The sequence below is a fragment of the Ostrinia furnacalis genome, unplaced genomic scaffold (assembly GCF_004193835.3).
Source record: "Ostrinia furnacalis isolate ACB-3 unplaced genomic scaffold, ASM419383v2 OfSCF4536, whole genome shotgun sequence".
Classification (NCBI taxonomy): Eukaryota; Metazoa; Arthropoda; class Insecta; order Lepidoptera; family Crambidae; genus Ostrinia; species Ostrinia furnacalis.
In genome coordinates, this window is record NW_021134775.1 from 27,652 (window position 1) to 99,740 (window position 72,089).

At 35.7% G+C, this 72,089-nt stretch overlaps 2 protein-coding genes across 3 annotated transcripts; one reads left to right on the forward strand and one right to left on the reverse strand.

Annotated features, from left to right (window-relative positions):
• Positions 1-6,458: 6,458 nt before the first annotated feature.
• On the forward strand, positions 6,459-47,778 carry LOC114359650 (proton-coupled folate transporter). 2 transcript variants are annotated; one of them, XM_028314119.1, is made up of 5 exons: positions 6,459-7,658; positions 20,572-20,673; positions 25,974-26,195; positions 40,886-41,042; positions 47,598-47,778. In XM_028314119.1, the coding sequence occupies exons 1-5, from the start codon at positions 6,686-6,688 to the stop codon at positions 47,689-47,691; spliced, it is 1,548 nt and encodes a 515-aa protein (XP_028169920.1). In that variant the 5' UTR covers positions 6,459-6,685; the 3' UTR covers positions 47,692-47,778. The 2 variants fall into 2 exon arrangements, with proteins under 2 accessions (XP_028169920.1, XP_028169921.1); XM_028314120.1 differs by lacking the exon at positions 25,974-26,195 and adding an exon at positions 28,107-28,328.
• A 1,932-nt stretch (positions 47,779-49,710) lies between these two features.
• LOC114359652 (uncharacterized) lies at positions 49,711-52,688 on the reverse strand. The gene is made up of 3 exons (XM_028314124.1): positions 51,655-52,688; positions 51,433-51,569; positions 49,711-49,902 (listed from the first exon to the last, which is right to left on the reverse strand). Exons 1-3 carry the CDS (start codon positions 52,470-52,472, stop codon positions 49,724-49,726), a joined length of 1,134 nt encoding a protein of 377 aa, XP_028169925.1. The 5' UTR covers positions 52,473-52,688; the 3' UTR covers positions 49,711-49,723.
• Between the last annotated feature and the right edge of the window lie 19,401 nt (positions 52,689-72,089).

A 72,089-nucleotide genomic window follows, 5' to 3' on the forward strand; every position in this document is an offset into this window, starting at 1 on the left:
TGTGGTTATAACTTTATCAGTAGGTAAATCATAAAAAATAACAACTCATTATGATATTATTTCTTCTATAGGGATAAATGCGAGTGAAGTAAAATTAATTTTACGACCGTGAAATCCCGGATAATTTGGAAATCCAGAGGAAGGTCAGAAGTGGTCATCTTTCAGTTGGAAGAATAAATAGATCATCATCATCATCATTTCAGCCACAGGATGTCCACTGCTGAACATAGGCCTCCCCCAATGACTTCTACGTCGCACGGTTGGTAGCGGCCTGCATCCAGCGCCTTCCTGCTACCTTTATCAGGTCGTCGGTCCACCTTGTGGGTGGACGTCACACGCTGCGTTTTCTGTATAATAAATAGATAGAAAGTATTTATTTGTACAGCTTAAAATTAAGTTATCTTAATACAGGTAACATTGCTTTCACAAAAGTTGACGCGGACAAAGCCGTCGGCAGAAGCTAGTTCTGAATATATTTCAATAAGAACCTTGATACAAACATTGCGTATTATTACAATTACAATTGACTGATAATATTATGGTCATTGTCAATGGCTTCTAATTTTGTGTTACGACATATTCATTTGACCTGCTGACCAACTTATGGGAAATCTGGGACACTCATAAAATACGTGATATACCGTAACCAATCCTCCAGGGCGATAGTAAACATGCTCCTTGACAGAAGTACGAGTAGTAGAGGTCACATTATGTTACAAATGAACGAACATAGCTATCATCTGTGCTTCAACAATTCCCTATTTTTTTTGTATACAGAATCCCTTATTCATGATTTATAAATTTTCATCTTAATTAATTAGGTACCTCCTAAAAACAAGCGTTAGAAAATAAACTGTCAAACAATAAAAAAAATAGAATCATGCACATATGATTAATAATTAACTTTTTTTTTTTTTAAATATAACCGACTTCAAATGCGTGAACACAAAAAAAAAACTAAAAATTAAAAAAATTTGATAATACCTATTCAACAAAAAAATAATCGTTCAAATTGGTTCATAATCGACGGAGATATTGCGTATAAAAAAGTTCATCCCCAATTTTCCACCCTTGGGGGTGAAATATTTTCTTCAAATTCGCATGAAACCACCCTTTTGATAATACCTATTCAACAAAAAAATTATCGTTCAAATTGGTTTATAATCGGCGGAGATATTGCGTATAAAAAAGTTCATCCCCAATTTTCCACCCTTATAACTATTTGCCCAAGGATGTATGCTATAGGATATAAATGTTTGTTAAATCGTTTTCACAGTATTTTTATAAAAATTTCAGCTTGTAAACTGACGCTAAAGTGGAAATTTACAAAACCTGTGTGGACTTATCTTGATAGAATTCTTAAATACTAAACTAATCGCAATATTTTCTCAATTAACTATTTAGACGACGAAATTTCCTAACTATTTATGCCTATAACATATTTGTAGTATTACTGGTTAATGATTGTAACGAGTTGAAAAAGTACTGTTTTTGCGCCAAACGGCGTAAACGCTCTTAACTCCAGGGATAGATTTCAGTGCGCTCCAGTTTACAAATTAGTATTGGCCTGAGGAACAAAATGCACTATAGTTTCATCCTGGGCAGCACTTGGTCCAACTTCCATACATGGATTGGCACTGTCCTTTATTTTATTTGACTAAAGGCTTATTCGATATTAGAATCAAATAAAAAATTAGTTGAAATCAAGGGAGAAAAAAAATTGAAGTAGGTTTTAAGTCAAATTTCCGAAAAAAATAAATAAAAATAAAAATGTAAATAAAAAAAAAGTAGTTCCCTTAGGGTCAAATGGGCGAACTTGTATTCTTAAAATGACCTTACCTATACATCCACGAAGTTTGTCTAACCTTCCGCCAAACACCCATATTATCAATCGTGGGTTAGGGGCCATCCATAAAGTACGTCACACGAATTTCATGATTTTTTTACCCCTCCCCCGTCCTTGTCACAGGTGGTCACATTTCTGAGACCCCCCCCCCTCCCTAGTGTGACGTCACATGTTTTACAATTTCACATCGAAAAATTATTAAATTAACAAAAAAATAGCAACAATAAAATCACGCGCGAGGTACGGTTCATTTGGCGGCATTATAGGCCAGTAGAATTAGATTTTAAATGTGAAATAATTCCTACAAAAGATTTTATTGATTTAATGGCTTCATTGGTTGCCCATTAAAACTCTCCTAGGTTTTCGACTTCGACGGAGTTGTGCTTAAGTGGTGGGGGTATTTTTCAGTTTAATTTATATTTCAAATTACGTGATTAGTACCTCTAGATATATTAGATTTCGAAATGTGATGTCACAAAACTTAGGACCCCTCCCACCCCTTGTCACACCACGTCACACTTTGTCGACCCCCTCCCCCCCTCTTTACGTGTGACGTACTTTATGGATGACCCCTTACGGGTTGCCCGAGGAGGCCAAAGTTGACGAGATCTGCCGCGCTTCAGTTTCAGTCCGCGCCTGTAAATTTGAGGCCTAGGCGCAGATCACCGACTTTTAATTAGCCGACAGTGTTTTTTATCCACAACGAGGAAGCTCTTGGCCTGTATCTCACCTGATGGTAAGTGACGACCAGCCCGAAGTTGGGTCGGAACTCGCGCTGTTCATCAGTATGGAGATGCATGAAAGTGCGCACATTACACCGATTGATTCTTCATACAAATTATAATCGGGCCCAACTATCGGCCGACTAAAAGTCGGCGGGTCTGCGCCTAAGCTTAGTATTACTTTGACTTTCAGTATCAAATAGATTTGTAATTCACATATCTATACAAAGTCACTCCATCAGTTTGTACGCTTAGAACTGCTCAATTTTATGCGGTATTAAGTGAGACAGTGATTCAAGATGAAAGTTTAGATGTAGGTAATAACATTTCAGCCGTGCGAATCCGGGGCGAGTTGCTAGTAACATACTATAAAATGAACGAGCTGTCTGTTTGTTTTTTGCGCAATATGATTTCGGAGAAGCACATAGATTACATTATGTGGTTATAACTTTATCAGTAGGTAAATAATAAAAAATAACAACTCATTATGATATTATTTCTTCTATAGGGATAATAATTATGCGAGTGAAGTAAAATTAATTTTACGATCGTGAAATCCCGGATAATTTGGAAATCCAGAGGAAGGCCAGAAGTGGTCATCTTTCAGTTGGAAGAATTAATAGATCATCATCATCATCATTTCAGCCACAGGACGTCCACTGCTGAACATAGGCCTCCCCCAATGACTTCCACATCGCACGGTTGCCCGGTTGGTAGCGGCCTGCATCCAGCGCCTTCCTGCTACCTTTATCAGGTCGTCGGTCCACCTTGTGGGTGGACGTCCCACGCTGCATTTTCCGTATAATAAACAGATAGAAAGTATTTATTTGTACAACTTAAAATTAAGTTATCTTAATATAGGTAACATTGCTTTCACAAAAGTTGACGCGAACAAAGCCGTCGGCAGAAGCTAGTTCTGAATATATTTCAATAAGAACCTTGATACAAACATTGCGTATTATTACAATTACAATTGACTGATAATATTATGGTCATTGTCAATGGCTTCTAATTTTGTGTTACGACATATTCATTTGACCTGCTGACCAACTTATGGGAAATCTGGGACACTCATAAAATACGTGATATACCGTAACCAATCCTCCAGGGCGATAGTAAACATGCTCCTTGACAGAAGTACGAGTAGTAGAGGTCACACTATGTTACACATGAACGAACATCGTCTATCATCTGTGCTTCAACAATTCCCTATTTTTTCTTTGTGTACAGATTCCCTTATACTCATGATTTATGAAATTTTAATCTAAATTAATTAGGTACCTCCTAAAAAAAAGCATTAGAAAATAAACTGTCAAACACAATAAAAAAAACATGATTAAAACTAAAACGAAACCACCACCAGACGGCCATTTTCCCGCACTTCATATTACATATATTTTAGTAGGGTTTAGATCATACATTTAAAGATAAACAAAATACTTACTTATCTGATTCTATTTCCATATACCTACATACTAGGTTAATACATAAATTGACCATTTCACTACACTGGCCTATTCCCACCTCTCGTTCCCACCGCTGCAACTTCTGTGTAGCTAGGATCTATAGCTTGACCGCCAATAAAAACTCAACCAGTGAAGGTCAAGTTTATTTTTTTTTTTTTTTTTTTGTTATCCCAGGGGAAAGTTAAACTGTCATTGGACCCGCAATGAGAACATAGGAGGAGTTCGAAGTTAGAGTTCGACTTACCCCAAGTGTAAAGCGGATGACAGGTGACAAAACAAAGTTTGAATAACTTAGGCTGGGTTGCACCATCTTACTTTAACTTTGACAAACGTCAAAAATCTGTCAAACTCTATACAAAAAGCACCGGTTATTGTTAAAGTTACGGTGAAAGTAAGTTGGTGCAACTGAGCCTTAAAAGAAAAGATACAGGGTGTCCCAAAAAGTATGTATGTTCCACGATTTTTGATAGTTTTCGAGTTATATGATTGTTTTAAATATATGTGCTTAGGCACTTTTTTGTTCACTGTGGCGCGTAATTTTTAATCCCGAGCGTAGCGATGGATTTTAGGGTTAATCACTACTAGTTGAAAATTTTAATCCCGAGAAAAGCGAGGGATTTAAAACCCAAAATTCTGAGTTGAGCGATTGATTCAAGACAAAGACAGGATCATACTCTACTTATACACCACCGGAATTATCCCCGAGGAGCATCTACTTTATACACCTCCAGCAAGACAATAATTAACAGTTTTTTTTTTATCCACAACGAAGCTCTTGGCCTGTATCTCACCTGATGGTAAGTGACGATCAGGCCGAAGGTGGAAGCGAGCTTCACCCGGAATCCTCAACCACGGAGGAACTGGCTATCTTACCTCTAACTGCCGGAACACGATAATGCTGTTAACATTGTTGTTACGGCGACAGACTTAGGTAAGATGGCCGTAGCTAGCCAGGCGGACTTAGAACAAGCCCAACCACCAACCAAACCGAACAGAAAAATTTGCCCCCACTGGCAATCGAACCCGGGACCTTTGCGTCTGAAGCAGGTGGTCTTACCACTAGACCACAGAGGCGGTTAAGATAGATAAAGCCGTAATGTAGTATGGATATAATTTGAATAGTAATCAGACTATTCCTACATACAATATTTTTGTTGCAAACTCGCTATAATTACAACTGCCACAGTGCTTATGTTAATCAAAGAAAATACATAAAAAATGAAGTCGGTTTATTTATGAACCAGAGCAGCGCGCTTAATCTATGCATGCTCAATGACATAAAAACTCAAGACGAGTAACTTTTATAGAAGTCTTGCAGCAAACAAACGAGTTTAAATATACATAACCTTAACCGCCTCTGTGGTCAAGTGGTAAGACCACCTGCTTCAGACGCAGAGGTCCCGGGTTCGATTCCCAGTGGGGACAGATTTTTCTGTTCGGTTTGGTTGGTGGTAGGGCTTGTTCTAAGTCCGCCTGGCTAGCTACCACCATCTTACCTAAGTCTGTCGCCATCCGGCAGTTAGAGGTAAGATTGCCAGTTCCTCCATGGTTGAGGATTCCAGGTGAAGCTCGCGTCCACCTTCGGCCTGATCGCCACTTACCATCAGGTGAGATGCAGGCTAAGAGCTTCCTCGTTGTGGATAAAAAAAACCTACATAGTAAAAAGCCTTAAAGTTTTCGAAATCTCTATTTAAAACACCGCATTGCAATTGGAGGAACCCACTAGCTCCAATTGCAATTGCAATTGGTATTTTAGTAACACTAATATAAAAAATAACCTGCCTATATGAAAATCATTGGTTCAGCAGTAGACGTCCTGTGGCTAGCATGATGATGATGATTCATCATTTAAATCACATGTTTGATACTGTAATAGTGTCATTGGCTACCTGTATACTCTACATTTATATGGTTTACTCATTCGTATGAATGAGTTCGTATCAAATGTGTATACATTTGATATTAGGTAGATAATATAACTTTACCAAGTTAAACCTGATACTCAATTTTAAGACTCTTGCCTCTTTGTTTGTGTATGGTGTAACTGTGTGTAATCCTTAATATTATTTAACATAAATTTATAATGACAAAATAGTTAATTTATTCTTTATTCTTGTGAGATTACATTTTATTTAAGCAGATGGTTTTCCAACTACTGAAATTAATAGCTACTTCGTATATTTTGAAACAGTTTCTTCACACCACTACACTGCACATTGTAACGATATTACTATCAGTAAGACGAACAAATACAAAACATGAAAACATAAAAAATTGTCAATGAACAGTAATCCATCTTGAAGGTAGGTACCAAGACCATTATGATCGAATTCTAATTGAAGTACGAGCAAGCTCGTATGCCCAGCGGCCACGTGATAACAATGATAAAGTACAAATTAAAGTACAACATCGGGCTCGCGATACGCAGTGCTTGCGCCAGAGTCGAGCACAGCAGCCGCGCACGCAAACGGCAGTCGCACGCGCACACGATCGCCCGCTTTGACGTTACGCTAAATACGCTGAATAAACAAACGAAACCGCAAGTGATCAAAACTAAAACAAGTGAATCAATTTACATAAAATATCAGAACAACCATGTCACCTGTATGCTAAAAAACAAATGAACAATACAGTGGAAAAACGTTGTCAAAATGACGTTGCGGGTCGAGGTGCCCGGAGAAAAGATCGTCAATGTAGAACCGTGCAAGTGCAATAAATCATACGGAACTGAAATAGCGAAGGCGGAAACTAAATTCAGCAGACGTTTGAAACAGTTCATCAAGAAATCATGGGATTTTAGATCGAAAATTACGGTTGAACCGTTCGTCATTTGTTACGTTCTCCCGAGCATGCTCGCCGGGCTAGCTGTTCAAAACTTGTGCCTAGAGAAGTCATGTCTAGTGAATCTTCAGTACGACGAGCGGACATGCCACCATATAATGCAAGGGCGCACTCACAATTACACCGAACAAGAAAAAAATGTGCAGATAATGGTCACCGGGATGACCGCTTGGAGTTTTCCACTCCAGACGGCGTTGCCTGGTCTTCTGACGCTGTTCCTGGGTGCGTGGAGTGACCGCACCGGCAACAGGAAAGCGTTCATGGTTTTGCCAATATTGGGCAAACTGATCTCAATCTTTGGGATTATTCTAAGTACAGTGTTCTTCCTGCAGATAGGTTTGAACGAGACCGCGTTGATAGAGGGTTTGCCGCCAGCGCTGGCCGGCGGCCGCGTTGCCATGACGATGGCTGTGTACAGTTATATCACGGACATAACCAGTGCTACCGAACGGACTTTTCGTTTAGGTATCATCACTGCGATCTTAACCCTCACCAGGCCAGTGGGACTGGCTCTGAGCGGGTACATGACTAGGCGGCTGAGTTACTATGGCGTATTTTCCGTGGCGTGCGCGTTCTATTTGACCGGATTTGTGTATATCATTGTGAGGTTGAAAGAGAAAACCAAAAAAACAATTGACGGTGATAAGAGTTTGATAGTGATGTTCTCGCCGAAGGATTTGGTGGCGACGGTGAACGTTGCTTTCAAATCTCGGGCAGGGTATCGACGACTTCAGATCATATTGTGCATGTTCGCTTACATGTTCATTGTGGGACCTGTATTAGGTAAATATATTTTTATTTAATTTTTATTTTAATAACATGACACAAGTTTGAAATTGAACTTCCAGTCCTCTTTTTCCGCTCTACACTTTCAACATTATTATTTTTTTGTGGTGGTTTCTGCTATTGTCATGCTATGAAACGAGTGTTACCACATGGTGTTCGGATCGACAGATTTTATGAGATTTTTATGGACGAAAGTAAATTTAATGTTCATGCATTACAGTTGCAGGTTAGGCTTACGTACAATTCTGAAATGCATATTCATTTTCAATATTAAAATACCGTTTGCTAACTTTTAATAATACCTACTCAACTCGAGGTGTTTAAGTATTTTTATAAAATACTGAGAAAACAGGTTTATTTTGTTATTTTATTTTGTTTTAATCGGACAACAAACAGCTTACAAATACATAAATTTCATAGATACAATGCAGTTGGTCAAAGCCTATAGTTTTCACCGCTATGATAGGATAGGTTTGCGATATATTAATCTACTTTTAGAAACTAACCGATCCTGTCTCTATGGACTAGTCAAAAGAAAAGTATCCCGATTACATATAAATATTTTTTAAAACAGATCACCATCATTATAATAAAATCCTTTGACATAATTTAAACGAAGTAATATAAATTGAATGTGCAGTAGTGCAGTGCGATGTAAAAATCGTAAGAAATTGACGGCAGTTACTTAATTCCCATTATTAATTTAAACTTTGAAACATAGTGCTTCATAGACACTGCAATGGCCATTATGTTAATCTATACTTATAATAAATCTGTAGAGAGGTCAATTCTGTACGTGAAATATATTTTCAAAATAACTATCAGGGAGTGATTAGTTATCGATACTGATGCCAAAAATACAATCAGTAAAATTTTTGTCCGTCTGTCTGTGTTCCTGATAGAAACAAAAACTACTCGCCGGATTTTAACGAAACTTGTACAATTATTCTTCATACTCCTGGGCAGTTTATAGTATACTTAGGAATTCTCACGGGAACGGGAATCAGCGGGAAAAAACATTTGTATGATTAAATCTAAACCGCGTAAGATAGACGAAGAAGGTTAGACGGGATCCACGCGTACGAAGTCGCGGGCGGCTGCTAGATAAACATAAACATACTTGAACGCATTTATAATTTGAAAAAACACGTGTATATCTACACGTGAGTGAAGAAGACATTCTTGAAATAAATAAACATATCTACAAAACTGGAAAAATTAAATCAAGTCATTAAGGTTGAGTTGCATCGCCTAACTTTAACAGTAATTATAACGATAACCGATGTTTTTTGTATGGTGTTTGACAGATTTTGACTTTATTACAATTCTTACCTTACCCTGAAAGGGTTAAATAATAAGTTTGTTATTTTCTATTGGTCGAAGAAATTGCGCTGTTTTTAATGATTATCAAAATACCTTACATGTGACACAAAGGCGAATAGTAAAAACCTCCTAACAATGAAAATCAAAGAATTTTATTCTGCATTAAATTATACCTTTAAAAGAGATAAATTAATTGTTTTTTCCTAGAGATGGAAACATGCTAATAGAACAGCATTCTTCGGCTTATTCCATACTTAACTGTTGGTATTTTACTACTAGGATGGATGGTTCATTACTTTGTTAAACAAAAGGTTTTGTTAGCTTTAATTAAATTTAACCCTACTTTAATAATAACATAATATCCTTTGTTCTTTTTCTACTCGTATTCTTACATTACATTTAATTTCTGATTAATTATATTAAACAACTATTTGACAACTTATAATTTTCTCTCTGCCTGAAAACCCTACCAAGAAACAGTTGACAGCATATCAACTGTTCCTTGCAATATTGTTTAGCTTGAAATATTATTTTGCTGTATAAACAAGCTCTATAATAATTAATCTATAAGATTTGAGCAATTAAAATTGACGCAATTTGGCAATTTCTTTAATTACACCTTTGCTGAGAAAATTCATACTTTTAAAAATAATAGTATAAACATCAGAATCGGTCCAGGCCTATAAAAGCTACTGTGAATTATAAGAATCGTTGACACCTAGTCATACACAAACCTTGAAAATAATTATAGCACCCTTCTTATTTGAACAGACCTTTTAAAAATGGATGATATAAATGAACGATTCGTGAGTCGTCATCAGCTGAATTTGATTTACAAAATCGATTAAGCTCATAATTATAACATGATAACTATTATTCTATAAAATTAACTAACAATCGAAAAAACTGGGTAAAAATTATTTCTGAATTTAATTTGTTTGAACTCATTATAATAACTTTAATAGTAGTTTTTTTTATTTAAACGAAGAACTAAAGTTTTTGATAATCATGAACAAAATGTACTTACCTATGTAGAATTTTATTGTAGAACATCCGACTCTACAATTTTGGTGGAAAATCGCACGTATTATGGTTTTTTCCCACGGATACATCGCGTTTTTGCAGTAGTAACGCCTGTTTTAAAATACAGTGTGTTTGGGATAGGGCTAGCGATAATTCACATAAAAAAATAAATTTAAAAAATTAAGCCCTCCCATTCCAAGAGGAGGGGGGTGGGCCCTATCCCAAACACACTGTATAACGTCCAGGACAATTATTAAGAATATTAACTATCCGTGACTTCTCTCCATTTCTCTGAACGAATCATAACTAAGGCTGAGTTACACCACCTAACTTTGACCGTAACTTTGACGATAACCGGTGGTTTTTGTATGGAGTTTGACAGATTTTTGATGTTTGTCATAGTTAAAGTAAGATGGTGCAACCCAGCCTAAGGGTCCTATTAGCTAGCAAACATCGTTAGTTTATTTTTCTAACACCAGTTATCCACAATTACTTACTTATCTTGATTATTTGTCTAAATAATTAGTCAAATCGTAGTGACGACTACTTTATGAATTATGAATTATCAACCAATTACAAAATTGCCCAATTAATTTTGTAAATATCCCTTTACATAATTATTATTAAATAAATTGCGAATTTTTATCATAATTTTGAGAATTTGTGAATGTGTCTGTCCGCATTATATACATAATATTTTTTTCTAAATAATACGCAACAATGCTGAAATGCGGGCGATTACTATCATATGGCACACCATACATTCCAACTTCACGAACAAGTTGGCGTAAATCTTTTAGGCCAGAATCATGAAATGGGTAGCGCATTTTCTTACATAACTTTTCAATTCCTATCATTGGAGGTCCGAAAATATTTCTCATACAATTTGATACCATAATGATCATTCTTCATAAAAAATTTAAAACCTACATATTTAAAAACATAATCATTGATATTCATAATATCATGGACCTATAANTTTTTTTTGTGGTGGTTTCTGGTATTGTCATGCAATGAAACGAGTGTTACCACATGTGTTCAGATCGGCAGATTTTATGAGATTTTTATGGACGAAAGTAAATTTAATGTTCATGTATTACAGTTGCAGGTTAGGCTTACGTACAATACTGAAATGCATATTCATTTTCAATATTAAAATACCGTTCGCTAACTTTTAATAATACCTAATCAATTCGAGGTATTTAAGTATTTTTATAAAATACTGAGAAAACAGGTTTATTTTGTTATTTTATTTTGTTTTAATCGGACAACAAACAGCTTATAAATACATAAATAGCATAGATACAATGTAGTTGGTCAAAGCCTATAGTTTTCACCGCTATGATAGGATATTTATTATTAGTTATAGGATATATATTTATTATTAATCTACTTTTAGAAACTAACCGATCCTGTCTCTATAGTCAAAAGGAAAGTATCCCGATAACATAAAAATATTTTTTAAAACGGATCACCATCATTATAATAAAATCCTTTGATATAATTTAAACGTAGTAATATAAATTGAATGTGCACTAGTGCAGTGCGATGTAAAAATCGTAAGAAATTGGCGGCAGTTAGTCAATTCCCATTATTAATTTAAACTTTGAAACATAGTGCTTCATAGACACTGCAATGGCCATTATGTTAATTAAACTATAACATACTTGAACGCGTTTATAATTTGCAAAAACACGCGTATGAAGACGATATTCTTGAAATAAATAAACATATCTACAAAACTGGAAAAATTAAATCAAGTCATTAAGGTTGAGTTGCATCGCCTAAGTTAAACAGTAATTACAATGATAACCGATGTTTTTTGTATGGAGTTTGACAGATTTTGACGTTAATAAAATTCTTACCTTACCCTGAAAGGGTTAATAATAAGTTTGTTATTTTCTATTGGTGGAAGAACTTAAAGGAATCGCGCTGTTTTTAATGACTATCAAAATACCTTACATGTGACACAAAGGCGAATAGTAAAAACCTCCTAACAATGAAAATCATTATTTTCTGCATTAAATTATACCTTAAAAAGAGGTAAATTAAATGTTTTTTTCCTAGAGATGGAAACATGCTAATAGAACAGCATTCTTAGGCTTATTCCATACTTAACTATTGGTATTTAACTACTAGGATCGATGGTTCATTACTTTGTTAAACAAAAGGTTTTGTTAGCTTTAATTTTATTTAACCCTACTTTAATAATAAAATAACATATCTTTTGTTCTTTTTCTACTCGTATTCTTACATTATATTTTTAATTACTAATTATATTTAACAACTATTTGATGACTTATAATTTACTCTCTGTCTGGAAACCCTACCAAACCAAGGAACAGTTGATAGCTCATTTCGCACATTTTTCTTGCAAAATCTAATGTTTAGCTTAATATATTATTTTGCTGTATAAACAAGCTCTACAATAATTAATCTATAAGATTTGAGCAATTAAAATTGATGCAATTTGGCAATTTCTTTACTTACACCTTTGCTGAGAAAATTCATACTTTTAAAAATAATAGTATAAACATCAGAATCGGTTCAGGCCTTTAAAAGCTACTGTGAGTTATATGAATCTTTAACACCTAGTCATACCCAAACCTTGAAAATATATCACCCTATTTATTAACACAGATCTTTTAAAAATGGATAATATAAATGAACAAATCGTGGGTCGTCATCAGCTAAATTTGATTTAAAAAATCGATTAATCTCAAATTTATAACATGATAACTATTAATCCATAAAATTAACCAACAATCGATAAAACAGGGTAAAAATTCTTCCTGAATTTATTTTATTTGAACTCATCATAATAACTTTAATGGTAACTTTTTTTTAGTTTTGATTGAAGTACTAAAGTTTTTGATAATCACGAACAAAATGTACTTGTAAGTAGAATTTTATTGTAAAACACCTGACTCTACAATTTTGTTGGAAAATCACACGTACCTACTTATTAGTGTTTTTTCCCACGGATACATCGCGTTTTTGCAGGATCCAGTTTAGTAGTAGGTAATGCCTGTTTGGTTTGAATAATACAGTGTGTTTGGGATAAGGCTAGCGATAATTCACATCCTACTAATATTATGAAGGCGAAAGTTTGGATGTCATGATGTCTGGGTGTTTGTTACTCTTTCACACAAAAACTACTAAACGGATTTTGTTGAAACTTAACAGTATTATTGTTTATAACCCAGATTAACATATAGGCTATAATTTATGACGATCTATGACAAACTAAATTTCACGCGGGTGAAGCCGCGGGCAAATGCAAATTAAAAATAACGTCCAGAATATTATTGGACAATAGAATATTAACTATTTGTGACTTATCTCCATAACTCTGAACGAATCATAGGATCCTATTTGCTAGCAAACATCATTAGTTTATTTTTGTAACACCAGTTATCCACAATTACTTATCTAAGCACAATTTAAATAAAATTGTGACTATTTGTATAAATAATTAGTCAAATCGTAGTGACGACTACTTATCAACCTATTACAAAATGGCCCAATTAAGTTTGTAAACATCCCTTTACATATTTTTAAATAAATTGCGAATTTTTAACATAATTTTGAGAATTTTTGAATGTGTCTGTCCGCATTACATAATTTTTTTCTAAATAATACGCAACAATGCTGAAACGCGGGCGATTACTATGGCACACCATACATTCCAACTTCACGACCAAGTTGGCGTAAATCTTTTAGGCCAGAATCATGAAATGTCTCAAAACTCGATTATCATTATATTTTTATGCGTGCTATATCTTTTTAGCGTTTCTCTACTATTGTCACGTTCCGTGCGTGGTGTAAGGATGAAACGTTGTTATAACATTAAAGGATGTCGCACATTTATCAACCCGGAAAGGGATCGTAACCGTATCAAATCGAGGCGGTCAGTATTCTTTGTATGACATGAAACTCCATAAAGCAATGTACACTTATCCGCACCGTAATGTAAACGCCTCGCCTCGCAACTGACAGCGCGCGAAGTGTGCGTTGCAGCAGTACGGAGTTTCATACAAAAAATAAGGTACTTGATACAAATAAGGCCTACGTTCTAATAAGGCCTATACATCAGAAAACATAGATAAACNTCTTATTTGTATCAAGTACCTTACTGACCGCCTCGAGTTGATACGGTTACGATCCGTTTCCGGGTTGATATGTGTGCTTTGTCCTTTATATCAATAGTTCAATAAACTGGTTGACCATAAGGCTTCGTAAGGCATTACTTAATAGGTATGATGAATTTCTAGTAAAAGAGATCCAAAGCAATCCCATTTTAGAGCTTGTAAATTACAATAGTACACTCAACATTCAGTAAGTATTTGTTTTTACAGGTACGCATTTTTCAAATGAGTTACGAAGTGGTCTTTTGTTACTTACTGAGATTTTTTGTACCAATTTTTTTTTACTTTTTTGCCATTAAAGGGATGATCGGTCAGCAAACCGAAAAACCTAGAAAATCATAAACATTAAATATTTTTATTGCATAGAATAAAAATAACTTTTAAATCGAGTTAAGTTAAATGATACACTTGAAAAATCGAATGCGAAGAGTTCCCTTTTACTAGGGTTTTTATAGACCTTTTCTAATTTTTTGCTCAACTTTTTTCTTCTAAATCTTTTTTGGGTCAATGTCAAATGAAATACCTACTTTAAAATAGCTTCTTTAAAGTTTAATAAATATACAATGTACAGGAGAGCTCTAGGATTTGGATGGGAAACTAGGGAATTCAGGGAAATGAAACTGTCAGATACTTATGTGATAACTACTAATATAAAAAAAAACTTTTAAAAACAAATAAATAAAAAAACATAAATAACTTAGAAAAGAGGGTGAAGTTGGGCACATCACATTAATATTAATTCTCTCTCGTTATGACAATTTTCCATCTTATATTTACATTGTAGAACTACGCATAATAATTGTCTACAGTGTTGTAAATTGATTCAACTAATGCGAAATTATGCAGTTTTTTCTGGTTGTTATCATATCGGCATAAGTATTGTTTAGTTATTTACACAATTAATGAAGATGGTATATCGCTAGAAAACTGTACACGTTCCTGGATATCTATCTATTCTATATGTATAATGTTGGTAAATTATGTAGAAAATAACATCATCGTCATCATCATCAGTTAATTTAGTCCCCACTACAGGAGCACATCCGATCCTTTCTAATTTACCAGCTTAGAGGCTTACATGATATTTGGTTTACACTCCATACGCGAGCTAGGCAAAATATAGGGGAAACCTGAAGTTACTTAATTGTCTCCTATTCACTTTTAGAAAGATTAGATAAAATGTAGGGCGATTAATGTCTCAATAAGGCTGAGTTGCACCATCTAACTTTAACTGCGACTATAACGTTAACCGGCGTATTTTGTATGGAGTTTGACAGATTTTTGACGTCTGTTAAAGTAAGATGGTACAACCCAGTCTAGTATTTTGTTTTTAGTTTTATTTTTAAACTAGTTTTCGCTCTTCTTTGAACAGAACAAAACTTACATGAACAAAGCCACAAGCAGATGATACTAAAACCAAAACATTCGATTTCTGCTACGGAAGCATAACATGCGAGCGATTAGCTACTATTTAATTATGAAATTAATTAATAGTAAACAAAGTCTGGACTTGATAATGAAATTGTAAGTTGAATCGTGTCACAAGAGAATTATTTATACATATACTTCTTACTAATATTATAAAGCTGAAGAGTTAGTTTGTTTGCTTGAACGCACTAATCTCAGGATTAGATCTACTGAAAATTATTTTTGTGTTGGATAGCCGTTTTATCGACGAAGCTTTAGGCTATCTAGACACGCGGCAGCGTGTCAAGCCAAGTTCAAGTAACAGAACTGGCGAGCAGCACCGTGTGTAATATTCATCATCATCATCAACACCCTTCACAGTCCACTGCTGGACTATGAGCCTCCTCCACTATAGTGGAGGGTTTTGCCATAATCCCCACGCTTGGCAGGCGGATTGGAGATCGCGTTTAAAAAAATTGATGTTTTTCAAAGAGCGCTGCTGCCCGTTCTCTGTTTGATGTGTAGTCCTAAGTCGCCTCTTACGACACCCGTGGGAAGTATACACGAACCATTTGGAGCCACTTTTGACCCCCTCATAACTCAAAAACTATTTCACATAATATACCATTACCCTACAGCCAATAGAAGCGGAACAGTAAAGAAAAATGTTACGAAAACGGGAAATATTATTCGAACTATTTTCACGCGCACGAAGTCGCGGGCACATCTACTGTAATATTATATTATGTACAAAATTAATACTAATTAGATTGTAATAAAATCAATACTACGTGCTTATCTTCGTGGTGACCTATTTGGCCTAGTGACTAAGAGTTTTAAGGTGAAGGACTACATCTAAAATCAGGGCTATTTATTGACCCAAATAAATTCAGTAGTTGTTTTGAATTAGTATTTATTTTTGGCTTCAGTTTCATGGGTTCGTGATATGGGTTTCAGATAGTCATTTGAAAAATAACACTATCTAACAAACAAACTTTGCTCTATCGCGCAATTTAAGGTCTATCTTACTAAAAGTAATAGTTAATGTTATAGTTATGGAATCGATGAATATGTGTCATATCGTGCCAATTGAAGAAAAATTGCGATTCAGGATATATTTATACACTAGCTTTCCGCCCGCGGCTTCGCCCGCGTGGAATTTTGTCTGTCGCAGAAAAACTTCATCGCGCGCGTCCCTGTTTCAAAAAAGTGGATAAAAACTAGAGATGAAACGGATATCCGGTAACTATCCGGCCTAAATTTACTATCCGGCCGGATACCGGATAGTAACTCACTATCCGGCCGGATACCGGATATTAAAAAACTACGACAATTTCCTATTAATAAAATGAAATACATTAATCTTTGAGGTAAATATCAATAAAATGGCTTATGATAATGACGGCTTTTATTTAAAGTCCAAAAAGTTGTAAAAAAGCCATATTAAGGCCTTTCAAAAAACTAATTTCTTTTTCTGGGCTATTCACTCTAATGACGAATACATAAATAGTAAATATCTGTAAATGTCGAAATATTGCCAAATAAAAAGGCGATCTTTTTTTCACTGATGGTCTGATGACGTGATGCATGCAGTTCAGTCAGATTACGCAGCAAGTAAACTAATTTAATTTTCGCTATTCAATCACACACTCACGATAGCAACCGAAATCGCCCGAATTGATCTGCCCCCTAATCTAGTGGCAAAATCTGACATTCTATTCGGATGGATTCGATTTTCGAAAAGTGTGACTAGTCTAGTCTACTAATAGACCCACTGATGGCGTTAAGCACCTGTGCGGCGCTAAACTCGTCACGACATGAAACGAGACAATGGGCCAACTATCCGGCCGCCGGATATCCGGCTATCCGGCCTAGCAGCTGGCCGGATATCCGGTATCCGGTATCCGGCCAAACAACTATCCGTTTCATCTCTAATAAAAACTGTCCTGTGTCCTTTCCCGGTACTCAAACTATCTTTATACCAAATTTCATCAAAATCGGTTCAGTGGTTTAAGCGTGAAAGCGAGACAGACAGACAGACAGAGTTACTTTCGCATTTATAATATTAGTATAGATATATTACGAGTTTTCAATGAAATAATGAGCAATAAATGTCAGCAAAGTAGTCTTGTGAAAGTCGCGTTGGCATTATCAAATCAATCAGTGCTTTTCTTTAACAATTTTAAAAGATACACATAATATAGACGTTCGAGATCTCATAACGTCATTGGTCATGTTAGAACACACAATGACATTTGACTAGTTCAACTCAGCTATTTCCATACAAAGCTTAAAAACATGTAACTTTTTTGTTTCCAATCCGATTTCAATACTAGTTTTTCAGAAATTCTATGATTTAAGTAAAGTGTTTATTTATACATAATTTATTAACTTTTAAAATCGATGCATATTCCCTGTACGGCTAGCACAAATCGAGTTCGAATCGTTTGCGTATTCGAATCGCCATCAAAAGATTTAGTACGAAAACTACAACAGCGCCCTTGTCAACGTGTCGTAAAGTGAACTTAGTATGAGAAATGGTTGCACGAAACTTATTTTGAGAATCAAAATTGTCACGTAATCGTTTAATTCGAAGGTTGAGTATCGAATTTTGTCGAATACACAAACGATTCGAAGACGAAAGTTGTTCATGCTAGAGGTATGTACTGTTATATTTTTCACTTTGAAGAATGTATCTTTGACCTTTGTCTATGGTCAGTTCAATATCAAGGAACATGTGAGCCGATAGAAGCAATAGGAAAATTGCCAGCTGCAATTAAAACGATGCAGTTTTGGTATTGCAATCGCCGATCGAGCAGTCGCTGTTTACATTTGATAAGATTCGATCGGTTATGTGCCGGTTTGATAGAAATGGTTTGTTTTACATTCGAATCATTACATTTACGTAATCGAATAGTTTAAAATACGGTATGTCAAGGCTGCTCAACCCCAGGCCCGCGGGCCACAGTATGTGTGATCCGTGAAAGAATTTTATGTGGCCCGCGCAACTATGTTTTGATCTTAATAATTGAGTTTTTACTGCGCTTATCCTGAGAGTAACTGAAATAGGAAATGCAAGTGGCCCGTCGTTAACGACTGAATCCACCGTTTGGCCCGAACTCTTCAAAAGGTTGAGCAGCCTTGCGGTATGGAAATCACTCAATTTTCGGAAATCTTGCAAAATAGGAATAGTTTTATTAATGTAAATAATACACTGTAACATTTTATATTGAAACCCTAGCTCCTAAAGTAGTGTAAACTGTATTTCAGGAGGTTTGAATGCAGTTTTCTTTCTTTTCCAAAATAAAAGAATGTTTTCTTTGAATATTATTATTTTCTATCCACAGTATGAAGAGTAGGTACTTTCATTTCAGGTGGAATTACACAATTCCACCCTTTTAAAAAATTATTGGCTAATTTTATGTGTTACAGTCAAATAAAACTTTTAACTGATTTAACTCTGGTAATGTTACTTGCAGTGGTATACAGTTTAGTTCGAAGATGTCCTGTGGACTCTACATATTAAAATACTAAATCTTGACCACATAACGTGCGAAACTACTACTAACCCAATTTAATACTTATTTAACTTACGTCTATTTTAAAATTTCATTAACATGGAAATACTATCCAAAAAAACTTAATTTTACATAATATTTTGTCCAAATTTATTTCCAGTAAGTAAAATAATTTTAATAAGCTCTTACATCATTTCTATTAAATTATATCTTTCAATAACAATGAATTCCAAGTTATATTCGATATAATTTATGATAAAAATAAAAACGGAGTTTCTTTAATTTTCTTTGTAATGGAAATCTTTCGTCTTATAATAACGTCTCAATCATATTGACAGTGAAGAAAATGGATTTAAAAGATTCATATTTACTGGAGTAGGTATGTGTGTATGAAGAAGAGTGGGTAGTTAGTTTAGTATCTTCATTCACAGTGATTAAAAAAAATCAATTCAGAAATGTTAAAAATAGTAGTTTGTGGCTGAGTACTCTTACTTTAACATTAACAAACGTCAAAAATCTGTCAAATTTCATGCAACAAGCACCGGTTATCGTCATAATTGCCGTTAAAGTTAGGTGATGCAGTGCAACTCAGACTTAGTAGTAGATTATTATGGTTCGCATCAAAAAAAGTTATATACAAGTAGAGCCAAGCTTCTAACTCTACTCGCCCTAACTTCACAAACTCTGCACCTTAATCAATATTAAGTGACATGGCCGTTTCATTATTCACTCACTACTTTGACTATAACAGACGTCAACAATCTGTCCAAAAATCTCCAAAAAACACCGGTTATAGTTATAGTTACGGTTAAAGTAAGATGATGCAATTCAGCCTGAGTAACAAATTGGAAGCGATTATCTGGTTCTAAAATATATCGCAAAGTTATCCCAAGACTTTATTAAATAAATGAGGTTCACCAAAATAAGAATTGAAATCAAGAGACGGTTCAATGCACTCATTTATTATAAGTAAACTTGATTTAGTATGGTATTTGGTTTCAGAAAGAGCACGTAATTTTTTATCAATGATACGTATTCAGAATTATACATTTGCATAACAAGATTTGGCTGTTTCTTTTGGCAAATAAAATCCATTTTGGCAAAAATGAGAGCTGTCAGTGACAAATATCTGGTGGTTTTTTTAATAAAGGAGGACTGCAAATTCAATCACCTTACGTCATGTCTTTTTCTTACGTTCTGTAATTTAAATTATTGGAATTTTATTTATATTTTGGTAAATATTTTTAAAGTAGGACTGTACAGTCTTGATATTATGAATAACATAGGGTAATATTATTTATTCTTATTTGTAAAATTTTTCGACTGTAGACTTAGCTTTCCCAACCCACCTGCGCTTCATCGCCCAGGGTGACTCTGTACCATTGGTCTTTCTAATTCTGGTATCCCAGCATACCATTGCAAGTGGAAGCTATGACGCATAATGTTTACAGATCGCCAACGCCACTAATACCTGTTTCGTTTGGGATAAAGGTGAGGCGCAGATGACGTACTGGTTCACACGGTACAAGTTCAAATTCACGGAGGTGGACTACAGCCTATTCCTCACGTATTCGGCCCTCGTTGGAAGCGTCGGTAAGTTTTTTTTTTAACAGCCAGCATTATTGCAGCCAGCCCGCTTTACCTTGCAATAAAAAAAAAATGTTTTGATTTTAAATTGAAAAGAGAACAACACGCACGTTTCACTTTTTTTTAATAATTAAAAAAGGAACGTTCTGATTTTAATCATCAATATCATCTCGTTTAGATCCGTAGGTAGGTACTCTTTGTTTTTTTAAACGACCTTATTTGTCGAGAAAGAGTGGAAAAACTAAAATCTTATATTTTGCTTTAGATTACGCTTTGATAATTTTAAAGACGACAATTTGCTGTAAGTTATGTAATACAAATATTTTATTATTCGAGGCACACCGATGAGCCGCGTGGCGCCCAACGTGTTTATAATATACCTACTCGTATACTTCTTGAATGTTTAATAATTAGGCCACTGAACTTTTTATTAGCAACGAGATAATAGCAATAATATTATTATTTAATAACATCCATTATCATTGATACATAATTATTATTACCTTGTCATGCTACAATTAATTAACAAGTCTGACTGTTTTACAGTTGTCAAGATAGGAAGGCCGTATACAATTCTTTGAAACATACATACTTACATAGATCTTAAATAACCATTCTAACCGGATTACACTGGACTACTTTTAATATTTAGGACATAGCTTTTTTTTAAAACAAATGAAACCAATTTCGGCACGAAAATACTTTTCTTTGCGCGCCATTATTCTTTGTATAAATATTTTCACCTCGAACAATAATTAATTCATCTTTAGAGTGATAGTAAAACTATTATAGTATTGTGAATGGAAAGAAATAACACTGCTGAACATACAATTTGTTAGTCATAGTTAAAATTCCAAAACAAAATACCTACCAGGCTATTCATAAAACATCCTTCTATATGAAGGGCGGGTAGGGACAATACTTTCGGTCGGCATATAGGTTTAATCGATTTATTAGTATTAACTACCAGAAAATAGGAATACCTTATTTAGCATAATTAATGATAGGTACTTAATTGACGAAATTCAGTATCGTCGAAAAAAGAATGTGTCAAATATGTCAAAATTCTAAATTTTATTTAAAAACTAGCCCCCCCTCACACCACACACATAATCCATAATGCTAGTAAAATACGAGTATTAAAGGATGGTTAGTATAGATAGATATTATAAAATCAATTTTGACTGATTTTTGCAGTCAAAAGTGGTTTTGACTGATTATGAGTTTTGACTGTAACAAATACACCGAAGCGATTGTCTCTAACGTAATTAAATGCATTACTAACTATTCTTAAGTATATCAAAGCAATTGGTAACATAAAGATAGAGCCTACATAGAGTTGACTGACAGTATCAACCACCTAAACAAATGATTTGTTGTCATGCAGATAAATACAATAGTTACGTTTATAATTTAACCTAACTTAGGTCAGTAGTGATAACAAACAAGAAAGTAGTTGTACTCACGTGTCGGTTAACTACTCAGTTAAAGATACAACTAAGCATTTTATTCTATTATTGTTTAAACGAAGCTTTCAATTCCCTGTTTTGGTGATAAACGTGAGATATGCTAAGATTTTTATTAATTCACAGATACCATTTTTATGAGTAATAGCTCAGAGTCTCTGTGATTCATGGCAGTAATTACAAATTTAGTGCATTATGTCTTGTATGCACTTGGGGTACCTAATGTTCAGTGACGTAGACATAGCAATGTCAGGCGATGTCACAAATACAACATCCCAAATGGCATTATCTTTGTAGTATTATTCCTAGTACCTAGCTGATTGGCACCTAGGTGGATAAATGACTAGTTATCAATTCATTGATCTACTAAACAATATCACCCAGGTTTAATAATTTTGGGGCGATGAAGTCACAAACCTTCTTCATCCAGGTAACATCATCCGGGTGAACAAGGTGGAATAAAGTAGTATGTGATTGTTAATGGATGTCCTTTTTCTAGATTCTCAAAACATTTTTATAGATGTAACACAAACATCTCATTGCTTCAAAAGGCACGTTAAAATTGATGCTGGATGATATCACAAAAAGTATGCAAGGATAATGAGAGTGACCAACCTTATAGTAAGGTTATGAATATTATCAAACTGCCATATTCTATTGAACATCTTTCTACCAATCTGTCAATCTCTTCTCTCAAAAACATTTTGAACGAAACTTATCGTGACATGAGTCGCAAGACTCGTGAGACATTGTACGTCAGTGAATATCGCCTGCCCGTATTCACAAACATTACTATGAGGTCTCACAGTGTGCATGGACGCACAGGGTCACATACGAACCAATCTTATAGCTCTATTCAACGCTGTGTGTTCGATTTGCTGCTTCACTTAAGCAAGCATTGTTTGTGAATACGGGCGTAAAAGGCATTACATTTCACCAGTGATGACACTAGCTCTACCTACGTGAGGCTAGGCGTTGATGACGTATAGTTGTCACGTATGCAATAGGATTGATAACAAAAATGCTGCAAGGAAGTAGGTTACATTGAAATTAGCGGTGACTACGAACACAATGTCTGACAAATCAAGGTCAATATTTGGTTTTTTGTCGCAATTTCAGTTTTGTTAGCAGGCAAACGTTGTTGGTTTCTGGAAAACCAGTGGTAGAAGCGAGGTTGGGAATACATAATTGTATGATTTTAGCCAGAGAACATAGATTTAAAAAATTATGTTCTTTGATTTTAGCACATACTAGCCGCTCGGCTCTGTCACAGTTGCCACATCAAAATTTTGTCAGGAAATCCTACATATTCTAGAATATAATAATAATATAATTGTNGAACGTGAGATATGCTAAGATTTTTATTAATTCACAGATACCACTTTATGAGTAATAGCTCAGAGTCTCTGTGATTCATGGCAGTAATGACAAATTTAGTGCATTATGTCTTGTATGCACTTGGGGTAATGTTCGGTGACGTAGGTAGACATGGCAATATCAGGCGATGTCACAAATGCAACATCCCAAATGGCATTATCTTTGTAGTATTATTCCTAGTACCTACCTGAATTGGCTCCTAGGTGGATAAATGACTAGTTATCAATTCATTGATCTACTAAACAATATCACCCAGGTTTAATAATTTTGGGGTGATGAAGTCACAAACCTTCTTCATCCAGGTGACATCATCCGGGTGAACAAGGTGGAATAAAGTAGTATGTGATCGTTAATGGACAAACAATGCTTGCTTAAGTGATGCAGCAAATCGAACGTACAGCGTTGAATAGAGCTCTGCGATTGGTTCGTGTGTGACCCTGTGCGTCCACGCGCACTGTGAGACCTTATACCTACTCGTAGTCGTTTCAGCCGAAAGACGTCCACTGCTGGACAAAGGCCTCCCCCAAGGATTTCCACAAAGACCGGTCCTGCGCCGCTTGCATCCAGGTACTTCCCGCGACCTTCACTAGGAGCTCTATTCAATACTGTGCGTTCGATTTGCTGCTTCACTTACTCACAAACATTACTATGAGGTTTCACAGTGTGCATGGATGCACAGGGTCACATACGAACCAATCTAGCTATAGCTCTATTCAACGCTGTGTGTTCGATTAGCTTTTTCACTTAAGCAAGCATTGTTTGTGAATACGGGCGTAAAAGGCATTATATTTCACCAGTGATGACACTAGCTCTACCTACGTGAGGCTAGGCGTTGATGACGTATAGTTGTCACGTATGCAATAGGATTGATAACAAAAATGCTGCAAGGAAGTAGGTTACATTGAAATTAGCGGTGACTACGAACACAATGTCTGACAAATCAAGGTCAATATTTGGTTTTTTGTCGCAATTTCAGTTTTGTTAGCAGGCAAACGTTGTTGGTTTCTGGAAAACCAGTGGTAGAAGCGAGGTTGGGAATACATAATTGTATGATTTTAGCCAGAGAACATAGATTTAAAAAATTATGTTCTTTGATTTTAGCACATACTAGCCGCTCGGCTCTGTCACAGTTGCCACATCAAAATTTTGTCAGGAAATCCTACATATTCTAGAATATAATAATAATATAATTGTTTATATTGATATAAATTGGAACATGGAATTGAGTCGATGCCTGACCTTCCACAAGTTCACAACTCCAAAAATAAGTCCTAGTACATAAAAATGGTAATGTGGTGTAAAACAAGAAGTATCGATGATGCAATAAACATAAAAATAATAATCGTATTGGAAAATTACAAATCGCTAATTGGAAAACAAACGTGTTTTGTGGTTGTGGACGGCCACAGGCCTTAGGAAAAGTACGCAGCTTTGATAAACTTTGTAACCTCGCTCTATCGAAAACTGGTGAAAACTACCTCGCAGCACGTAGCTAACAAATAAATTGGAGGTGACTAAATAAAGTTGCACACCACAATATTTGTGGAACAAAAATTTCCGCGAGTCTGTTTGCATTATGATATACGAGTATTATCATACATCGCAGTATGTTTGCAAAATTTCAGTAAACATTCATGAGAAAATGTAGTTATTTAGAATATGCGGAGTACGGTCACAGAATACTTAGTACTAGTAGTAATACGGTGATGTTTGAAAATATGTCTGTTTACTTACATCTTTGTTCAACATTTACTTTATTATAAAGCCAACGTGTAGTAAGATTTTCAAACTAGAGTGCTTAGTTAAATTTTCCGCACATAACGTAATAATATGTTTTAACGACGTAGCCAACATGTAAGATTTACAAACTAGCGTACACACTCAATTACATTTTCCAGATATGACGTAGCCAACATGTATTTTTAAACGAGCATACTTACTTAGTTAAATTTTCATACAGTCACGCTACACGGCTTGGTGGTTCTCGTATCAAACTGCTATGTCAGAAGCAGGTAGCGGGTTCGGTCCCCGAATCATAAAAATATTTGTATACATGATCATTCCATAATGTTGGTCGTCCACCAAGTGTTGTTATTTCAGGCTTAATTTATCTGTCCAGCTCGCACTATTTCATTGATCTTATAAGTCCTGTAATATTATAGAGTCTGACAAAACAAACAAAGTTGATTCAATTTCTTCCACCATTTCATCTCAGCACCAACCAATGTGTTGTGTTGTGTCTGTATGTGGTGGTAGGGCAAGCTATATTTGAGACTTGTATAAAGGTCTTGAAAAGGCCCAGTAAACTATTTAGTTTTAAAGATTTTGAGATCTATGTTTGTTTGTAATGTTAAAGAATGTTAAAGTAGAATTAAAGAGTTTCTTTCTTCCACTTACATTTTTGCTCCCTTCTTTATTCTTGGTTCAGCCAGATTGTAACTAACCACAATTTTTTCTACCCAGGGTCCTTTGTCACGATCTACCTCTTCAGCAAGCGGTGGAAGATCGAAGACAGCGTGATCGGCGTGGTGGCTTGCTTCAGCAGGATAGCTGCTGCTGTGGTCTACGCATTGGCACCAGATCGTACCATCTACTTCTTGGGTCCAGTCCTGGATATGTTCAGTTCGGCTGGAGCTACGTCACTGAGGTCTATCGCTACGAAACTGGTGCACGCGGATGAAATTGGTGAGTCTTTACTGATGAAATGCTGTTTTTAGGTTTCCGTACTGCAATGGAAAAGGGACAGGGACCCTTTACTTATCTCGGGAACCCGTGTAAGGCGTTGCGACGCTTTGAGAAGCCCTGTTCTAAGTCTTCTCAGAGTAATTATACTTATAAAGAATGGGATCATGAGACAATCTTTAACTCGTATACGATATCTATGATGGAAATGGTAGTCAAATTCATGTAGGTACCTACAATTTAAACCAATTCGGAGGCGAATTTGAATCGTCGTTTTATAGAGGCCTTCGGATGCTGATATGCTGCAACGCTGCATGCGTTTTACATATATTTTTGAGTTATTTTTATTCGAGTTTATTTTTACTTTTTACGCCTCTTCTTTTATCACCATTGCACCATTATTAAGGTACTTGATACAAATAAGGCCTACCTAACTTTAAATGCTTATATTTCAATAAATATTAACGCCAATCAACAAAATCAAGGTTAATTAACTTCTTCCATCCTTTAATTTTAGCAATATTACAAAAAATAACACAATTTTTAACTAAATCTATTCAAAATAAGCAAATTACGAAACCACTGATTTTGGCTTTATTAAATCACCTACACGGAATAAGGCCTATGTGATTTAAATGCCTCTAGACCTTAAAATTGTGATTGTATTAAACAAAATGCGGTCTCATAACATTAAACACGTCGATTTGTTTGCGTTATCAAAATTTTACATATCAAGTAAACAGAAATATACTGTACATCTCTAGATAAACTTAAATTCCACTTATTAAGAATTATACATAAATTATAGATAAAATTAAATATTCATAGTAACAAAGTAATGATTCCTTACATATATTATCAAAAAAAATATCAAAAACAAACAATGTTATTTTTTTGCATAGGGCTTATTAAAACACCGTGTTCGAATAAGGCCTACACATAAAACCTTTCAAATAAATCAGTTTAGGAACATCATTTAGTCTTGAATTTTTGTAAACAAAATGAGATCTAATTTTTTGTTAGAACCAGGGCATAAAAAGGCTTCTGAATCATCTTTACGAACCTTTACACAATNAATTATAATGGTTTATATACAGTGATATAAATTGGAACATGGAATTGAGTCGATGCCTGACCTTCCACAAGTTCACAACTCCAAAAATAAGTCCTAGTACATAAAAATGGTAATGTGGTGTAAAACAAGAAGTATTGATGATGCAATAAACATAAAAATAATAATCGTATTGGAAAATTACAAATCGCTAATTAGAAAACAAACGTGTTTTGTGATTGTGGACGGCCACAGGCCTTAGGAAAAGTACACAGCTTTGATAAACTTTGTAACCTCGCTCTATCGAAAACTGGTGAAAACTACCTCGCAGCACGTAGCTAACAAACAAATTGGAGGTGACTAAATAAAGTTGCTCACCACAATATTTGTGGAACAAAAATTTCCGCGAGTCTGTTTGCATTATGATATATTATCATACATCGCAGTATGTTTGCAAAATTTCAGTAAACATTCATGAGAAAATGTAGTTATTTAGAATATGCGGAGTACGGTCACAGAATACTTAGTACTATTAGTAATACGGTGATGTTTGAAAATATGTCTGTTTACTTACATCTTTGTTCAACATTTACTTTATTATAAAGCCAACGTGTAGTAAGATTTTCAAACTAGAGTGCTTAGTTAAATTTTCCGCACATAACGTAATAATATGTTTTAATGACGTAGCTAACATGTAAGATTTACAAACTGGCGTAGCCACTCAACTACATTATATTTTCCAGACATGACTTAATAATACGATTTAATTACGTAGCCAACATGTAAGAAGAATTTTAAACTAGCGTACCTACTCAGTTACATTTTCAGTCAAATTGAAACTAACCAGAATCTTTCTTACCCAGGGTCCTTTGTCACGATCTACCTCTTCAGCAAGCGTTGGAAGATCGAAGACAGCGTGATCGGCGTGGTGGCTTGCTTCAGCAGGATAGCTGCTGCTGTGGTCTACGCATTGGCACCAGACCGTACCATCTACTTCTTGGGTCCAGTCCTGGATATGTTCAGTTCGGCTGGAGCTACGTCGCTGAGGTCTATCGCTACGAAACTGGTGCACGCGGATGAAATTGGTGAGTCTTTGCTGATGAAATGCTGTTTTTAGGTTTCCGTACTGCAATGGAAAAAGGGACCCTTATAGGATCACTTTGCTGTCCGACCCTTTACTTATCTCGGGAACCCGTGTAAGGCGTTGCGACGCTTTGAGAAGCCCTGTCCTAAGTCTTCTCAGAGTAATTATATAAAGAATGGGATCATGAGACAATCTTTAACTCGTATACGATATCTATGATGGAAATGATAATCAAACTCATGTACCTACAATTTAAACCAATTCGGAGGCGAGTTTGAATCGTAACGCTTTTAAAGAGGCCTTCGGATGCTGATATGCAGCAACGCTGCATGCATTTTACATATTTTTGAGTTATTTTTTTTTTTCGAGTTTATTTTTTACTTTTTACGCCTCTTCTTTCATCACCATTGCATCATTATTAGTTAAAGAAAAACTGGGCTACTAGACTTGAAATAGACTTCACTTATTTAATTCAACACAATTTAAGTAGGTACCTATTTAAACCTTCCTTTTGGTTTGTGTAATCTAAGGCAACACCTACTTACCTACTTATTAGTAAATCTCAGTACCTACGTGCTTCCATGACCATAGATTGATTCTGCAAAATCTTACCTTCCCATTATCCAAAACTCAATGTTACCTACTGAAACGTCGATGAATTTGGCAAGTGTTCGTTGCGGCATCTTTCCACTTCACTGGGTTGAATGTCCGTAGGTTTTTTTGCTGTAAAAGCCAACGGCCAGCCGTTACGACTTACGGCTATATTAAACCTAACCTTTACTCAGTCAGTTTTGCGAGCTCTTTTATGTGGATATATTATGTACTTATGAAATGAAGTATTGACTTCTTCATGCGCATTGGCGCATGCGGAAGATATTATTTTAAGAAATTTTGTAGAAATTAATGTTTTCAAAATAAAACCAGCAAAAAGGAGATTAAATTCACAACTAATAAATACTTTTTCTGTTTTTAGTTTTCGTGTAGGTATTAAATAATAAAAGAGCATTTTTTTACTTTTCTGTGATAAGTAAAACTACTTACATAAAATCTATCACTGAAGGTAGGTTAATATAGTTTTATGCGATCGTTGTCCGCACATAAATAAAATGCTAAAAAATTGGAAACCCATTCATTTCAAAGAAATAGACTTGACCTAATTAATAACAGAATTCGAAGTTTCCATTAAAACATATTGAAAATATTCCTTCGCATTACACTGTATAATTTCAAACTGAAGATAAAACTATCACGTGATTTATTTCTATTAATCAATTAGCGAAAAGTCACATACAGCCAACATTATTTCATTTTAACACGTACCCCGATTGTCGTAACCGGTGGTGAAAGTCTTACTTAAGAAACATGACTCAATTGCGGAGATAAGATTATGTATCAAGTCTCATCACCCGCTTGGTAAATGACCCGTCAAATCATAAAAAATCTATACTAATATTATAAAGCTGAAGAGTTTGTTTGTAATCTCAGGAACTGTACTGGTCCGATTTGAAAAATCATTTTTGTGTTGGATATCACATTTATCGAGGAAGGCTCTTAGACCCTATAGACAATAGAGGCGGGGCAGTAAAGAAAAATGTCGCAAGAACTGGAAATATTTAAATTACTAGCTGTGTCCGCGACTTCGTAGTTCGTACGCGTGAAAATAGTTTGAATAAAATTTCCTATTTTTGTAACATGTTTCTTTACTGCTTCGCCCCTATTGGCTGTAGGGTGATATTTTATAGCCTAAAGAGAAATATTTTTTCAAATCGGACCAGTATTTCCTGAGATTAGCGCGTTCAAACAAACTTTTCAGCTTTTTAATATCAAGTATAAATAAAAGTATAGATTTTCACGCGTGAAGTCGCGGGCACAGCTAGCCTACTTGGTAAGGTAATGTAATGCAATATTCTTCAATGCTACAGCGCAGCATCTAGGCATCTCATCGCAAAATTAGGCAAGTGTTGGTCAATATTTTGTAACGGTCTGTAAGATAATGAGGAAGCCATTTTGATGGGGATGGTATTATTAACCTTCCAAATGTAAGGCCTCTGCTATTTTAACCCGGTTTCGGAATTGAGATTCCAGCTTGAGCGTGCTCATCTTCTACTTATAGATAAAAATGTGAATACTTATTTCATACTTGCTTCCCCTAATGACTTCCACATCGCACGGTTGGTAGCGGCCTGCCTCCAGCGCCTATGTTCAACAGTGGACGTCGTGAAATGATGATGATGATGATACTTGGTTAGAAGATACGTTTAAAAGCCCTTTATCTAATTTCAGAAACCGGATAGCCATAAAACTTTCTTCATATTTTATTGAATCGAGTTTTTTGCGACGAGACAAAAATATACAAATAATTATAGGCTTTAAAATTTCACTGGAAAACCCCATGATAAAACTATCTGCAACATTCCAAAACATTGCGCAAACCATATTTACCTAAGATAGACGAATTTATTTACCCCTGTACAGTCGCCAGCTCATCATAACAAATAGTTTTCTTGTAAAATAGCATTTATTACAGCTAAATAAGCTACCACAGTATTTACCATGATTTGCTGTCTGTACAAATATTTACTTCCGTGAGAAATTATGTAGATATTTCGTGGTATTCTATTCTAAACGCTGATTTATCAAAATATATTAGAACAATGACTCGAAACATCCGCAGGAAGTAGTTAATCTTTTATTTCTTTGCAAACATAATACCTAGTAAAGATAAATAAGAATAGTATTCAACCTAATAAAAATTACTAGAGTCGCTATAAAAGACTGTCGAGTCTGGCCCACTTTTAGCTTGGCTCACGGGTCAAGTCGCTGGATTGAATTTTTTAATATTTTTTCTTCCAGTTACTGGGCCCATCTTCAATGATTTTTTAAATAAATTAAACACAAAATTAACAAAAATCTACTGTAGAATCTTAAAGTGGGCACCAGCCCACCACCAGCAAGTTACAGCACCAGCTAGGTAGGTATTTTATATAAAAAATGAATAGGATGTTGACACAATTGCATAAAATAAAATAAATACAAACACAAAGACAGAAACACACCTGCTATGTTGTCGCGGTTGAGGCCATTGTTCTGTTTTAATAAATAAATGGATGTTACTATGCAATTTATTAAAATAGTAATATTTTAAAAGTGCGATTGGAAATATTCCGACCATCGAGAAATTCCATCATGATTATCATCGTCATTAAAAAATCAAATCAAATCATTTATTTGCATTACATGTAAATAAATAAATAAATAAATAAATAAATAAATCTTTAGACAATTTCACACAGCGCCAGCTAGCCCCAAAGTAAGCAACTTAATGCTTGTGTTATGGGTGCTAGCTTAACGGATATACTACTTATATACTTTTTTTTTTAAATACATACATATTATACATAGTAACACCCAGACCCGTCACAGAAATTAAAATTCATCATTTCAATTTCTGCCCGGCCGGGAATCGAACCCGGGACCTCTTGGCATAGTAGCACGTTCTGAACCACTACACCAAACGGCCGACATGTGTGATTTGACCTTTGGTAAATGGTAGAGTAGTATACACATAGCAACATGACTTACTTATTTCAAAAACCCAATGATTCAGAGAATCAATGATGATTATGTTTGTAAGTGACTAATTTACGGCCCAAGGGATGGGAAGTTCTTTGTACAAATTAGTAAAAAGTTTAAAATCAAGTATTGTGTTTAGATATGTATGTAATGAATTATTTATTTTCTTTAGTTATGGCATTACTTACTTTTAAGTAACGTCATCATGACAAGAGCTTCTAAAGTATTTTCGGAAGAATGAATTTAACCCTTTAACCAGTACCAGGCCTGTTCATCTCCGCGAGTTTACATCGAAAACAAAACACGCACGATGGCCCACCTACAGGATACTATTCGACAAGGCCTCACATACGAGCGAACATTGACTCACGCACGCGTATTCTTGTGTATGATGGAAGAAAATAAAGAAAATGGTGTACTAAATACTGTGCAGCATTTAACTGCCTAAATGATAATAAAAACATAGAATGTACTTTTTTAAGTTGCCTCAAGACACTGATAGGTAAATAAGTAGTTAATATTCATGATAATTCATGCTATACTATGTATTTCCTCCGCCATTTTCCGCAGTTTGGCACCTCACGTCACATCATTTTACCGAAGTCAGCCCTATAGCTTCGGCGCAGTGCCGATCACTGACGTTTGTCAACAAAATGGTGCTTGACTCTTGAGACAGGCTAAATTACACCATATTGTCAATAACATTGAGCATACATTTTTTTAAATACCTTCGCGAAGTAAAACTTCTGTACGTAGTACTTATTATTATTCTGTGCCAGTACAGAGAAAAATATTTTTCATTGATTTTGAACCATAATATGTGGAGTCAATAAAGTTCAAAATGTGGTGGCAACAATTCAGCCACTACCTACCGGTAAAGTGGTTAAAGACATATTTTAGATACCTACATACATATTTTTTAAATTCTTTTTTTTCCATTGTGGTTTCGCGCGGTGTGCACAACTGCCATTGCCAAATAAATTATGACATTTCAAGTAAATAAATAAAATTAAAGACATAAAATTGAGACGATATCATCCTCCAGCTTACCTAGAGTTTAAGTAAAAATGTGGCATTTTGCTGAGACCGCATGTGGACTTCTTGAGAGAATTTGAAGTGATGTTGTAGTTATTTATTCTGTAGTTGTAGTGTGTTGTTCATTTGTACTACATCTAAAATTATTTTAATAAACGGCTAACAAAACGAAAATGGAAAACATGACGTTTCTTTCCCGCCAAGATGTCTTACGGTTTTTTTTTACATAGTGGCCAAATATTATTTGAGTTTGAGTTTACCGTCAAGAAGTCTTATTAAATGCAATTTGTATTGTCCTACTGATAAGATGCAGTAGGCCTAGAGTAAGTTTCCTCAAAATCTCGAAGGACGTTCACGACGCTATCTGACAGTTTACATTGATAACAGATGTCACTTTTGACGTTTGTTTGTATGTTTTAAGCATTGTCCTGCGCATTGACGCAATTAACTAACAAGTTAATTACACAGTAACGTGGAACAGTAACGCATTTTGATTGGAAAATTACATTGGCTTACTAGACATAAATATTGAATATCTTACTTCGCCAGAAAGATAGTATTATAAAAACAATATTATATGCACCTTCAAATAGCTATCGCAATGAGGAAGATGAGTGTAATTATTTTATAATGTAAAAAGATGAAACATAAAATATAAAAAATATTAGTGAAAGAATTTTTTCGATATCTCAAAAACTGAATTTTCTATGGGCATTCAAAGTTGGATGTTTTAAAAATCAACTCGCACTTGACCGTTTAGCGCGTGACGTCACACCGCCCGTTACCTCCGCCGGGATGGCATTGCTCCTTCGCGCGCTCATAGACTCGTACAGTCATTTCGAGTTTTATAGAATTATGGAGTAAAAAATACCATGCAGATATTGTATAGTAACCCTTTTATACTAATACAATGGTTAGTGCCCCAGAAAATTACTTTTAAAGCTAAGAAAAGCTGATAAATACATAAATGGTGTAAGTTAACGAAAAGGGAGAAAGCGTTATCTACAAAAACCAGTCGATATTATTGCAAAGATCATTTTAATGCGAGTACCTACCTAAAGACAAAACACCTACCATTGTATATTTTTCATTACAAATTTTTTATAAAGTATTTTAGTGACATTTTATTTGAAACAGTAGACAAAAAATAGAGAAACAAAACACGAGGCACGCACGCAGATGGGTTACTTAAAAAGTAAATTGAATCCTTTGAAACTTTAAAGACAATAAGACAATACTAAAAACTCTCTACCTACTTTAGCCCTTGTTATTGACTATGTTTTATGGTGGTAAAATAATGTTGTCGCTTCTTTGAGTTATCGATAAAAATCTATACGAACAAAATGTATTAACACATACTTTTCATTCTTGTGACAATCCGCCTGTAGAAGTCAAAGAGATAATAATACTCTAGAATAGAGTTATCGTCATCATCATCTCCCGCATGTCTATAGTGTTTGCTCAATGTTGATTTAGTCGATTTTCTCCTGAAAGGAACATGTAAGACAACAATAAAATTTCCAATTTTACAGACCTTCTAGAGCAGATGCCGCAAAAACTATACAAGATATAGAAAAACTTGACGGTCTCACCTGTAGCAAATTGAATAAGCTTTTTTTGGTTCATAGTAGTCATGTCACTAGGACGCATAGTTTCCGAGGATTAAGCGAAAAACCGAAAAGTGGTACCTTTAAACCCCCCTCTCCCCGCCGGCTCAAGGGCTAAGGGCGGGGAATTTTGCTATGTTCACCACCTAACTAGGCTAAATAAAGTCCCGAGGTCAGAAATTGTGTTCCACGGATTTCTCTCTACACCGTCGTTAAGGCATTCATTGACTGGACTATACCTACCTACATCTAAAACTATTTTAATATTCGGCTAACAAAACAAAAACGACAAACTTGACGTTTCATTTTCCCGCCAAGATGTCTTACGCTTTTTTTACATAGTGGCCAAACATTATTGACGGCTTACAAAACGAAAATGACAAACTTGACGTTTCATTTTCCCGCCAAGATGTCTTATGGTTTTTTTTACATAGTGGCCAAACATTTGAGTTTACCGTCAAGAAGTCTTGTTATAGCCTGACCAGGAACATAAAAACCCTCGCCATGTTGCGGAAAACTAATGGTACTAATTTCTGTTAATGGCAACAGTAACTGAAAACTTCATTGACATGTCACCTTGCATGTCAGTCTATTGTTGTCAAAGTGTAAACAAACTTTATTTTAAATGTGTGCAATTGATTTTGTGAATTAAATTGCTAAAATATTTTTATAGTCTTGAAAGAAAAGTGGTTCACGATGTGTTAATGTATTTGTCGAAGAGAAATACTAAGGGTTCGGACAATATTTTCATTGAATAATGTTTCCGACAAAGGTTGTCAAATTGACTGACATGTTTANATCAGATACGGTTAATATAAATAAAAAATGTATCGAAATGAACGAAAATAAGTTTACAGAGCGCAGCTAGCACCCGCGCCGCCCGTCCGTCGTTGCCCAACGAGCGGTGTGACGTCATCGCCCGTATTCCAGGGGTGCTATCAGTTTTCGCGCGTTCCCATATTGATTTGCTTATAAAATATTCAATTTTCGTGATATTAACAAAATTTTTTCACAGTTAGTCTTATTTTAGCTTAAAGTTTTTGTTAGGGCTGAAAAAGGGGAATAAATTTTGATTTACATCTTCCTCATTGATAAACAGGCTCGTTAATCAATAATGAAACATTATGGTCATCAATTTACACTAACAATAAACAAAAAAAACATTAGATAGCTAGAATATAATAGGTTTTTGGTATTAGGTAAAAACGTCGATAGGATTTGTTAGCCAGCAGAATAGTACAAAATGTAGGTAGTAAGTAAGTTACCGTGCAAAGATTGAACCCGCGAGCTCTAGCTTTAGGACCAATTCCATCAACAAACAAGTTTAAAAATCATAGTTTCTGAGCTGTAATTATTATGACAATGGATTGTTTGTTGTTATTATAGGAAATATTGAGTAAATCATGTATAACCCTCCTTCTGGCGCAGTCGGGTAAAAAAAACAACAAGACATTAATTTGTTTTAAGCAAATTAATAACTCTTTTTTTCTCCTGTGACAGTATCCGTTTTTATGACAACTGAACTATGACTCTGAACCTAGATGTTATAAATTATGTTTGTTGAACTCGTTTTTGTTAATAAAATTGGGCCATAGTAGAATAGAGTTTTCAATAACTACGCCATGATACTGTGTTGCATTATTTCCATGTGGATAATTAATTATTTTTGTTTATCGTTATCACAATTGGACACTTAATACGCAATAGGCATTAGGTATTTTCCCTTATACGGCTAATTGGTGTAAAATGACCACAGGCTATCAAGGTCGGCTCTGTAACAAATTCACAATGGACGATGGGTTTAGGTAAATAGTACCGTCCATAATGCACTATTGTTCATTAAAGTACAACATAATTAATCTAAAAATAGCCAATTAAAGTTACACGAGTTCGATGGGAATATTCCTAAAGTAAAAAAATAATATTTGATTAAAATGTTTTCTATACTAATACCTAGGGGGAGTCCGGGAGAGTTTACCCGCCTTCCACTAAAATGCTCATAAATATTTCTATACTTACAAATCGCTATTTTTTATTAATTGTATGTTAAGCTACATTATTTAGCTATATTTTCTTCTAAGAAAGTTTAATACATCATTATTAGTTTAAGAGTAATTAACAATTTTAACCAAAGTGATATTTGGCTAATATCTCCCGCCTGGGTGGGAGACTTGACCCCCCAAGTAGGGAGCCTTTACCCGGGTTTAAAAATAAGCAAAATAATCACTAAAAATTATAATACTATAAAGAAATGTAATCTTCTTGAATGAAAATGTGTAACAATTTAATTCTTTTGAGGTTTTGAAAAAATCAGCAACGTTTTTTCTATTAAAACTGGTTGATCTGGATAAACTGGTTTCTACTGGGGCAACGCCTCTAATTTTCCTTTATCAATGTAACATACCCATAGCATTTCTTATTACTGACAGATCTAAATTGCTCCTATTTCTAGATGTTCCTTTTTATATTGGAAAGGCATTTTGGATGATTATCTGCAATAAAAGTACCAGATTACCCTGGGTAAAGTCTCCTCCCGATGCCAGGGTAATGTCTCCCACCCCAGGCCAAGCTGTCCATTATTACATTTTTATAAAAAACTATAATACTTAAGTAAAAACTGTCTACCGTAAATGGAACTAGGATAATTACATTTACGATGTATAAAAATGATATGCTGGAATTTATTCATAGTAACCAACTGAAATCAAATATCGAAAATTGAAAAAAGTTACTTTTTGGGCTCGAAAATGTGTTATCACTTGTCACTCCTAAACCGAACTACCAATCGCAACGGCAATGCGTGAGCGAGGTGGGACGCACCTAAGGAGTCTAAGAAATGTGGCTACATCGCAATATTTAGTTCCATAAAAATTCTATGAGCAGTGGCTATTGTCTCCCACCTGCTAAACTGTCCCGGACTCCCCCTACTTAGTAAAATTTCTCATTCTCCTTAAGTTACCTTTGAGGATTGAATTTCAAAGCGAATTCACGATTCAGTTTACAGTCTATAACTACGTGATATCTCAATTTAAAATATCCATAACAACAAAATCATCTAGAAGGTACAAAAATAAATTAGTGATAGTTTTGGACGTAATTCTATAATAATGCAACAATAATTTTTGTAATTTACCCAAACTGTAACCGCATTTGCTCGTAAATTGGCAACAGATTAAAAAAGCATTTGAAGCCACCCCTAAACCCTTTGCTTTGAGGATCTAGTCCAATGAATCGTTATCTAGTAGTTATAGGGTTGCCATCACTGAGGATTCGGATCCGGACAAATTGTGATCTTCCCTTCCGAACTTTGCCGGTTTTTGTAGTATAGAAAGTCGAATTGAGAACCTGCTTTTTTGAATTCGGTTAAAAAGGACATCATACCAAGGTACAGGGTCGATTTAAAAACTTATCAGTTATACAGGGTGTTAGGTAAATGGGTATATGAGCCGACACTAGCCCATGTTAACATGGTCATAATTATAAATGGTATAGTGAAGTCAGAAAATTGATATCTTCATTTTAATTATTTTATTTTCATACAAATCGGATTTTATAAAATTTATTTTGTATGAAAATTAAAAAAATTAAAATTGTGACATCCAATTTCTGACTTCACCATACCATTTATATGACCATGTTAACATGGGCTAGTGTCGGCTCATATAGGTACCCATTTACCTAACACCCTGTAGATTGATATTAATTTTTAAGATTATGAGGGTTTCCTAAAAATTTGTAATAATATCGTTGGGTTTATTTGGTATAATTCTATCTTTGAAGCATTTACTTAATTTATTTAAAACAATCATACAGCTTTTATCAGAAATGTTCGGAGTTTTTACAAAAGTCTAGATGGAAACCCTAACATCCCTGTCAACACCAAACGCGTTCCAAAGATACTTTGATACGGGCGCATTTCAGTCCCCTGGCACTCGGAATGATGCAATTTGTTCGACAAAGTTTAAGCAGCTTGAAGCACGAGACTTGGAAGATAAGCTGCTTTTGGCTTTAGCGTAGACGCTCTAAGATCTGTGGAAGATTTTGTAGATATCTCTTTGCTATCTAAAAAACTCGTTTTTGGATTTAATGCAGGTTCTTTTAGTCATTGATTTGATGCAATTTGTCAGGTGTGATACAGGCCAAGAGAGCTTCCTCGTTGTGGATAAAAAAAAAGATTTAGGAAAATTGTATTCTGGTTTCGAATCAATGATAATAACCAAAACTAAATAACTGTCCAACACTGAACCGTGACTGAACCGTCCCAGCTGACATTTAAGTTCGATTCACACATATCAGTGAAGGCACAGTTCCGTCACAGTGTCCGCTCAGTTCAGTATCAGTGCTACAGTGTATATATTTTGAATATTTTAAAATTTCAGAGCGCTGTTTCAATATTCTTGTTTAGAAACTATCAAGTAAGTTATTTTGTTTTTGATGCCGCGGCGTCGTCCGTGATCCGACAAAAAATATCGTCGTCAACGAATAGTCTGTGTTTGCCGATGTCGGCACTGACACTGAGAGCACTGTGTCGTCACTCGTCAGTTCGTCACTGACACTGACAAGTGGGGATGCGTTCATAGAAACTGTATGAAAGAATATTTCCACTGTGCCGGTACTGAGCCTGAACTGTGACTTCACTGATATGTGTGAGTCGACCTTTAGGAGGACGCTATTATCATATCAATACTTGATCATTAGTTTAGTTCCGACTCTTGCCTCGTTGGACAACCAATAATTGTCATTTGTGGCTTTGGCTAGGTTTTTCCTTATACAGGTGTTAAGGCAAATAGATAATTCCGATGATAGTACCTACTAGGTATTAGTTAGCACTAGTTAGATCATACGTTTGATCCTCCAAAAAAATCCTAGCTATAGAGTATTGCCTACAAGATACGTCCAGGCCAGGCCAGGTAGAATCAAAAACGAGTTTGATGATACATTATGTATTTTATTACCAGGTAGAAAATATTTTTAGAGATTAGTCGCAGAATGCATCTACGCGTGAGTAATAATAAAACTTGCAGGCTTGGCTTTTTTGACTCTATTAAATATATTTTTAGCAAATAAATAAGCACGACCTTTTGTTATAGAAACTTGTTCTAAAACTCACCTAGCAAGTGTGGTGAGATATTAGAATTATTAGAAAAATATGTTTTTTAAATGTACTATCATTATGTAGGTAAATTGATGTAGAAGTTGATGGGAAATGGTTGTGTCCATTCTCCTCTTAACCTTCCAAAATAAATGCACTTACATATTAGATTAAGCAACTACATAAAAAAAGAAAGTAAACAATTTAAACTTTTTCTTATCGTATGAGTCATAGTCATAGTCATTTATTCCATAAACAATAAATAAAATCCTGTAAAGATAGTAAAAAAATCCTGCTAAATGTCGACGCTCTCAATCGGATAACACAACTTTTTCAATCTCTCTCAAAATAGATTACCTCATGCTACTTAATCTATTTTAAAGTTCGACAGCTTTACCCAATATCACCGTAGGCACAGAATAAGTATTAGACTCAACATCAAATAAACCACACCTTCCGCGACGCGAACTTTAAAAATTTTCTTCTGACACAATCATGGTGCCCCAACAATATTGGTGTTATTTGAAAGCCCAATAAATAAACTTAAAGAAATTTTTTTTTTATATACACTTAACAGGTACCATAAATGTGACTTGAAAAAAGGCCTCACTTGGGGCTCACCTCTGGGAACAATCAGACCAATTTTTGTGTTTATAAAACCAAATAATGATATTAGGTACATGTCCTTTTTAACAGATGGGTAGCGATTAATCCCAATTTAACAGTTTTATAGCCATAAAATTTGCTTCTAAAAACACATTTTTGGGGTAAAAACCTTTCCTTTAATGAAATGAAGTTCAGAACTAGGCTTTCAAATGGAACCAATGTTGGTGGAAAGTGGGGATGCATACGTTTGAGAAGTGCTTGTTGCGGGAGGTGCGATTTATTTGATGCCGAGTGTAGTACCGTAGCTCAATGGTCGAAGCAGCTTAGTCGCTTGGCAAGCGAAAGGTTATGGGTTCGATTCTTCCTGGACTTTTCAAGGTTCTTAAACTTATCTCTTAACAGATGGTCGCAAAATCCATAGCGTAGAAGATTTTTTTTTAGATGGTAATTATGCATTAGATTGCAAACCCGCCGCTTTGGTCAGGCGGGTTATGTAGGACTCTCCAAGAAGGACCTATCCTATCCACTAAAACTCCATCAGTGTACTTCTTTCTGAGCATAGGTACTGGTGAACGTTAACCCGAGTTATCCAGCTTAGTAGATTTCAAGTACAACGAATTTGAACCTTAACTCCTTCTGTTACAGGCAAAACTAGCTCTCTAATCAGCATCTCCGAAGCACTGGTGCCTGTGATATACTCGCCGGTATACAGCAAGGTGTACCTCAGCACTCTGTCGACCTTCGCTGGGGCGTTCTACCTCATCAGTGCTGCGCTGGCTGTCCCCGCTATAGGTATATTGATGTGAGTATAAATACTTTAATATATTATTAACTAAAGCCTGGTCCGTGAGCACGTAGAATTTTGTCCAATGACCCCAAGCTGGCCATCCTTATCGCTCGCGCGTAATTATGTTGTTGTCGTGCTCGCACACTCACTGCGGGCGCCCGTCGCACAGTTGCGATAGCAATATAATTACGCGCGAGCGATAAGGATGGGTAGCTTGGGGTCATTGGACAATATTCTACGTGCTCACGGACCAGGCTTTATCTGCTTAATATTTTTTCTGAAGACCACTACGTTTACCATAAGGTAGGACAAGCTTTTAGGACATTGTATGTGACATGAAAATAGCCTTAAAGAATATGAATTAGAATCGTTAAGAAATGCTAGGAATGCATAGACATGTACTGAAGATTACTCAACGCAGTGGAGCTATTCTCCAGTGCCATTTCTCTATAGCTGTCATCTCAGTAATTTACAGACTTTTGTGCTTTAAGTGAGAGGGCTAAATATAAAAATAGATAAAAAAGTAACAAAGATAATACGTCATTTCCATTAAGGTATCTGGAAGATCTATGCGGTAGGAAACAGACTGGTCACAAAGAATTGTAATAAAATAGTAAACGCAAAAAATGCAACCAGAATTATCTCATTTATTACATACCTAGTTGACAGATGGCTACATACTTAAAGCCCTTGAAATATTGTAAAGACTGATGTAAAGTCATAATTGGCCTACAAAATCTACTAAAAAACATTGTTATTAGATACAGATTGATATTGTGCTGTGTACTATCCTTAAATAAATAAATAAATAAAGGCACATTTATTTACTGAGGGCGTGGCTCGTCTCCTAATCCTTAATACTTAAGGTCGGATCAGACATTTACATATTCAAAGGATCAACGTCTGTAGTCCACTACCTACCTACTCAGATTTGGAAATAAGACAAAGATATTTTTTGCACGAGATTAATGGCGAACGAAATCTGAACAAAACAGAGGAATGCCTGAAATAAGATGCACAAAATACGAACAGAACAGTTATAGCTAAAATTACTTAGTATTTTTACAATACTGCATAATCCGTCTCCTGTTACATTGTCAAGAGTTTTTCAAGTCAATCGTCAAGAGTTATCGGCTGTGTAATTGTGTAATGCAATCGTATTCATTTGACAGTTCAAAACGTATGTACGTTATATTCTGTCAAACGCCTTTTTATGCAGATTTTATCGTACGTTTTTAATTGTCAAATGAATACGATTGCATTACACAATTCCCCATCTTTTTTCCGCGTTATTCAATTTATGATTTATTTGAAGAAATTAAAGACCAGAACCGCAAAAGCTTAGTAAAGGACCATAGGTACAGGAACTATTATTAGAAGATCCATCAAAGATACTACTCCGGATGTGACCATAACTATAAGAGTCGGGGCATTAGATTTCTAATAAGTACTTCATCTTCGTTTTCATATAAAATTAGGCTCTTATTTATAGAACTTTGTTGATATTTTTTGCCGATTCTATTCTGCATCACACAGCCCAGCCTCACATAGCCAATTGCATTTTTTCACGTTTCCCAAGTAGCGGTTCTAATGACTCGCATTACAAAATGCAGACAAAAAAAGACCTTGCGGTCAACCGAGAGCTTGCCCTTACCGTTCTGTCAATGATCGATTTCTAAATACCTTGAACCGATAATTTCTATTTGCTATACCTTTGGCCTTACCATACAAACCCTATGGTTATTTCGAGACATGGTTGCGGTAGCACCATGTAAATTGACAAACAAAACCTTGGGTGTGGAAAGCGGAAACTTAAAATAAACTAATTTGGTTTGATAAACTGTCGCAAAATAATTTAGGTGGGGAAAGTAGACCAAATCCTTCTTTTACTTCTGGTGAATTAGAGAGGCTCCTGCAGTCGATGTTGATGATGGTGATAAAGCAGTGTCTGTATTTGTGAATTTCAAAAATCAATAATTACTTATACTTAGGTAACAGAAAAGTCGATAACAAATTAACAATATCTACCTCCTGTCGTGTGTCAAGCCTATTTGGTTTAAAATTTTAAATTCCACATTTAAGACCAACTTCCCTTCATCAACCTACTCGAATCTATTATAAAAGCGAAAGGTCACTGACTGATGATTGACTCACTCATTTATTCACGAAATCTCAGAAACTATTACAAGTGCTAGGAATCTCAAATTTTGCACGGGGAGCAAAATTTGCATCATTCCTTTTGAACGTAGGTGCTCACTAAGAACGGATTTTATGAAACTCCACCCCCAAGGGGAAAAACGAGATCCACGCGTGCGAAGTCGCGGGCGGCCGCTAGTCACAATTTGTGTATCGTTTTATGATAGAGCCTTAATCTGTTCACCCAAACAATTTAAGGTGTCAGACTTTGAGACTTGAGAGTCACGCCATTTTTAGGGTTTTTCATACTCATTCAATCACTAAGCAAATACGGCAGTAAAGTCCACGTCTGTCAAATCAATTGGTTTTTTTTAAATCACAGTAGGTACGTAAATAAACATTAATAAGTGTCTACCTATGATTCACAGAGCATTTACCTGTATTGTCATATCACTAAAAGGATTTAGGATGATGATACTTTTTTAAATAATGCCGACTTAGAGTAGGCGCACACCGTTGATTTTTCGTCGGCCGATAGTTTAGTCGGGCAGTTGATCAGTATGGGCATGTATGGGAGTGCGCACACTACGCCGATTCGATTTGGCCGATTTTCATACAAATTAAAATTGGGCACAAGTATCGGCCAACTAAAAATCAACGGTGTGCGCCTACTCTTATCTTTTTAAAAATATTGTTTATTTGTCATGACTACAAGAAGAAGTACTTCGGTAGTAAGTTTTTGTATCTATTGAAAACCAAACCAATTTTCCCTAAACCATGATTTTAGATGAATAGACAAAATTTTGTTAGTGCATTGTTTCCCTAAATCTGATTGTTAAGTTTTCTTAGGACGACGGCACATCAAGAGAAACAATAACCTACCTTAATCATTTGTAATAGCAGCGATTTTGCGACAGAAATATTACAATTTGTTGCACTGTCTACTGTACTAAGTACCTTCTTACGTTTTTAATAAGTTTTCGGATAACTTTTAGTTATTTATATTAAATTATTAATCTAAACCAAAATGAACTGCAGGCAAGATTGAAGAAACCCACGAAGCTTGTTTCATTTTAATTACACTTTTAATCTCAAGTTATTAGAACAGGGTAAAATCTGATTCCGGTGTAATTAACCTCTGAGCTCAAACATTATTATCTTTTCCAAGTTACTATAGTAACTAATATTTAAACTAAACACTGTTTTTCTATACGACCGTTCAATCTCTAAGGCTGAGTTGCACTACCTAACTTTGACCGTAACTTTAACGATAACCGGTGTTTTTGTATGGAGTTTGACAGCTTTTTGACGTTTGTCAAAGTTAAAGAAGATGGTGCAACTCAGCCTAAAGTGGCTAAACCTATGTGGATACGGTTTGTAATAGTGATAAGGTTAAGGCAAAATCTAGTTTTTGTTCCATATAAATATAGGGGAGAGTTCGGTATATTGTACCGCCGGGTAAATTGTACCACCCTCATATTTCGTAAAGTATTTATTGAATGTCTGTAATTGCAACACTCAGCGATACACAACTAAAATCAATTAATATCGGCCATGTGGTTTTTGCCGTGACAACAAACACGTGTGTTTTATTTTGAAAAGTATTTTTTCATTGTTTTCAAGTAACTTTTGACAATACATGTTTAGATTGTAATTTTGTTAAATTTAATCACAGGGTGTTTCTAATATATTATTTAGAAGCGTAAATTAGTGTGGATTACAATTATTTGAAACATTTTTCGGTATTTATAAGCTATATTTTTTAACGATTTTTTAAAAGCACTATCACCTAGTCGGCTAAATTGTACCTCATCAAGTTGTATGGAACTTTACTAAAGGATTTTGAATTTTTTTTAGTAAATCATATTTTGAAGTTATAATAGCGTAGTTATGTTTGACTAACAATAAATGAAAGCAAAAGACTGGCAAAGTAGATTAGGTACAAGTGTGCGTTACGATAATTGGAATTACAAAACTTGTACTCAAAATCGTGATAAGTAACGTGTAAAACAATATCGATTGTCTATGTTATTAACCACTGTTCCTCTTCGTTTCCTAATTTGTTAAGAATGTATCGTATAATATTTTGCCATAGTTTTTTTAAAGGCTTGAAATTTATTGAAATCCAATCCAATTTAGTAACCCTGTGGTACAAATTATCGAACCGGTTGGCTAAATTGGACCGAAGCTCTGAACTCGTACTTTGTTGATTTGTGCTAAATATACAACAATCATGTTAATTAATACTTATGAAATAGTAAGTTGAATAATGTATCTTTTATTATATACCATGGACATTAGCAAAAACAAAAGAAAACTATGTGTAAAATGGGATTGAAAAAAACTGGTCCAAATTAGCGGACTCTCCCTTAACTATTTATCAATTTTAAAGTATATCGTCGTGGCCTACTTATTTTATATCAAACATGCATACCTAACCTATTGAGAATGATTTCGCAGGAACAGTGTTAAATAAAATTGTTTTCTATCTTATGTTCATTGGCCCAATCTAAAAACTATCAAAAACTGTCCAGGAACCTGGTTTTTGAACCCACTATGATGATAATGTAACTAAAAATAACTAAAATATTTGGTGATGTTCCGAAATGCCTCGATACTTAGTTCTGAAAAATTCTCATCGATTCTTTTTACGAACTTGATTGATCGAATCGAGCGTACTAGATTTAGATTTATCGACTAGTTGTTAAGTTATAGCAATAATAGGTAGGTATAGTATAATAATACTAGAATAGATACAGTGAAAGGAGACTGCAGATAAGTGACATAATTGTTGACGTAACTAATCGCTAGAAGGGTGAGAAGTCAGATCATGTCACCCTGCGATGCAGTGTAGTTTACTCCGATTGCACTTACACTGTTGTATTATTTCCTAATACTCGTAAATAATCAATAATTTATTTATTTATTTATTTATTTATTTATTCATGAATAGAACGGTAGTACCAATTACACTATTCAAACAAGACGTAACAAAGCTCAGAATAACATTTAGGTAATTAAAAACAATTTAACTTAACTTAATTTAGGAAAAGTACATAAATCAGATGCGATTTTTTTCACAGTAACCCAAACATTCTGCTAGTAACGTACTCCACCCCTCTGCAAATACGTCACATTTTGGGTTTTGGTCCAGGAAACGATTGAGAGCACTTAATGTACGTGGTATAAGTGATTTCGATCTTGAAATAATAGTCTATTAAAATTAAAATATATGTCGCTAAATGTGCTGGTATCATCAAAACGAATTTGGCCATATAAAAAACAGAAACAGTAAGTTAACCTATTCCATGAAGTCCGGAGACGGTTCATAAAAGGAATGAAGAGAAATGTTTAATGCTTTTCCGGAAAAAAAATCCGAAAAAATAAACGTTCTTTTCATACAAATTAATTTTGTTCTTGTAATTAAGCATTTTTGAATCCGCTTGCGGTCAAACTCCTTGCGTAAACTTCTGGCCACTAAGAAACTTTTTTCTGACCAATGCTGATCGTCTTTTGATTTAATTTGGGAAATGTGCACAAAAAAATATACATTTTCGTTCCTCGACGCAATTTGTTTGTTAAATCAATGATTCCATGAGTCTTAGGCTAAGTTGCACCGTCTAACTTTAACCGTAACTATAAGATAACCGATGTTTTTGGATGGAGTTTGACAGATTTTGACGTTTGTTATAAGTTAAAGTAAGATGGTGCAACCCAGCTTACCCAGCCTTACAGAGTTTGAAAGACTCCAACACTGTTTGTTGATTTAATTATTTTCACTTAGAAACCTGATAAGTTTTCTCAGTTGTATGATAAATTCAAATAATTCTGAACGTCGAGTGGCAAAAAATGGAATTAATAACCCAGTAAATCCTACTTCCTACTAATTATTATAAATGCGAAAGTTTGGATGTCTGGATGTTTGTTACTCTTTCACGCAAAAACTACTGAACGGATTTATTTATTTATTTTTTGGGAAACATACAGTTACAATATATTCAAAATATTATATAAATAATATTTTGATGAAACTTTACAGTATTATTGTTTATAACCCAGATTAACATATAGGCTATAATTGAGGCCGTCAGCGCAAAAGTGGGCTAAGCTTAACATATAACTATGGAGCCTAAACTTGGTTAGGCCACTTTTATACTGCTTCGTAGGCAAAAATAATGCGCGCAAAAAGAATGTTTACAACGCCCCATCTCTTAATTAAGGGTGAACTAGGGATAGGCCGCTTTAGCATCAAAATTTATTAGGTTTTGAATAAATTTTGAATAATGTGGCTTTTGCGCTGACGACGGCCTCAATTTATAAAGATCTGTGACAAACTAAATATCACGCGGGCGAAGCCGCGGGCGGAAAGCTAGTGATAGTATAAGGCCCCAACAATATCTACTAGTGCAATAACAGAGAATGTTTTTGTTTCAGAACTCTGATCGCCCTGAACAGAAGAGACGCCGCCGAGCCTGCCCCCCCTCCTGCCGAAGTAAAGCCTAAAGAGAACGAGATAACGCGTTTTTGACATTGCCTATTTATTTCTAAGTGTTAATAATAACGTTACCTGTATTAGTTACCGAAAAATCTCAATAAATATAAGATTTCTATTGAATCGCGCGTTTGAGTTTTAAGTATCACAAATTATTTAAGACAAAATATTAATGACTGGGGGTTCGATTCCCTAAAGTACTTATTTAGTTGAGATAACATACGTTTTAATTAAGGAATTATTAGGTAGACATATACCTACCTTCTTTCCTAAACACTGAATTTAGATGAGGTATCAAGCTACAGAGCCTAACTACATAGAAGTCGCAGCGCTGGGACAGAGAAATAAGATTCACTACATAGTTATACATAGGTAAAACAAAGTCGCATTAGGCTGTCTGTCCCTTTGTACGCTTAGCTTAGATCTTTAAAACTACGCAACGGATTTTAATGCGGTTTTTAGTAGTTCCATGTAGCAACAAAGCTACCATAACAACCAACATGAACTTAAGAAATCGTTATGAGATATCTTCTCAACAAAGACACGCGTGTAGACAGAAGGCACGTTTAAAAGATACGTGTACAATAACAATTAATCAGATATAAATAAACAGTAACATAATTACAACAAGGAAACGCTCGTTATCCTAAACTAAGTATTAAATAGGTTCACAAACGACCGGCCAAAATGTTTACAAATTGATAACGGAACCGTAATACTTGAATTAGTTTAGATAATTAAAGTTGAAAGGTCAATTGTTGACCAAATTTGGCGTAGATTAGGCGTATAAAGATGAATAACCTGGACTTCAGGGCATAGACACCACTAGGTTACACGAGATCGGCTTACTGACATTGGAAGAAGCAAGTAGGTAAATTCGTTGACTTAAGACTTCCTCAGACTAGACTTTTTAGTCAGCAGACAGTTTGGTTGTCTTCTATGACACCCCGCAAACTTTTAGTCGGCCGATAGTTGCGTCGGACTGTAAATCAGTAGGACTTATGCACATGCATGGAAGTGTGCACATTACACCGATTTGGTATCGGTTGATCGGGCTATTCCACTTTGATCACATGGCTTTGATCACCCAGGTGATCAAATTGGACTCCAAGCGACAATTTGGTGTCCTTTGATCACCCATGGATAAGATGACCTGGGTGGTCAAAGTGGACTCCAGTTTAATTGTTATTTTAGTTTCATCGTCATCGCCATTTCAGCCACAGGACGTCCACTGCTGATCATAGGCCTCCCCCAATGACTTTCACATCGCACGGTTGGCAGCGGCCTGCATCCTGCGCCTTTAAAAGGATATTTTAGTTTCCTTTTTAGAAAATATCAAAAATGTTACAAAACAATATGTAGGTAAGTACAACAATTGGACATGTTGACTATTCAAAGGAGGTGCGTTTTATAAGTTTTATAATAATTTTCAGAGTTCACTTTGATCACCTGGGTGATCAAAACCAGGTGATCAAATAAACAGACTAGACCGTTGATTCTTCATACAAATTGAAAGCCGATCAAAGTATATCGGCGGGCTAAAAGTGGGTAGTTTGTGCGGTGTCCAATTGGTATGAAGAATCGACCAACGGAGTAGTACACACTACAGTAGTGTAGGTACGTACTTCATGTTCTTAGTGATTATATAACAGCCCGATCAAACTATCAACCGAAAGACTGCAGTCTGGGGGGGTATCTTTTCAGCTGAGTAAATACTTAAATAAGTTCGCAATTTTGTAGTAAAAAATCAACAATCAATTTTCCAAATTACCGCATCGCGTCGTTCGTGTCAAGTGTTGAACAACTGTGTAAATGAAATAAATTAAAAGACCGCATATTCTAGACTCCTTGCAGACATATCGAATTTTATTCGAATTTGTATACGGAATCAGACGGTACCCAATCGAAAACTATCCCAATTCTATGTTAGGTCCGAAAAAAATGTTTTTGTATTTGTCTACAACGACGTACCCGCACGCATTTGACTGATACAACAAAAAGTCAAAAATTTATAATAAATAATTTTATTTACAAAAAATGTCTACTAGGTACATTAAAAAAACTACGTCTAGAACTTAAGTTTGAAGTTTTTAGAGGTCGGTTTGTCAGCCGGCTTCGATTCTATAGGCGAAATGCCGTGAATGAGCATCTTTATGTACCTGCCTTGCTGGTCTGAGGGTAGTTTCACACCGAGAACTTCACAGTTTCTCATGATTTCTGCGCAGCCGCGTATATCGCGTTGTCTTACTGAAATCAAACAAATTGTGTTGAAAATAAAAAATATTTCGTGAATTAGATTGAAACGTCGTTAAACGCAAAATAATATGACTTAGGAAGTCATTCGTTCGTTTGAACTAAAGGCCTCCTAAAGGATTTCTACGATGTTCTGTGCTACCCGCATCTAAATAGTTCCCGCGGCCATCACTGCATCGTCGGTCCTCTAAGTTGGAGGCCTAACTACACTACGTCTCCCAGTTCGAGGTTGCCACTCAGGAACTATTACCAACGGCATCATAAATCAAGAAGTAAGTAGCTTACAGTTGTTTTAAAATAAATCATAATACATCATCATCATCTCAGCCATAGGACATACTTACTTAATCATAATACACCCTCTGAACACGTGGTCAGACTGCTTTTTCCGACTAATCGGACCACGTGAACGTTTTTTTCCTGTTGGTTCGATTAATCAGACTACAAGGAATCGCAATTCCGCTTCGTCCGACTAATCGGACTTGAAATAAATTAAGGGAACTTTAAGGTAAAATACTCGTAACGGCGCGCGCTCACGGGTGAATTCTGTCACCGTGACATTGGGTCTCTTTTTTTCTCTTTATAAAGGTGTAATACAGATTGATATATTTCTCTTAGAGAGACATACTGTCACGGTGACAAAAGTCAAACGTGCGCGCGCGCCTTTAAATTAGTTACATCAAAATCAGTTTCTTAAAGCATCCATGTTTTATTGAGCTAAACTAATAGACCTTCTTCTAAAATAGTATGAACATTATAAAATATTTAAAACTCAAGACAAACACGTTTGCCCAGTCAGGACTTTATCGTCCGTTCGTGATAAGGTCAGCAAATAGGACAGCAACGTCAAGTGTCATTAGGGCAAACGATTGGCACTGCAGATAGGGTTGCTAGGTGTCCGGTTTTAGTCCGGCCTATTTGGCTTCAGTCCGTCCTGTCCGGCCTTTCCAGCTTTGGTCCAGCCTGTCCGGCTTAAATCCGGCCTGTCCGGCTTAAGTCCGGCCTTTCCAGCTTTAGTCTGGCCTGTCCGGCTTTAGTCCGGTCTATCCGGCTTTAGTCCGGCTTTTCATGTGCCGCGCCAGTCGAAAGACGAGCCACAGAATAATATCGAGCTCACATGCGCCAATCAGAATGTTGGGCTACCGATTCGAATATGATAGTTGATAGTAATCACCCATGAGGTATGTTACAAGTCGCTATTAAAAAAGTGTGTATAGCTTTAGAATTGGTCACCAAGTCTGGTTTTTGTGTTTTTGGACTTGGCAACCCTAACTTCAGAATACCTATTGTAAGCAGCAGCAATTACTGTTGCATAATAATGTTTTGTAATTAATGCAATATTGTATAACGCATACAATATTGCATTACCTTTATGAAGTTGGTAAACAATGAATGAGAAAGTTTATTATGCATAATTTGGTGTTACTGTATATTTTCCTCTTTTTGATTTTTAGTATATTTTTTATGACCCTAGTCTTTCCTAAATTACATTTACTATAAATAAATCTTTTTTATTATACTTACACTTAAAGTTAAATAGGACTTGCAGCACTTTGACATAAGCGTCCATCATTTCAAACTTCAGCAGCTTCTGGAGTAGCCGTAGAACAGCATCTTCGTTATAATCTTCTCGAAGTATGGTAATACTGAATGCTGTTGATCTGAAAGGTATAAAATATATTTTTTTAATCGGTTTTCACTACAGTGTAAGTTTTAAATCAAACAGAAAGACAAAAGTAGCCTTACCTGTCTTGAATTATACCTCGAAGGGTCTTAGATGATTCTAATAACTCATCAGCTAACATTTGGTCAGAAAACCAACTACTTGACCAACAACTATGCCAAAAGCACACTAACGGATAATGATCACTAAACCTTTCACTGAATTCAAATATGTATTTCCTAAAAATTACTAGCGACGCTTCCGATCTATTCATAACAGAATCATGTATCAATTCTTTAAAAATTATTCGATAGCGACTTCGTAACTGTGTGTTGTTTTCGTAACACTGCTTCAGTATTGACAAACCTTTATCAGAATTGCCTTTCATACATTGCGCCTTGGCTAGATAATGCAAATATTGGCCATGTCTTTTGTACAATATTCTGTCGCCTTTCAAGCAATATGTTTGCAACATTTCTACCATGTCCGTCCTGCCCAATCCACTGTAATGTCTGAATAACAACTTTAGCGTTGGCTCTCCGATAAACATTTGAGCCGTAAGACAATCTTTCAGTATCTGATCTACTTGGCTATCTTTATTCTTGGACATGAGATGCAAAATTAGATTTTGAACATCTTCAATGGACATTTTGGACACATCTTTAATCTTGTTGCTATCATCCATGAAGTGACGTATAGAAATATTCTGCAAATTAGTTACTGTAATGGCTTGTCTATCTTTAAACCTTTCAATCAAGTCACTGGTAAAAGCATCGATGTCTATACTTGTAGCGTAGTAATACACAGGACTGGGATATAAGTTATGCTTCTTTTGAAGATTGTTAAGAATTCGAAAGTATTTTAGAGGATTTTTAATTACTTGCTGCCTTATTGAATGCATTTTTAAGGATTTTTAGGTTACTGTAATTTGAACACTTCTTAAACTCCGTCATGAAACACTGTCACGAAGTGATATTGGTGCAAACAATATTATTGTTCTTTGTGACGATGTTTTTTTCATTTTTAGCTTGTTATTTATCCAAATACACCTCGGAAAACATTGCAAAAATAGATTAGATCATGATTGTTGACAAAAACATTGCGAAAAAAATATACATGACATAAAACCAGGGTTGCCAGATATCAGCTAACTCAATTCGCCTAATTTTTCCTACCGAGTAGCCTAAATCGCCTAATATATTTTTTTTCCTGAAGTAGCCTAATTCGCCTAACATTTTGAGGTAAGTATACAAAAATACATATCATATCGACACATTAATGACAAACACTGTTTATCTCTTTGTAACTTACCCATGGTGACGTATGAAAAAAGAGATAGATAATGTTTGGTCAGCCTACTCATTCTGGCAACATTTTTATGTGACGTCACTAACTACCTGACTTGTGCCGAGTACATACAAGATTTAAGAAATCAACATGGCTGCAATATAGGCAATCAGCTGACAACCACACACACACACACACACACACACACACACACAACACACACAACCTGTCATTTCCTATATTGCGGCCATGTTGTTTTCTTAAATCGTGTATTTATATTGCGTGTAAGTGTGTGCGTAATGTATGTGTTTAATTTGTATAATTTAGGAATTCTATACAATCCCTAGTCAATGTGTAAAATATTATTGTTCAATAAATACTTTACCTAGGCAGTAGGCCTAACATGCGCGCCGCGATAAGCGGTTATCACGCCATTTTATCGATTTTGCCCATACATTTTGACGTCGATAAAAGTTATCACGGCGCGCATCTTAGGCCTACTAACAGGTGTATGTAATTCCTAGGCATTGTATAACGTAGAATACCAGCTGGCCCACCGGTAATGTGTAAAGTAAACAGATTTTGATCATTATTATTTATGTACGGTTAGGGTGTTGCAAAGGGGATGCAGGACTTAGCCGAATAACCGAATTTTCGAACGTAATTTGTATGGAGCTGACACTTAGAAAAAAATTGACGGATTTAGTATGGAGTTTGGACTTTTTAGAGTAGTAAAGGGGGTAGGGGTCATTTTAAAAAACTAACTGAATTACAGAATACTAGGTTAGGATTTATTTTTCCAAGGTAATCCTGAAGTAGCCTAAATAGCCCGATCTTATTTTCTAGGTAGCCTAAATGGCTACCGGTAGCCGTTTGCATTTTTTGGTCGCCATTTGACCCCCAGAGGTAGCCTAAATGGCGATAATTCGCCTAATCTGGCACCACTGCATAAAACGTCAATCGTGTCATCGCTGTCAACATGTCATTATTACGTTTAGTTAACCGTGTTAGCAACCTCTGCTCTGTGCTACAGTTATTACATTTTTATTCCTGTATATTTTGTTTCTTATTTAATTATTTTAAGAACTGTTAATTGAGAAAAATATTTTTAATTATTCAAAGTATGACTTTGATCTTATTATTACAAGTTTTAACAACATTTATCATCAAACGAAACGCATTAGATACAGATAATAAATATCTCAAATCACGCCATCTAGTTTGGTATATTAAAACTAGTATGTTTGGTTACGTAGTTCGGTAAAATCCGCTAGATGCCAGCAATAGTTTTGAATTTGATGTTTTTACCCGATTACGCAAGAAGGAGGATTATGTTTTTCGAGTGTTTGTGTGTTTCGTTAAAAGAACTAAGAAACGAAGTCCTAAATTCAGTACTTTTCTTTTTGTCTATGGCCGTACCTAGGTTCCGTGCCATGTTTTGTGCCACATTGTACCTACTTACCCTAAAGTTTAGGGCCTAAACCCAAACAAAAGATAAGCTGTATCATTCTATTGATACGAATTTTATCTCTCTATCCAGGTCACAGTAAAAATTGATGTAGCATGATCATTTTCACCTCGTTGAATAGGACCCTAACTAAACTTAAGTAGGTACCTATGCTATGCTTGAACTGGAAAAATACTAAGACATAGATGATAATTTTGGTGTCTTACTTAAAACCTGATTTTAAGTAATAATAACTCAAACACAGTCAACATAAAACAGCTTTTTGTAACACCAGCTAGCAAGCAATGCGCCTTCTGTGCCAACATTATCGTGTATCGTTGTAATCGAACGCTCGACTTTTTCTATCGATTGCCGACATCGATGGATTGTCGATTAACATACAGCATCACATCGATTAGTCGTGAATGTCATAACGCAGCGGGGGGCGGTCGGGACGTGAAAAGGAAACACTCGCTCGTATTCTGATATTAGAATGTGAGGATACAATTCATACAATACAAACAGTACGCAAGGTAAAATTGTTAGGCTCAATAAAGTTATGTTACCGTGAGATTAGGGGCCCTTGGCTAATACTATGTACCTACTTATTGCCCACCTACTACTACACCTATTTTTGACTTAATTGACTTAGCTGGATGGAATCAATGAATTCCTTGAATCTATGGGGCCCTGGGCTGAAGCCCAAAAAGCTATTTATAGTAGATCCGACCGGTAAATGCGTTATTCAAACGCTCACAACTTGTAAAAAATAACTACTGTTTTCTTTTTTTTTCAGATGATTTTCTTCGCAAGTGTTAATTATGAAAAATCTAATACGTTAAAATAACGATATAGTTGTGGCCAATGAGTTGCTGTTATAGTGACATTGACAATACGTCAATGTCACACGAGGATAAAACGTCAGAATAGAGGGAGGCGCGGAGACGACTCCGCGCGCTTTTGTGCTAAGTGATGAATTGTATCTAAAATAAGGCAATATAATGTGAAAGATGAGTATCCAGTGTTTTATTTATGAGAATAGATCGACCGGCCTCTAATACAAGCAAGGAACTGCTGAGACATTCTGTTGTCGGTTTAATTAACTTATAAGCTTGAAAATCAGCTTAGGGCTTAGGAAATGTGAATGGGCCAAAAACAAGTCTCATACGCGGGTTCCTACCAGGATGAAAAAAATGCCATTTGTTCAATCCAATTAATCACAGACACCGATCTACAATTACAATAAAAGCGCTTAATTACAAAACAAACCATTAATTTCGTGCCAGTTAATTTAGAGGTCTACATTGTCCCCATTAAAGTGACCACTTCGCTTATTTTTTTAATCTGTTTTCGTGCACCGGGCGACAGCACATATAATAAATAATAGTAACAACCACAAATATACCATCAGGATACGAATTTTATCTCTCTATCCAGGTCACAGTAAAAATTGATGTAGCATGATCATTTTCACCTCGTTGAATAGGACTCTAACTAAACTTAAGTACCTATGCTATGCTTGAACTTGAAAAATACTAAGACATAGATGATAATTTTGGTGTCATATTGACTTAAAACCTGATTTTAAGTAATGATAACTCAAACACAGTCAACATAAAACAGCTTTTTGTAACACCAGCTAGCAGCCGCACCAGTTCTTTTAAGTTCTCACAGCAAGCAATGCGCCTTCTGTGCCAACGTATCGTGTATCGTTGTAATCGAACGCTCGACTTTTTCTATCGATTGCCGACATCGATGGATTGTCGATTAACATACAGCATCACATCGATTAGTCGTGAATGTCATAACGCAGCGGGGGGCGGTCGGGACGTGAAAAGGAAACACTCGCTCGTATTCTGATATTAGAATGTGAGGATACAATTCATACAAACAAACAAACAGTACGCAGGGTAAAATTGTTAGGCTCAATAAAGTTATATTTTTGTAGTACCTACCTAAATCAAGTCTGGACAGGGCCGGACCGTGAGTTTAGGGGCCCTGGGCTAATACTTTGTACCTACTTATTGCCCACCTACTACTACACTTATTTTTGACTTAATTGACTTAGCTGGATGGATTCAATGAATTCCTTGAATCTCCATAGATTCAAGGAATGGGGCCCCATGGCCCTGGGCTGACGCCCAAAAAGCTATTTATAGTAGATCCGACCGGTAAATGCGTTATTCAAACGCTCACAACTTGTAAAAAATAACTACTTACTGTTTTCTTTTTTTTTCAGACGATTTTCTTCGCAAGCAAGGAACTGCTGAGACATTCTGTTGTCGGTTTAATTAATTTATAAACTTGAAAATCAGCTTAGGGTTTAGGAAATGTGAATGGGCCAAAAACAAGTCTCATACAGGTTCCTACCAGGATGAAAAAAATGCCATTTGTTCAGTCCAATTAATCACAGACACCGATCTACAATTACAATAAAAGCGCTTAATTACAAAACAAACCATTAATTTCGTGCCAGTTAATTTAGAGGTCTACATTGTCCCCATTAAAGTGACCACTTCGCTTATTTTTTTAATCTGTTTTCGTGCACCGGGCGACAGCACAGATAATAAATAATAGTAACAACCACAAATATACCATCAGGACTTGGACCTATAATTTATGGGCCCCGATATGGTAATGAACCTCGCCTCCCTAGTTTGTCCACTTATTCCACAATTAATATGTTTCCCCTCACGGTGTTATGACGTTTACCAAATTACAGAAATTAACTACGGCAATAGACGGTCCGAGCTGTAAATGCGATATTTGCATTATGAGCTACTTTTCATTGCTGAGTGAAGTTTTGTATGAATATTAAGATAGGCGCATGCAATTTCTTTGAAATACCAAAGTGTCGTAAAGAAACTGCTGCAAAAAGTTTACTTTTTAAAGAATAACTACCTACCTAGTTATTCCTGTGTAAATGATAAAACATTTTTACGATTTTTATTAAATATTTTTGCCTGACTCTACTCTTAGTGACTCTTTCACACAAATGCAAAGCCTAGCTTACGCCTAACGAACTGTAACGTGCTTTTTGAATATTAATATGCTTTTGATTATCTCAAATTTTTGAGAAAGTTTTGCGCGGGATGTTTAAAGGGAATCAAAATTTCCTTAGTACTTAGTTGTAAACAGAAACTATCGGGATAGTGTTAGCCAGTTAATCAGACAGATTTCCCCAAAATAAATGGCCCAGTTAACTTAACGCTACAAGTTCACTGTGATAACTGCGTCCGTATAGACAAACTAAGCATAACTCATTCGATTAGATCCCTGCGGGTGTTTAATTGTTGCTTTCTTACACTCAAACACCCATTAATTAAGACGTTTTTAAGTGTAACACTTTAAACTATTATGGAATAGTTTAAAGTGTTACACTTAAAAACGTCTATAGTTACGGAACCTTTTGAGAGTGTCTTGCTACATCATATCCGGAGTATTTTTAGCGCGAAACAGCTGTCAAATTGACTACTCCAGTCAATTGACCTTACTTTTTAGAGCTGACAAAACGCAAAACTGCTTTAGAAATTGATTATTGTGACTAATTAAGATTTTGTGTCCCTCTATTTTCTTTAAATTGAAGTAGCTTTTATTTTCTCTTCAATAAGGCTATTTAAACACTGTAAATAAATTATTTCCGATATAGATCATTTATGTCACATTATAGCATAAGGATGACAGTCCACTGGCCATGCATTTCGAATAAATTGTCACAATCTCACAATGGCTTGTCGTGATACGATCAGAATGGCTGAATAGAATAATATCGATTGAGGATCGAATGCTGTGTTACCCTTATTGTGCTGTCTACACCCCTATCATTGCATAGGCGGGTCGTGAACAATAGGCGGGATGCTGTCAGATGGTTTATGACTTTGTTAGACGTTGTCTCTTTAGTTGATATAGATCAACGTATAGGCATTATTACGTAAGTAAGTTACGTACTTAGTTATAGCCATCGTATTTTTGAGGTATGATTTGGTTAAACTGACACAATAACTGTGCGCAATGCGACGTCGTTTTTCATCGATGTGGAAAGTTATGGATTTCATAAATATCTGGAATTCGCATTACAGTTTTGCTGTGCACAGTGTAACATTTAATGTTAGGTAAGAAGATAGTTATACGACCTAATTCCCATTTCCCATTTATACGAGTTATTTAGGTTGACCGAAAAAATATGGAATGGTTCAGACCGAAATGAATACACGAACCACTTCCGCCTCAAAACCTTCAAACACTACCTACCTACCTATATTGTAATTTAAGACTTTTTTATTTAGCATAGACCTTCAGCATGTAAATCACCCAACTCTCGGTTTAAAGTGACATGTATAGATTACACTATCGCGGCCGCACAGAGCGCTCTACTTATCTACTCTGTGGCTCGACACAGCTCTAGTTTGTGTGCACCGTAAGTAAGGCTGCGTTCATGGAGACAATGGGATTTGTGTTCGTGAGGAGAGCATAAGGTAAGAAAAACTAAAAGTTTCATAAGATATTACTAAGGCTCCAAAAATCATTGCAGAATTGTGGAAAAGGATGACATGAAAGTAAGTAACGGGAAGAATTACCACCGAAGGGCCTGGTCCGAACCTTTTTTGACTATAAAGCCTTACCATCCATATACTTAGATGCCGCCGGGGAATGGAAGCTTTATGGGGTTCGAATCCACTAAAACCCAGGGGTGTTTCTTCTGTCGCTTCGTAAACGGAGTCTAGACTAAACTTCTAAAATCGAGCAAGACATCTCTGTTATTATTTGAATGGCGCCTTTAAGTATCTTCTAAACCGAGTGATTGTGAGAGAGTGGTGGTCGAGACCACATAATATTTTAGCAGTCCAGTGCATGCCCTGTTTCATTCAAGTATCGCATTCCCATACACCTCACCTCACAACACAATGCAACAAGTATAAAAACCAGGTAAAAATGGCTGCATCTTAAGGATTTTGCTATGGCTTTTGCTTGCTCTGTAAACACGGCCTTTGGTACCACGTCTTGTACTGAACCGATAAGGATGCATATCTTTTAGATAACTGGCTGTGTTAATTGAAAGTTATGATATATTGCATAATGTCGAATGAGAAATATGTAAAGGTGTTATTATACTCGTATTTTATTTACGATATACAAAATACCAAGCAATTAATCGAATATTAACCTTGTATCTTTGCATAGTCACGTGCGAATATACATACCTACCTACCTTACTTTTTAAACAAACATAATGGTTCCAGATATAGTTAGAGCTCTGGAATTTGCATACAGCATGACTCGAACCCACAGCCACACCTTGTGTTGTAGTGTGGCACGTTTTTATAACCACACCGAGGAAGATTGGTCTGCATCTGACCTGATGGAAAGTGACGATCAGGCCGAAGGTGGAAGCCGGCTTCACCAAGAATCGTCAACCACAGAGGAACTGGCTATTTTACTCCAACTGTCGGAATACAATAATGCTGTTAATATTATTGTTCTATAACAATTGTCTGTCACTATTGACAGACGTAAATAGTCAGGTGTCCACCTTAAAATAAGCCTTACCAATCCAAAAAACTTGCCCCCACTGGGAATCGTACCCGGGACCTCTGGGTCTAAATCAGTCCTACCACTTAGACCACAGAGGCGGTAACCACAAGCCCACGGTTATAACAAATCAAAATCATTTGAAAGTTATTTATATCAGGATACAATGCTTTCCCATGAGACTCCTAAGCCCCTCGATCATTGTAATCAGATGACAGCTTTCATCCTCGTTGTTTAACACTTCCCTGCAAAAACAACTAAACGGTTCGTGGGTCTCATAACTGCAGTCTCGTTGGCCAAGGGGCCATATTTTCGACCTTTTCAATCTCAATAATCTCGGAGTTAACCTGCAGTTCACGCGATTTTCAATGGACACCTAAGGCGGACTTGCCGTCACTACGATATGCATCATTATGTCGATACATCAACCTGTTCATATATCAACAACAACAGTCTACACAAGTCACTTCCGTTGATACAACTATACCCCAGTAAAATTAGTTAACTTGGTTTTTTTCTAGAATTGCAAGTGACCAAAACTTTTCTTCATAGAATAATTTGATCTGGACCGGCAAAGTTGGACCTCCAAGATTGAATAGGTCTTAGGATAAGAGATGTGTCCAGTGTCGTCTACCATAAAACACTTAATAGGTGACATCAGATGAGTTTCTGGTCAAATAACTGCATCTTATTTATATCAAAGAACAAATAAGTTTAAGTACTCATTGTGGGCCGAAATGTATTAATTTGGGCTATTCAAATTTTGTCGACTTTAATTAAATACTGAGGAATTGGTGAGTTTATAAAATTACCTCTAAATTAATGGTTTTCTGTCACGCTACTTCGAGCCTTGTTCAAACGATGCAATCTTTTAATTTGAAATAGAGCGTGCTATTTTTAATGCAAACATTTATTCATTTTGTTGATGCCAACAACTGCAGTAAAGGGGAATGGACACAATTAATGATTATTAATTATTATTGATTAGAGTCGGTCCACAAAATGATGTGCCTATTTGATTTTAATTTAGGTTTCCTGTGCATAAAATAAGTACTTTAGCTAATTCAAACAGCGATTTAAAGGTATTTACTTGAACTACCACAATGTTGACATTATCCTTGTACTAGTTTCTACACCAAATTGGCTTATATCGACTGAGGTGTCTGTTTTCCAACGAGCTGTGGCTAAAGCTCTACAACACCGTTTAACTTTAAGCTCTATGCCGCTAATCTTAAGATTGCCGAATGCTGATCAAGATAGGATCTAGACCTGTCGTATGTCAGTTTATGCTAGGCATTTTGCTATCGCCATATTCAATCGAGCTAGGAAGGAGGTGAAAAATACCCATCTTTGAAGTATGATTTGTGATCATCGCGTTAAAGATAAAGTATTGATGCCTGGATCTCATGATGTGCTTTTTTGGATAAGTCAATGCCCGGTAATGCCCGAATAATGGATTTAGAATTATTTAAAAGTTGTATATTTTTACTGAAGTAGAAAAAATAGAATCAGAACATAAAATAAAATGCAACTCGATTTATACCTACTTGTTGAAGTTTGTTACGGTTGAAAAATCTTTCAACAGATTTTACAGTATTTTGACAACAAACTGGACTTAGAAAAAGGATAAAATGGTTCAGAACATTACGGCATTTTTATACCGTCTTCACACACTGAAGGTTTTCATGGTTTTACGTTTTTGATAAACCATTTTATTACGAGTAAGCTGTACCTACTTAATGGCTTTCAATTTTAGTTTTTTATATTAAAACTTGATAAAATTAATCACGAGAAACAGTAGCAGCTATGGACAAAACCGATATATTTTAACTTATGGATTGGACTTGCTAATCGATAGACAAATAAACGTTTTCCATTTTAAAAGACGAACAAATTACGGCTATTCATTAGGCTTGAGGCCATAAATTCCCATAAACGACTCCATTGTAAATCACCCAACAATAGAGGTGCCATTGAAAAAAATGGCAGCACAGATACGTCCAATCGCCTAAAAACTTGTAATTTAATAGCCATTATTAATCCTTAGTGTCCAATCGCCAACAACAGTTAAATTGTATACATTTACTAGCTGTGCCCGCGACTTCGTCCGCGTGGAATAATGACTTTGGGTAGGCACTTTTAATAATTTAGTCTAATTATTTTACAAATAGCTTTTACCCGCGACTTCGTCCGCGGAGAAGTCGAAAACGTTCTCATACGATTTTTAAATGTTTTAACGTTATTATCTAAATGTTTGAATACTTATAAATCATAAAAATCTTAAAGGTTAAAACATGAAAATAATTTTTTCTTATATTTTATGAATATGCAGCTCGGCCTTTGATCCGGTGAAAGTTACTCGGTGGTATTATCTTTTTACAACGAAATCGAAAACTACACCTACCGCAGTATTAATAAATAAATAATAAATAAAATAACTTTCTACCCCTTTTTAACATAGTTAGGGGGTGCATTTCACTAAAATACGAAACACATCTTCCATTAATTCTGTTATAGAATGCTTATGCGAAATTTGAAGTAGATTGAAAGAAGGAATCTCGTTATCCCATACAAACTTTGCCCCCCCTTTTTACCTCCTTAGGGGTAGAATTTTGGAAAATCCTTTCTTATCAGATGCTTACGTCTTACAAAGAACACACCGTCCAAGTTTCAGGTCTCTACGATCAGCGGTTTAGGCTGTGCATTAATCCATCAGTGGCGCGCGCAGTACTTGATCAGTATTTTGCTGCGATGATATTTTAAAACGGCGATATCTCCTAAGATATTTATTGAAATCGAATGGTGTAAAGGCCAAGTATGTTTAAAATTAAATACTTGTGATGAATAACTTATTTATTTGGATAAGGATTAATANGAGACGTCATATCTCCAAAACTGTTTACCACCGCCCTGGAAGATGTCTTCAAGCTTCTGGACTGGAACGGATTTGGCATAAATATCAACGGCGAGTACATCACCCACCTTCGATTCGCGGACGATATCGTAGTCATGGTTGAGACCTTGGAGGATCTAGGCACAATGCTCGATGGCCTCAGTAGAGCCTCTCAACAAGTGGGCCTCAGAATGAACATGGACAAGACAAAAATCATGTCTAATGTCCGTGTTGCACCCACTCCTCTGAAGGTTGGAGACTCTACACTCGAAGTTGTCGACAATATGTATACCTGGGACAAACAGTCCAGTTAGGTAGGTCCAACTTCGAGAAAGAGGTCAATCGTCGAATCCAACTTTTTATATTAAAACCTGATAAAATTAATTACGAGTAACAGCAGCAGCTAGTTATGGACAAAACCGATATGTTTTAACTTATGGATTGGACTTGCTAATCGATAGACAAATAAACGTTTTCTATTTTAGACGACGAACAAATTACGCCTATTCATTAGGCTTGAGGCCATAAATTCCCATAAACGACTCCATTGTAAATCACCCAACAATAGAGGTGCCATTGAAAAAAATGGCACCACAGATACTACGTCCAATCGCCTAAAAACTTGTAATTTAATAGCCATTATTAATCCTTAGTGTCCAATCGCCAACATCAGTTAAATTTTATACCTTTATGGTGTTTAAAATAGAGTTGAAATTTCAACTGTAGGCCCAATGTTTGACCATTTGGTCAATTTGCCAATAAATTGTGCGATGATGCAATTTTGCTTCCGTGAGTGCAGATGTTGGAAGAATGGAGTACGACTCCCAATGGACAATTGGCAACCTTTTTCGAGTATTTGGCCTATTGAGGTTAAATGGCTATAAATAAGGATTAAGTCAAAATAATAACAATATATTCGGAATAAAAGCCAGATTTATTCGGTCAACGACATAATTGAAAAAATATTTATTCTTTTCTTAAACGCTTCGCGTGCCCTACCAGATAAGGATAATATTTTTTAGAAAAAGTACCTACATTGCCTGGCTTGATCGATCATCCATTTAAATCTCTTAAAATCAAATGGCAATCGAATTTGATATTAATTTTCGACTCTGCGTGTCTGCGTCAAGATTATTAATTAGTTTGTAGGTAGTTAGGTACCTACATGATATTTTTATTATTTAGAAGGTATCATACTTACTTCCATCCCAAAAAAGGTTAACTAATAGCACTAATACCTAGTCAAAGATTCATTTTGTTTGTCACGTGTCTTAATTATGATACAGCTTTTTTGGGGTTCTTGTGAATAATTTGTCTTACTCATCTCTGACCTATTAATTGACTTATTCCACCAAACTTTCTTTCTAATAAGCATGCAAAATTCTAGTTACATCTGTCATTCTTAATAATTATTTCAGTCTATGTCGGGGGGTCAAACTTCGGCAGTACTTACAGATTAGTATTAGTTTAAACCTTGTTTCTTTTGGCTTAGAAGTTAGTCATCATCATCATCATTTCAGCCACAGGACGCCCACTGCTAAACATAGGCCTCGTCCAATGACTTCCACATCACTAATTTTATTCAGTCAATTTTCAGAAATACACACAGTGTTTACAGGCGCAGTTTGTGCAGAAGGTGCAGTTAGATGTTAACTTAAGTATATAACAAGAACTTATGTGTCTGTAAGTACATTTTATACCAATATAATATAAGATATCAAAGGTTCAGTTTAATACTGCTCACGTTCCTTTGATAAATTTAATTTATCCCTATCCTTGTAAGGTTTCTGTTCTCAATTGGCGACCTTCCCGAATCAGGAGCGTTTTGTACATCCAATTACTGAATCGGAGCATCGTTCTAAATAGTATTTCACTGATAGGCGCAAATTATCAGCGACCATTACTTATATTATCACTGATTTGGTTAGGCTCTGTTTCGGCGTAGAGCTTAGTGAAGAGCGGCAGCGGAGCGGTAGAGGTTTGGTCTTCTATTCTCTGCAGGCTTTTGATAATAAACTACTTATTGTTTTACCTCTATGCAACTTTTTCACTGTTCTGTTAGAAGAGCCAGGGACAGAGATACCCGTATACTCTAATACTAGTGCCATTAAAATAAAATCGGCATTAACACCGCTGTTTACGCGTACATAAACTTGTGGTACTAGGTTATCAACTCACCGAGAGGGAGAGAGAGAAGAAAAGAATAAGTAATTTTCTGAACATCTAGAATTAGATTATGTCACTTGCAACTTGCGATCTGATCACTTGCTTCGCTTATTGTGTTACAGGTACTGAATTACTGATACCAAGCTGTCCACGAACCGGAAGATGTAGAGTCTCTCACTAAGTGGATCGACGATCTGGTAAAAATATTGTAGGTATATCACCAGTATGGCAGATCGTTATGGAAATCCTTGGGTGAGGGCTTTTGTCCAGCCGTGGATGACTTTGGCTAAAACGACGACGAACGACGATCAAGCCTTTCGCTCCGCTCACTCGCTCGCTTCGCTTGCTGTTATATCACGCGTCTGCCTCCAAGACGCCAGCAATGATAGCTGGCAAAGACGCCGATCGCATAAATTGTTTAAAGCAGACCGCCCACAGCCGTATGTTGGCGGCTCAAATGACGCTCCATAGATATTTGCAATTGATAGCAGATTGTGGTATTGTATACGAATAACAGCTACTTGTTACAGCTGGGAGAAATTGAGCGTAATTTTTAGGCTGAGTTGCATCACCTTGCCTGTAACCATAATAATAATTACCTACTAATTATAATTTTGACCGATGTTTTTGTATGGAGTCTGTAAAGTAAGAGGGTGCAACCCGGGGTAAGATTTTCTTAGTTGTACCTACCTACACAATTTTTGTAACTCTTTTTTGTTTAGTTCTTATTGTCAAAAGAAGAAAAGGCACTGAATGAAATCGTCCTTTTGAGTCAACCAAAACATTGACTAGGTACTAATAATAGTGGTTTTTCCGAAGCTTTTATTAAATTGTAGCTCGTTTTTTTCTGTTTATATGAAAGGAACACACTGAAAGTGGCAGATAATGAAATTGAATGACTTTCACTCATTCTAAGTAACTACCTAGGTACTTTACTCTGACTTTACTTACAGTATACCTACACGGTACAAAGAACTCGGTACATAAGGATGGTTTCACTAAAATACATACGAAATAGATCCTCGGTGTAAATAAAGGAATATAAATCAATCAACTATGTGGAAAACCGTTTAGCACAAATTAGCATAGATAGAGATCTATTTTATTAGTCAATCCAAATTAGTACAAAATAGTAGGTATACCGTCAACGTTACAGCAAAATGGCATCTATTACTAACAGTATAAGATACCTCAGTGTATACCTTAATATGCCGTCGTTTACATCATAAGGTGCTCTAGTAACTACCTACATAGCGACTCCAAATGCATAAACTTACTCGAGATATCGATTTAAAGTTTCGATTCTATTCGGAGGAAGATTTATTCGATGTATCGTAATCTTATCGATCACTTTGATTTGCCGCTTCATAAACAATGCCACTATCATTGGGAACAGTGAATTAATTGCAATGTAGTTATAATTAGGCAAGACTCTTTGAAGTCCTGCTACGGTAAATAATGGTGGTGTAATTTCAACTGAGGTGAATAATGCAAATAATAATGTGATCATTAAAGCAACTTCAACCCAAAAAAGGTTAATAAAAAACATTTTGCTAAATAACAATACCATTTTTTCTTCTTAGTTATTTTATTTTAAGTCTATTTAAGTATATACCTACAGGGTGGAATTTTGTAATGCCACCTGGAGGGAAAGTACTCTTAATATTATAGATAGAAAAATATTCTCAAAGAAAATATTCCTTTATTTTTAAAAAGAAATATTCAAAGATTTCCAAAAATGTTCTATCTGCAGTATTAAGAGTACTTTCCCTCCAGGTGGCATTACAAAATTCCACCCTGTAGATTGTGCACTTGGAACTTAATAAAAAAATGTTGCCTAGAAAAATAAAGCCTTTGTCATATAGCTATTTACAAATTACCTATTGTAGCAAATAGGTACCTAATTTGTATAATTTTACGTATTTTGTTATCTATATTTACTGGTGCGTTTATTGTATTGGGTAGGTAACCTCATTTTTCATATTTATTTAAATTTAAAATTTTAATTAGTACTTACATTTTAATTAGTACCTACTTACTTAGTTACATATTTATTTAGGTTAGGAAGTAAGCTTACATTCGCTTAGCATCTAAACGTTGTTGATAGATGTTGTCTCATTCACAGCATAATGATTTGGAATACAGCACAGTCCATAGAATATCAAGATGCGATTGCGATCTTGTCGGTAAGGGTGTGTTCACACTAATTTATTTGGGCACGCGAGTAAATAGCTACCTATCCATTAATATAATTTTTATTTGTCGGTAATTGTTTTGTTTCTTGTCGATAAATGTAGCTGCTAGGATCGTTAAATTAAGACTGGATTTATGTTTACAAAATATGCCCTGTCTTTTTTAAAAGGGGATAAAACTAAGTTTTGGCAACAAAATATAACTTTTCAAGTAGGGTGAGCTGAAAATTCATAATTAAGGTAAAAAAACCAATGGCCCATTGCATCTTCTTAGCATTTTTTGGGGACTATAGAAGATAGCTCGATCTTAAAATATCCAAGGATGTTTACTTATATGTAAAATTTAACTTTGCCCTTCGTTTTAAATCTCACTCCGCTCTCGTGTTCGCTCCCAATGAATTGTAGCTCTAAGGGCACGTTCATACTGTCACAGCGCTACATCATCGACGGCGGTCGTAAAATAATATTTTAATACATATTTCAGCCATTTCTCCACAGACAATGCACAATGTGCACGACTTTAGACAATGGATGTGCCCTTAGCTTGGAGATATGCCCGGGATTGGATCAACGGGATTATAAAATATATTGCGTAATTATGATATTTTATAAGGTTGAGAAAGTAACGCTAATATTATTTGAAATCGATAATGTGAATGTTATAATACCTTAGGAATTTCGAGAGCAAAGCCTTGAGGCTATGGCTTTAAATTTTTATTAGTAAATCTATGTATTTCATAATTTAATACTTTTCCTTAGTAGTGTAGTGTACTTACAGTAGGTACCTATAGTGATTTTGTTCTCATAAGAACATGACAGCAGACTATACCATAATTTAAGGTTACGCGAAAAAGTAAGAAATTGTCATATGTATTTAATTATGATGACAACAGTAGGTAGTAGAGTTCTTAATAAATTGTCTTTAAAGCACGACACAGTCTTTAAAAAATTCAATATCTGTTCACAATATTTCCTACCGAGCTACGTGATACGTTGACAAAACTAATACGATTCATCATCATCATCATTTCAGCCACAGGACGTCCACTGCTGAACATAGGCCTCCCCCAATGACTTCCACATCGCACGGTTGGTAGCGGCCTGCATCCAGCGCCTTCCTGCTACCTTTATCAGGTTAATACGATTACGATAGTTCAAACCTTACGTCTCTATTATACCAAGTTCGTTCAACGTACAAACATAACACGTCAATAAATAACGTAATAATCTGTACAAATCGTCAGCCGGTAAGGAGTGCAATGATGGCCCAGATAAGCCGGATTGAGGTTCAGATGCCCCAATGCGGCTCCCCGCAGGACAATTAGCTGTCAACGCCGCCTCAGTTAATACTAGGGCACCAAGGACAAAGGGCAGTGGAGTCGCTGAACATGTAAAACTTTTTATTTATCATCATCCTCATCATGTCATTTAGCCTACACTGTAAGCACGATCGGGATAATTTATACTGTCTGATTTTGATCTAGTTTTCTACACTTGGGGTGGGTTGCACCATCTTATTTTAACTGTGACAAATTACAAAAATCTGTCATACTCCATACAAAAATTATCGTAATAGTTACCGTTAAAGTTAGGTGGTGCAATTCAGCCTTAATGATAGGTAGGAGATCGTCAATTTCGTCAATGATTGACAGCTGTGAGAAAAGCTTTTGGGCAGGAATTTTTCATTTTTGGGTTATTTTGCTCTACATTTCTCTCTCTTATGGTGGCGGCGAGGTCTTTCGTGATATAAGATGCACATGAAGCACATGACTTATTTTTGGGGCGTATTGTCGTAATTTAATTGACAATGACAATGAATAAAATACTTACTTTACCTACAACAAGCTACCTTTCGACTCCACTCATTCCTGTTCTCAAAGCCAACAGGCGTCGCCAGGACGGCGCTTGAGGTTGCCCTCGGCCGCACACGTCATCGTGACGCGTCATCTTGATACTTACGGCTTTATCGCGGATTCGCTTCACTCAATTAGGTATGATTTTATGAAAACATACTTGATGACATTAGGGAAGGGGTCTTTGCCCTTTGATTATGATGTAATATTAAGTTTCAAACTTGAATTTTGTTTGAAACTTTGTAAAAAAAATATGATTCAACAGCGTAGGTGCCGGTACATATTTCAGAAGCTTTGCAGTGTCGACGGATCTAGTGATTTGTATGACGCATTGCTACAGCTACACCTGGAAGTGGAAACTAAAGTACTTTTTAGGGTTCCGTTGTCCTGACAAGGAAGGAAGGAAGGATTTAAAGGAACTTATGAATACTATAAGTGATAAACCAAAGCTCTGTGAATACTTTGGTAGTTTTTTAGTTTTCAGGAATATCTTTTAATTTTCCTCATAAAAATACTAGAAAAAACAAAACTCAAAGGTACCAGCCATTCATGTTGTGATTTTCACGCTGACCTACATATTAAGCTAATTTTATTGACATAAGTACCTAGATAGTCTAAAAACATGAAACCATGTCACAAAGCTCAAAATCCTCTCATTACTTCAATTAAACCGCCAAATTCCATCGTTTCGAAACGCGTCAATCTCCTGCCCATATACAGCTTCTAGCTCTATATTTAGCGAGCATAAGCACTAATACGGTGCTCAGAATTCGGTAACGGTTTGATAAATGACAACGTGTATAATGTTACCGCGGTGCGTGAGAAATACCGCCTATAGTGACNCTGGTGACGCGGGCTAGGGTTACAATTCACTCGTGTTGGATGCTACTGGCCGCTTGGGACTGGTGATTTTACTCTGTATCTATTTGTGTAAAATACTTGTAGACTTACAAGGCAATTACCTATAACGCGCTTATAAGCTTAAAAATTATGATTGTTGGTCGTGAGCATGACTTCTTGACCAAAATACCGCAGTGTCTCAAAAAGTATTCAACCAGTGTGTGAAATGATGCAATACGAAAACGGAGACGTGGACTAATGGCCTCTAAAGAAGACTCAAGTTCACTCAAAAGGCTATAGATAATCAGGAATAAAGAGAACAAAATAACATAACCGGCATAGCCCAAAGAATTGAAAAATTAAGTCACAGTGGCACATAGCTCATAGAAAAGTTTGCGAATGGCGATCACTTTGATGTGAAATCTAAAAAATACTGTATGTAGTAAATAAGTAACTATTCGGTTCCACTGAAATAGAAACATAAGGCCTTCTGTACATAGAAATAAACATTTAAAGAGATCACATCAACAGTGCNATAGTGACGCGGGCTAGGGTTACAACTCACTCGTGTTGGATGCTACTGGCCGCTTGGGACTGGTAAATTGACTCTTTATCTATTTGTGTAGAATACTTGTAGACTTACAAGGCACTTATAAGCTTAAAATTTATGATTGTTGGTCGTGAGCATGACTCTCGCCAAAACTACGAGTAACCGCAATGATCTAAGAACAAAATCTTTGACCAGTGTAAGACCAATGATGACTTACGAAGCGGAGACGTGGTCCTTACTATTATTGGCCTCTTAAGAAGGCTCAAATTCCTCTAAAGGACTCTGGAGAATTAGAAATAAAGAGATCTGTAAGAGGTTAAAAGTAAATAACCAACATAGCCCAATAAATTGCCAAAATTAAGTCACAGTGGCACATAGCTCATAGAAAAGTTTGCGAATGGCGACCACTTTGAGGTAAAACCTAAACACATACAAAACAAACACAGGATAAAGTAAAAAGTAACTATTCGGTTCCACTGAAATAGAAACATAAGGCCTCCTCCTGCACAGACAAATAAACTTTTAAAAAAGCTCACATTAACAGTGCCAAGTGGAACCAATCGATTTCCTATAGAAAAATCAGTTCGCAGCGTCCGAGTATGTCATTCACGTGTCGAGTCTCGAGTGACAATCAATTATTGCGGGTAAATAAAGTCCCAACGCCACATATTAGCTTACTCAATGATCGAGTTTCAGAATAGGAAGTAATCTAGTGTTTCACAATCATATTTTTGTCACAACAGTTCTGTGGTTGTTGTATCTTTTTGACACACGGTCAGATTTTGATTTATACTCGTAGTTACTAGCTTGTAGATAGACACATGGCTTCGTTCGTCTGTGTTATGAACTTACGAGTGTCTGTAGTGTGAATCTATAGCGTGGGTCTCGTGATGATAAATTGGTTAATAGGTAGTGATAAAGGTAATTAATTTGATAAAGGCACCTAATCAAGTTATATAAGAACAATGATGAGTGGGTTTTCAGTTTTCACAAGTACAAGACACTCTTTACATAGGAATAATTTCCTGTATGTATAATTTATACGGAATAACATTGTCTCATCAGAAGTGAAAAGGAAGAAACTTTGATGATTTATCTTAGGGTAACACCATTCTGTATTTTTATTACTGGCTCATCGAATTCCATGTTAACAATATAAAACTTTAAGACAGAAATATAATTGAATGGTAGCTTTCCCCTATTAGAATGACATCGCGACAATATAATAGAAAGTGTAATTTTACTTGTGTATTGAAAAAAGAGGGATCAAGGAATGTAAGGACACTGCTTTGAGGTTATCAAGTCTGTTCTACAATAGTGACGGGACTATTCCCACCTCTCGTTCCCACCACTGCAACTCCTGTGTAGCCAGGATCTACAGCTTGACTGCCACAAAAACCCAACCAATGAAGGTCAAGTTTGTCCCGGGGGAAAGTTAAACTGTCATTGGACCCGCAACGAAATTAATCAGAAGAACATAAGAGGAGTTCGAAATTAAGGTTCGACTTCCCTCCATTGCAAAGCGGATGACAGATGACAAACAAAGGTTTAAAACCTTTAAGAAAAGATTATGCACCACGGACAATAAATTAAATTAAGGGGGCCTATCTTATGAACAATTAGCAACTACTTACCTGCCAATAATATTTTCTACAATAGTGAGCACATCATACAAAGGATAATGTTCGTTCTCCATACATTGTTCGCCTAAAGAACCAACAATTTTGACATATTACTACCCGAAAGCGAAATAATACGATT

Bases quoted from the DNA above. Each gene is read 5' to 3' on its own strand.
- LOC114359650 (XM_028314119.1), top strand. From the start codon at position 6,686: ATGACGTTGCGGGTCGAGGTGCCCGGAGAAAAGATCGTCAATGTAGAA. The intron at 7,659-20,571 runs GTAAATATATTT...TTTGGGATAAAG, and splicing joins CATTGTGGGACCTGTATTAG to GTGAGGCGCAGATGACGTAC. The intron at 20,674-25,973 runs GTAAGTTTTTTT...TTTTCTACCCAG, and splicing joins GGCCCTCGTTGGAAGCGTCG to GGTCCTTTGTCACGATCTAC.
- LOC114359652 (XM_028314124.1), bottom strand. From the start codon at position 52,472: ATGCATTCAATAAGGCAGCAAGTAATTAAAAATCCTCTAAAATACTTT. The intron at 51,570-51,654 runs GTAAGGCTACTT...TATACCTTTCAG, and splicing joins CGAGGTATAATTCAAGACAG to ATCAACAGCATTCAGTATTA. The intron at 49,903-51,432 runs GTAAGTATAATA...GTTTGATTTCAG, and splicing joins AGTCCTATTTAACTTTAAGT to TAAGACAACGCGATATACGC.